The following is a 72,089-nucleotide window of genomic DNA, read 5'->3' on the forward strand; positions in this document are numbered from 1 at the left end:
GTCCAGAGGAAGTGCAGTTCCAGTATTCAGGACTGGATTGGAGAAGCAGGGCTGATTCTTACACAAAGAATGAGGGAAAACATGATTCTGAAAAAAACTAGAGATATTGTTATCATGTGAGACATGCTAGATTGTAACCTCAATCCTCTTTGGAAGTATAGGTGGTTTTATTGTCTAAGCCGATTGTTGTAGATTAAACAGAAAAATAAAAATAAATATGAACTTTTAATAAAGCATAATCAGGATAAAAATACTGTGGCTGGATAGTTGCAGTCCCTTCATAGAGTGCCAAGGCATCACCAGGAAAGTTTCCCATTAGTCTTCAGTTAGACCTAGTCAGAGGCAGGATTTTCCTATTTAGCTCTGTACCCATTTTTAATTGGGTTATTTGCATTGTTAGTGTCGAACCTCTGGAATTCTTTATATATTTTGAATATTAGCCTACTGTCAGATGTAGGGTTGGTGAGATCTTTTCCTAATCTGTAGGCTGTCATTTTGTCCTGTTGACAGTGTCCTTTGCATACATAAGCTTTTCAGTTTCCCGAGGTCCCATTTATAAATGCACACAAATCAACAGATCGTAGTGCCTGAGCCATGGGGTTCTGTTTAGGAAGTGGTCTCCTGTTCTAATGAGTTCAAGGTTATTCTCCACTTTGCTCTCTATTTGATTTAGTGTATCTGGTTTTATGCTGAGTTCTTTGATTCAATTGGACTTGAATTTTTTGCAGGGTAATCAGTATGGATCTATTTGCATTTTTCTACATACAGACATCCGGTTAGACCAGCACTAATTGTTGAAGATGCTCTCCCTGTTCTGTTGTATAATTTTGAACTTTTTGACAAAACTCAAGTGTCCATAGATGTGGGAGTTTATTTATGGGTCTTTTATTGATGAACCTGTCTGCTTCTATACCAATCCCATGTGGTTTTTATCACTATTGCTCTGTAGTACAGCTTGAATTCTGGGATGGTGATTCCCTCAGAGGTTCTTTTCTTGTAGAGGATTGTTTTAGCTGTCCTGGTTTGTTTGCTTTGTTTTGTTTCCTGTTTTCCATATGAAGTTGAATTGTGTTGGAATTTTTATGAGAATTGCATTGAATCTGTAGATTGCTTTTGGTTAAATGGCCATGTTCACTATGTTGATCCTATCAATTGATTTTTGAATAGCTTTTCAAGACTGTGATCCAATCTAAGATCTTGATTCTCACTTATGATACCTCCAGATTTGAGTGAGTCCCCCTCTGCTCTCTGTCCCTAACATAGTCTGAATTTTCTTATCCTTCCAGAAAGAAAACTTACTCAACTTCAAACCAACAGGTAATTTTAATCAAATCAGCCATTGGAATATAAAGTCAGTTTAATAGCACTTAAAATTTCTTTTCTAAAATTGTTTTTTACAAATTTACTATATTTCAAAAAAAATCCCTTCAAATCTTTTGCTTCCTTGTTTTTGACCACACCAAAGCATTATAATTTTTTTAAAAAGATTCCATTTTATTCTTCCCTGAACAAATTAAATATTTCATTCTTTTCATTTTTTAAGACACATTATACTCTCCTTGCATGCTTTTTTTTACTTCAAAAATTTTTTTCATTGACATTTATTAATTTTATTAGAGCACGACTTGCTTAACAATATTTTTAAAATTAATTTTTTACGATTTATATTTCCCCCTCCCATCCACTGTCTGACTTCCACATCCTATACCTCCTCCCCACTCCCTGTCTCCACATGTATGTCCCCACTCTCCATTCCACCCGACCTCTATATGGAGGTAGGAGGGTGTGAGGGGGTCGGGGGCACCCTCCAGAATACAGCAGAGATCTGGAAGGACTTAAAGGGAAGGATCTTAGATGAAATGCCAGACATTTCATCTTGAAGGGCGAGGGAACATATAGAGCCCACCTCCAGCAGGAAGACAGGGTATCAAGTGAGGGATGGAGTTGCTATTCCACAGTCAAAACTCTGACCCATAATTGTTCCTGTATGAAAGAACTGCAGGGATGGAAATGGAAAAGAGCCTGAGGAAAAGATGGTCCAGCCACAGGCCCAAAGTGGGATCCAGCTCAAGGGGAGGCCCCAAGGCCTGACAATATTACTAAGGGTAAGGAGCACTCACAAAAAGGGATCCATCATGACTGCCCTCTTTTCAGACCCAATGAACAGGAACAGCTGAAAGTCAGATGCAGATATTTGCACTCAACCAATGGACAGAAGCAGCTGATCCCTGTTGTTGAATTAGGGAAAGGCTGAAAGAAGCTGAGGAGAAGGGTGATCCTGTAGGAGGACCAGCAGTCTCAATTAATCTGGAACCCCGAGATCTCTCAAACTCTGGACCACCAAACAGGTAGCATACACCAGCTGATATGAGGCCCCCAACATACATACAGTAGAGGTCTGCTGGGTCTGTGTTCATTCAGAGGTGATGTACTTCTAACCCTCAAGAGACTGGAGGCTCCAGGGAGTTCAAAAATGTTTTTAATTATATTAAAATTACAATTCTTCTCCCTTTTGCTTTTCTCCCCTTGGCCCCAGATACCGTCCCTGGAATTCCTTTCATACCCTCTCCCCACCCTTCTTTTTGGCTTTTGCAGCAGGCTGTGTCCACTCATGCTGGCCTTGAATTTGCTATGCAGGTTCTAGCTTCTCCTCCTGAGTGGGATTGCTGTGCCTCCCAGTGCACACTACCACATTAGGTTACTGAGACAGAGAGGATCAAACCCATGCTCTTACAAGCCACACAGTACAATATTAAGTGAGATATACCCACAGGCCCTTTGTATAGGTTTTTACGGGGCATTTCTGCTATTTTTTGCTTAGTTCCCTTTGCATATAGTTACAGTTGTTAACCACCACCGACTACTCTTTTACAGAGAAGCATAGGGAAAAGATAATTAGGAAACATCACAAACGAAAGTTTTGTAATAGCTTAGAAAATTCATTATTGATACTTCTGTAATTGATGGAGACATGTGAATCTTTTTATCATGGCTTTTCAGTGAGGTATAAATGTATTTCAACTATTTAGTTTGGTCGACCATATAAAAAGGTAAGTTGCTTAAAGTACACAAAGTGTAGAATGTGTTCTTCTCTAGAGATTTAACAAATATCTGTTCATTTAAGACAGCATAATTTGAAGGTTGCAAAACACCCAGAATAATTTAGAAAGTGTTTTAGTTATGTAAATCATAACACTAAACTTAGCCATAATCCTGGGTAATTCTCTATTAACTGCTTTTACAATGTATATGTGTAGGACAAGCATTACAAAATAAAAGTTCATGGGTTTTTGTTTTGATGTCAAGTTTGGTGTGCATGTTCAGTGGTAAGTGATAAACTTAAGCAATCACTTTTACTGATCTTATACTCATACATTTGTCTGGAGGTAGGATTATTACTTTTTAAACAATCCATTTGATACATTTTTGTCTTACAACTAGTAAATCAGGACAACTAAATAGGAACAAATGCTATTCCCCTATTTTAATTGTTTCAGACAACTAAGTAGGCATAGAGGTTATTCCAAACCAATTGTGTTAAGGCAGTCTCATTTATTAGTTATCTAAAACATTTAAATCAGTTTCTCTGTTTTTGGTGAATTACAGAATATTAAATTTGTGTAGACACTTCAATTATTTCTAAATCAATAGGGATAGAATTCATTTAGGGTATTTACATTAATTATGTAATGCTAGCCTGAAGTATAAAATATTGCTTATAAATAACACACACACACACATATATATATTTTCATATATATACACATATATATATGAAAATCTCACAAATATTAGTTTTAGCTTGGAGTAAAAAATGGTAATATAAAAACTTATTAGTTATATAAAAGTTATATCTCAGATGTATTCTACTTTATACTTTTTTTTATACTTTTAATAATTTTTCTGACAAAAACATGTGACAAACTGAGTCTACTGACTTATGAAAGAATGAAATATAGATTAGAAATTTGTTTAATATATGTATTATATAAATGATTTTGAGACATAGTTCATGTAGCCATGGCTAGCTTTTAAGACACTATGTTGTGAAATGCCCTTGAAATCTTCATCTTCCTGACATCTCCTGAGTGCTGAGATTACAGGTGTAAACCATCATGCTTTGCTGTATTATTTAATTAAGATTTTTGAGAGTAACTTTAAGATTTTGGCTGTAAGGCATTATCAGATGAAAGTTTTTGAACTACACTTAAAATAATGTTTGAGGAAGCATCCAACAGCAGACTGTTTCCAAAGCCAATGTGCATAAGTAGTTAGTTTCAAGTAATCATGCTCACATGGGCACATTTATTTTGGTTGTAGGGAGGCATGAGTCTCTTGTGGTTTTCAGTGAGTTTAGAAGTCTAATATTTCAGCAGTGATGGGAAGCTCATGGGCCAAGGAAGGGAGGAAAATGTGCCAGAGATAGACACAAAGGGATGGATGATGTCAGAATCTCAGAGCAGCATGTGGAAGGACAAGAGGGAAGTGAAGGGAAAATTGATAACTAAAGGGGGACAGAGGAGCAGACACAGTAGGAAGGAGTATCAGAGGGGTGACAAAGTAGGAAGTGCAGAGACCTCTAAGGTCACTCACTAAGTTTCCAATGATTCCCCAGACATGTGTGAAAAGACTGATATTGCCAACTTGGTAAAAGCAGGGATACATTTGATGTTTGCATTAATATCTCAATATTAAATATTAAATCAAGAAATGTGCAAAGCTGATTCTTTGAATTGGTAAATATATAGAAAGGTGAGGTGAGACGTTAACATACAGCATGAGCCCTTAACTGATTCATTCTGCGTGATTTTCTGACATCACAGATTAGATTTTCTTGAGCTTGAACAAATTATCAGCTTTGTTTCTGACACAGTTTCTCTAGAATCACATTTCTTATCTGTTGGCTCTTCACGCAGTATATGATAGGATTCATTACAGGAGGCACAAGCAAGAAAATGTCAGCCATGAGAATCTTAGATATGGGGGAACTACGGCTCGCAAGGCGATAGATGACAGCAAGGGAGATGACAGGGACATAGAAAATGAGCACAGCACAGATGTGAGAGACACAAGTACTGAGGACCTTGAGCCTTTCCCTTTGGGATGCAATGCCCAGCACTGCTCTCAGGATGAGTACATATGACATGAAAATGAAGGTTATGTCAAGGATGCCTGTGAGAGCCACAAATAAACCATAGATGACATTGAACTTGTTGTCTGAGCAGGCCAGTTTCATGACATCTTGGTGAAGGCAATAGGAATGTGACAAGAGATTCTTCTTGCAGTATCTTAGACGCACTAGAGTTACAGGGAAAGGCAGGATCAACAGCACATTCTTGAGAGAAAAAGCAAGCCCGATTTGAAGGACCCTGGCACTGGTAAGGATGGAAGTGTATCTCAGAGGGTTACAGATGGCAATATAGCGATCAAAGGACATAATGAGAAGCACAGATGACTCCATAGCTGAGAATTCGTGAATAAAAAACTCCTGGGCAAAACACTCGTTAGGAGAAATGTCTGGAGAATTGAACAGGAAAACCTTAAGCATGGTAGGAAGAGAGGAAATGGACAGTCCCAGGTCAGAGAGAGCCAACATGGAGAGGAGATAGTACATGGGTTCATGCAGAGAAGGCTCCGATTTTATGAAAAAGAGGATAGTGCCGTTGCCCAGGATCGCAACAGTGTACAGGAGACATATGGGGATGAAGATCCAAATGTGGGCAGATTCCATCCCTGGGAACCCAACCAAATAGAACGTAGAAACTTCAGTAACTGAGATGTTGAAAATGGGCATACCAGTATGCATGGAATCAAGATGGATGGCTCCAAAGAGGTGTGTTGTGGTGCTGAGAGTAGAATGGCTTAAACGCCTGACTTTGTCCTGTTGAAATCTTTAAGATGCTCTCAAACTAAGAGAGATAGAAATTGTTCTTAGAAATGCACCTAACATGGGGTAAAACATATCAGAAGTAACCATATCAATAAACAAATGTGTAGTACATGTCAATATGTATATCAAAGCATAGTATAACCAATTAATATCTAAATCTTAATGATTACTGCTCATAGGGAGGAGCACTCTGGTTGGAGCTCATTACTTCTCTCTATTCTGATCTCTTTAACATTACTTTGTGAGACAGATTCATGAGTGAACCTGTGCTTGCTGTTTTCTCTAAACCACATTCAGTTTTTAAAAGCTATCATCCAATAGGCAGGTCTCAGTTGATTCACTGTCTTTTTCTTCCTTTCCTGTTGTTGTTATTGTTTGCTAGTACCCTGGATTAGCAAATAACTGAACAGTCATTTGTTATACTACTTTTGATATTGTCAATCATTATCACATTAAATACTCTCTTTTGAAATATCTATTTAGTTGAATTTTCTTAGATATTTAGATTTAACCCTGTTAGATAGCTTCATATGTATATGTATATGTATATGTGTATATATGTATATTCCCTTTAAATACTACTTATTAGTACAGATTAATTGTATAAAATAGTTTCATTGAAACATTACAATGCACATTTTTAATGTAACTTCCTATTCATTCATGTTGAATTTTTGTTCCATTTTAAAATTCATTTTTACATTTTTCGCATTATAATATAGTTAGCAACATATTCCTCTTCCTTTTCCTCCCTCTTCAGCTTCCTGTATGCCCTCCTCCCTGTTTTCTTTCACTGTTTTATATATGTATATGTATATACTACTTCTCTGTCATATTTAATTTTTTAAAAATTTGTGTTTGGTTTCTAATGTATCAAAATTATTAATCACTTTCACAAATTTTTTCTTCTAAATGTGAATTATTTTAAATCACTATGAATTCCTGCTTACATTTACTAATAACTTCATTATTTTCCATTCAATTATTAGTATACTTTCACACTACCTAAAACATTTTTTAACTTGAATTTGTTTATGGGACAATGTGCTATTTTAATGTACCTGCACAATTTGAAATTATTGTTTCTTCAAATAAATTACATAGGAGCAATATTCAGTTGTGACTAATGATATTTGTCTACCTTACCAGATCCGTTAAGTATCTTAGTTGCTAATAAAGAGTTGTTTGTCCTGGCTGGTATACTCCAACTCCCAAGATGTACTTCTGATGCTGACCAGAAAAAAACGAGAAATGTTTTATGGAAGGCTGAAAAAGACAGTGCAAAATGATCAGGCAAGAGATGTTATCTGCTTCTTTGTTCCACATGCCTAAACAGAGTCGTTTGTTTTGTTATTGGTTGTTATTTTGATTTGTTTATTTTCTCCAGGATAGAACCCTCAAAGAGTGTTTAATGTTTATTTTGTTGAGATAAATGAAATATTAAGTGGGATGTAGGGCTTTTGCTGCTTAGAGTCCTCTCCTGCTGGGCTCATGTACAGATCAGGTCAGGCTTCACTCCTTCAGCTACTTTGCCCCTCAGTCTGCCAGTCTTTCCTGCAGAAAAAGAGATTTCGTGTCTTTTAAATTTCCTTTCAGTTGTTCTTTAGAAAACTCTACTCTCAAAGTTAATAATAAGCTTAGTTAGATATTGATATTCTTTGGGGGCATGTTATGACTGACAAGATCTTTTAATTTTTAACCTTGAAACCTTTTAATGCTGTTAAAGGTTTGGATTTAAATCATTCTACACCAAGCCCAACTAGTAGTAGCTTTCAGTTTATTTCAGCTCTCTTAATACAATAAAACTACATGTTTAAGAATCAATTTAGAAAAATAGAGTAAGAATATTTTCATTAATTTTTTGACTTCTGCTCATTATAAATGACAAACAACCCAGTGTTTAGCACAGTGAAAAAAATATGGATCTCATTAGAATATTCTTTACATTTCCAGAAAGAATATTCTGTTTTGCTATAAAAAGAATGACTTTCAGAGAAGCTAAGGAAAGCTAGAATGTTGCATAGAAGGTTTTCTAGGTCTATCTGTAATTTAGAAGAGCTTTCAAAATTCAATTCTCTGGTTTGTAGAAATGTAAGAAAAATGATTACAGTAAGAGACCTTGAAGGTTTTCAAAGAGTAGAGTTAGCATGAAGTTCAGCATTAAGTGGAAGTTAAAGATGAGATCATTTATTGTGTTTTTTATACTAATAGTGGGATGATGTGGTCAGTTATGTATTATAAGGGTTTTTTTTTTTTTTTCATGTTCTCCATTAACTTACTTGGAAATGGCAAAAATCATAGCTGAGTAAAGGTAAGGTGCTTCTCATAGTGTTACTAACTAATGGTTGTCTATAGAGGGAACCCAAGGGTTTTTAGGCACTTACCAAGGTGTGTCTTACCTGGTCTGTCTGTACCTCAAGACTAAACAGAGATGAATCAAAATAATGCTGCCCCAGATTGACTGTTCACTACATTCTGAAAGGCGATTCTATGTCTTCCCCCTCTGAAGCCATTTTAGTAGATTAAAGGCCCTAGGGATGATGATGCACTAAGCTAGACTCAGAGGGACTGAAATGCCCATTGGTCTCTCATGCAGGTGAAAGCAAACTGAAGAACGGTTCAGCTCAGTTCCCAGTGTGCAGAAGATTTGGATGTTTATGGTTAAATGTCTATAAATTCACTCCTGCTCATCTAACAAAATAAATTAATTTTTTCTTGTACTTTTATATCCTTTTGGAGAGCTGGCCACATCATCTTTTTCCAGATAGTTTTGTTTATTGAGTTTTTTGACTATAGTTGAGATAATTTACTTTTGCTCCTTTGTGATTAATGTAACTGTCTCTATAAAATAATAAATGCTGGCTTTTTTTCCCCCTTTGGAGGGCAATCTACTTACATCACTTTCCAATTTTATTTTATATGTTTGTGGGAGTGCTTTTTAAATTTTATTTTAGCTATGTGCATGTATTTGGCTGTGTCCTGATGTGCATGAATGCATGCATGTATCCATACATGGGTCTACTGAGGCCAGAAAATGGAGTCAAATTATCAGGAGCTGAAACTACTGTTGGTTGTGATCTTGCTTATGCTGTTAAGCAAACTCTGGTCCTCTGCTAAATAACTGTCCTTAAATCATTGAGCTTTTTTTTTTTTTTAAAAAGCTACATTGTGGTATTTTTTCTTTATTATTATTATTATTATTATTATTATTATTATTATTATATTTAATCTGTTTTTACAGTCCAGTCATTATCTCCCCTCCTTGTCCCCTACAACAGTTCCTCATCCCTTTTTATCTCTCCCCTTTCTCCAAGAGGATGTCTCCACCACACCCCACCCCATCCCTATATCCCCACCAGACCTCCTCACTCCCTGGGGTCTCAAGTCTCTCAAGGGTTAGGTGCATCTTCTTTCACTGAATCCAGACCAGTCAGTCCTCTGTTGTATATGTGTCCCAGCTTTGTACCAGCTAGTGCATGTTGCTTGGTTGGTGGCTCAGTGTCTGAGATCTCTCAGGGGTCCGGGTTCCTATGAGGTCACCCTACTCCTCAACTTCTTCCAGCCTCCTGGAGTCCCCGACTTCAGTCCATTGGTCAGTTGGGTGTAAGTATATGCATCTGTCTTAGTCAGCTGCTTGTTGGGCCTCTCTGAGGGCAACCATGCTAGGCTCCTGTCTATAAGCACACCATAGCATCAGTAATAGGAGGCCTTGGGGCCTTTCCTTGAGAGATGGATCCCAAATTTGGGGTGGTAACTGGTTCTCCTTTTCCTCAATCTCTTCTCCATTTTTTGTCCCTGCAGTTCTTTTAGACAGGAACAATTCTGAGTCAGTTTTGACTGTGGGGTGGTATCCCCACCCCTCCGCTTGATGCCCTGTGTTTCTACTGGAGGTGGACTCTGCAAGTTTTCCCCAATGTTGGGTATTTCATCTATGGCCCTCCCTTTGAGTTCTGAGAGTCTCTCACCTCCCAGGTCTCTGGTACATTCTGGAGGGTTCCCCCAACCTCCCATCTCCCAAGGTTGCCTGTTAACATTCATTCTGCTGGCCCTCAAGGCTTCTCTTCTTCCCTGCCCCCCCCCCCACTCCCGACCCAATACCTGATCATGTCCCCCTTTTCCCCTCTCCCTCTTCTCTCCCATCCATTCCCCTCCCTTCTTCTGTTCCCCCCACAACCTCCCCACTCCGCCGTGATTGCTTTCTTCTCCCTCCCAAGTGGGATTGAAGCATCCTCACTAGGGTACTTCGGCTTGTTAATCTTCTTGAGTTCTGTGGACTGTAGTTTGGGATTCTGTATTTTTTATGTTACTATCCACTTATTACTGACTTCAAACCATTCCTGCCCTTTTGGGTCTGAGTTACCTCACTCAGGATGATATTTTCTCATTTCATTTACCTGCAAATCGTAGGATGTCCTCATTTTTTTTTCAATTTTTTATTAGATAATTTCTTCATTTACATTTCAAATGCTATCCCGAAAGTCCCTTATACCCTCCCCCACCCTGCTCCCCTACCCATCCACTCCCACTTCTTGGCCCTGGCATTCCCCTGTACTGGGGCATATAAAGTTTGCAATACCAAGGGGCCCCTCTTCCCAGTGATGGCCCACTAAGCCATCTTCTGCTACATATGCAGCTAGAGACACCAGCTCTGGGGAGTACTGGTTAGTTCATATTGTTGTTCCACCTATAGGGTTGCAAACCCCTTCAGCTCTTGGGTACTTTCTCTAGCTCCTTCATTGGGGGCCCTGTGTTCCATCCTATAGATGACTGTAAGCATCCACTTCTGTATTTGCCAGGCACTGGCAAAGCCTCACAAGAGACAGCTATATCAGGGTTCTTTCAGCAAAATCTTGCTGGCATATGCAATAGTGTCTGCATTTGGTGGCTGATTATGGGATGGATTCCTGGGTGGGGTAGTCTCTGGATGGCCCATCGTTTCATCTCAGCTCCAAACTTTGTCTCTGTAACTCCTTCCATGGGTGTTTTGTTCCCTATTAAAGGAGGAATGTTGGTCTTCCTTCTTGATTTTCTTGTGTTTTGCAAATTGTATCTTGGTTATTCTAAGTTTCTGGGCTAATATCCACTTACCAGTGAGTGCATATCAAATGAATTCTTTTGTGATTGGGTTATCTCACTCAGGATGATATCCTTCATTGCTGGTGAGATTGCAAGCTTGTACAACCTCTCTGGAAATCAGTCTGGCGGTTCCTCAGAAAATTGGACATAGTACTACCAGAAGATACAGCAATACCTCTCCTGGGCATATACCCAGAAGATGTTCCAACTGGTAATAAGGACACATGCTCCACTATGTCCATAGCAGCCTTATTTATAATAGCCAGAAGCTGGAAAGAACCCAGATGCCCCTCAACAGAGGAATGGATACAGAAAATGTTGTACATTTACACAATGGAGTACTACTCAGCTATTAAAAACAATGAATTTATGAAATTCTTGTGCAAATGGTTGTACTTATTCTTAATAGCTGTCTTGCCTTCCTTTTAAAAATACTTTATAAATTGTATTTTCTGTTTGTGGAACTATCTCACATATTGAATAAATTAATGTATTTTATTGTTTTGACTTGAAAAGTGTTATTCCTGTTAACTTGATAATGATACTCTCATCCCTAATTTGACTATTTTTGTATTAAACAGCAGAGTAACCATTAGAGAACAGCTGATTGGGTGTGTTCTTTGAAGTGAACAAGCTATGTAAGTAAGAAGGAAATAGAACTATCTGACAAACTGAATTCATTCAGTTATAATGAAGTCACATTCCATGCTGCAGAGATCTTTGGTGCCAATATTACCATCCCTCATCATAGTCTGGAGCTGAAGAAAAACCCTAGGGATCATTAATGGCCATTGATAGGTCATTGAATTTGCTTTTCCTGCAGAAAAGGGGCATGCACTTGGGTTTAGGGTTCAATGTAGACAAGAGAAGTCCTCATCAAAGCTTTTGGTAAGACTTGTTACCTAGAACCTCACCTGGAGAATTGACTCAAGACTGTGTGACAGGGAGATAAATGTAGGTGATATGCCAAGTTCTATCCCAAAGCACCTCAGTACAGGGTTTCTTCCAGAAAAAAAAGCCATTATATACTATCTTTATTTTTACACTTATTTATTAAGGTATTAGAAAAAATAATTTATATGGTTATTTATCTTATTAAAAATTAATGTAAAATACTTAAGGATGAATCTCATTTAGGGCATGCAATTTCTATGCATAAACATTTAAAATTACTTAGAAAAATGGGATAATTTAGTACATCAAAGTCCCTGATCTTGTATTGAAATATCCAATCTATATCTGACATTTCTCCATATTCACATATATTCTTAATAAAATTATACACTTTAAATCTTGGTATGAATCATAAGGTATTTCTGGGACTTATGGAGCCATAAAGATTTGGGATGAGAATGTAAGCAAACCAACAATGCGCTGAGAGGCCATGATCTGATCTAAGCACCATGACAGTGAACATGAGCCTTTGTCCCCTTAACACATGCTCAGCAAGGGGCCTAGCACTGGCCTTTTTTAGGTTGGTTACTTAAAAAAAAAATTAACATTCTTAATTGAAATAGAATTAGTTCCTTTTTCTCACTTCAGCCTTTTCCAGGTATCCCCTTTTGAAACATTCTTATGCCCTTAGCACTCTCAAGTTGATAGATTTTTCTTTGATTATATTTGGTACACACATAGACAGTGATACCCTCACTTCCTGCCACACACAATGTATGTGTATGTACAGTATATATAGACATAGCCTGCTGCATTTATTTTGTTGTGTGCATTTTTGTTCTTTATCATAACTGGAGAACCAGGAATTCTTCTGCAGGATTATATCTTCTAGATATGATGGAAAGCTTCATTGTGAAATCTCAACAATATGTCTGCCCAAAGAAGAAGACCTGAACGGTGACCAACACCAATTGACATGCCCATGTTAATGGGAAATAGCACAAGACCTCATTCCTAGATGAAGCGTGACAAGTAATGACACTGACTAGAGAGAAAGAGACTTTCTCTCAGGTGAGCCCCCTAATTATTTAGCTGACACTAAATGGTCATACCTAAAAATATATAAAAAATACACATACAAGCTATACTAAATGAACTCAAAAGGCTGCATTTATATATTTGTTTGTGTCTGTATGTTATGTGTATGAATAAAAGAACATTTTATGACAGCATATATATATGTATATATATACACACATGTATGCTTAACTAAGCACATATATAGATATACACGCATATATATATATATATCAATAATAATTAAAGAAAAAGAGGTCAAACTTTGAGGAAGAATTGGGGGAGCATGGGAAGGGCTAGAGAGAGAAGTTGGAGGAGGAAAATTCTATAATTATATTTTAATTAAGATAAATATTTAAAAATTCTATTTAAAAATTAAAAAATAAACTGTTAATGAACTTACCTTATTGAGTTTATTTGAAAAAAAAACTACTGCATATAAAGAAAGGCATGGGAACTATAGATGTCAGTAGGGATACATTCTGAGGACTGCAGTTCTGTTCTCTAACTGAGGGTCAAATACTGTGTGCATCATTTCCCTTCTGAATATATAGCAGATTTTAAAAACAATCCCCTGTGTTCTACCCCTGGAGAGATGAGGAATATTTATAGACACAGAGTAATAAATAACTGAAGCCCTAAGACTTCCAGAATCAAAGAGCATCTGCAATCAGTGCAGACTTAACTCATTTCAGGTGAGGGTGAGTACCAAGAACTGAAACAGAAATACAAGGGAAAATGCAGAGACAAAGGCAAAGAATAAATAGAAAAACAGAATCACACACTGAAAAGACATAGGTTTAGATTAAAAAAAAAAGAAGAAATAGAAATAGCATTAGGAAAGAGAGACAAATGGGACATTCAAAAAGTAAATGAAAAAAGACAAAGAGGAAGAAACAGAAATAGAAACAAAAAGAGAATATGACTATCTACAGTAGTAAAGTTTGATCAGAAAGAAACAGCACAACTATTAGTCATCTGTGAAATGGGCTATTGGTGGCTTACGAAAATTTCCTGATGATTCAATTGTCTTATGCATAAATCTCAGGTAAGTGTTTTCAATTACACATAAATGGTGGGAGGGTTTTAGCATATTATGTGTTAAAATATACTTCCAGAAACAAAATTTATTATAAAGCGTTTGTATGTAATTGAGGCAAGTGGTGTTAATTTTGAAATGAGAAACACATCCATCATGTCCCACTTTTTAAAAAAAATTCAATTTTTTTTTGGCAATTTCAACAAACTTGCCATTTGACAAGTGTTTTTGAGGACCACAGTTATGATGATGGGAAGACTGCATCTTGTCCTCAGTAGTTTTCTCTTAATTATAATGAGGTTACTGTATGACACGAGTGTTTTCCCTTTGCCTCTGTCATTAGCAATGGTCATTACTACCAGTGTTTTTCAATCATTTCTCAGTCTCAGTGTAATTTAATTATACTCAACCCCCCAAATCTACCAAATCAGTGACTTGAAAAATAGATTAAAACGAGCCAAGTAAGGAGAAGAGTAGAGAGATCAAGGCTAGTGAAAAGCATGGCAAATAGTATACTGAGAGAGGGATGAGTGATAAATCAAAGTTATACAGAGTAGAATACCAGCTAATACCGATAGCCAACAATATGAAATGGGTCAAAGGATGAAACTTGCATAAGAATAGAAATTTAATAGCCTAAGAACTATAATAAATAATGTACTGATTTAAACAAATTTAGTTGGTGAATAGATATTAGATGCTCTTACCACACATATATACATCCAAAAAAATGTTATCTGAATGTGATAGGATAATTTTCTTGTATATAATGTAATTTATATCTATATACATAAAATATGAATGTGCTGCATGCTTTAAATACATGAACCAGAAAAATTTTAAAGTATAAAGAAGGTATTAATGTTTGTTATATTCTTTGGTTCAGTATGTGAACAACCCTGTAACTAAAAATTTCCAAACATTAAAATCAGCATAAAGGAGATTCAGAACAGGAGCAAGACAATTACAAAATCATAACCCATGTTATTTACAGAAATATCTGAAAATTGAAGAAAATATGATTTGTAATTAGGTTGAAAATTTTTGCATACAATAATGTCCTGGCATGGAATAAGAGAAAATTTCCCATTGTGTCTAAAACACTAGCTCTGTGTGTGTACATGTTTGCCTGTGTATATGAGCATTTTTGTACATTTATTGTGTGTGCTACATATGTTGATGCTAATGTCTAGATTGTTTTCATAAACTCAATTGGTAAATGAAATACAGAAAACGTTCTGAGTGAGGAAAATGATGTCAGAGACTTCAATAGAAATAATTTTCTTTGTGGCTAAGGAAAGTAAATGCTCTGCTTAGCAGGAGAGCAGATTGCATTAGTAAAGCTCACAGGCCCAGTGGAAGCACGCTTTTCCTACTCAGGACTCAGTCTACCACAGAGGATGAGGAAAAATTTGAAAATTTTTCATCATGTGAGAGATGGGTTACTGTAACTTAAATTTTCTTTGGAAGTACAGGTAGCCTAAGTCTTTTGTTATCACATGTTAGATTAGAGGGAAAGTTAAAAAAAATATAAACCTTTAATGAGATATAATCAGATAATGTTTAAACAAAACACAACCAGGATAATACAGCATCACTGTTGAACAGTTGGAGTCACATTATAGAATGCTAAGGTTTCAATTGAAGCAGTTTTTCCTTTAGTTCAGGGCTGATTTACCTAAGTGAGAGGCAGCGTCTATAGGGAGAAATAAGGCAGACCCTGAGGTGTTGTTGCATCACTGAGCTTCCTCTGTGTTCCCAGTAAGTGCAAATACAACACTTAATATTTATATTGACTGCTCTTTTAAAAGTTATAAACAGTCTTCTGAAAGGGAAAACAGTGAATCAGGAAATATCATACGTGCTGGAAAGTGTAGCTCATCCGTTGTTTGCTTAGCACATGCAATGTTCTAGGCTTGATCTTTTAGACTCTCTGTTTCTCTGCCTCTTTCTCTTCCTCTCTGTCTCTTGGCCTCTCTTTCCAAGAAATGAATACCAGCAAACTGACATTCTCTCCTTTAATATTTTAAGACATGCTAAACAATAGTGTTAAATATATTGCTTTTATATTTTTTTTTGTCAGAGAACATACAGAAAGCCACCATCAGAAGGATTTCTGTGTTAAGCTATGATGTGGAATAAAGATCTTTGAAGACATGTGCTGAAGTCACGAGGTAAGTTCCGTTTCATGGTTGCAAGCTAACAGCAATCACCAGTTGACTCCAGAGCATTTCTGAGGAAGTTTGTGAAAATCCTATGCTTTCACTCTGATTTTTCTTTACTTCTATCATTGTATTTTAGAGTAAAACTTTCTGTATTTTTCTACATTGTGTATTTTTCTGGTGTTTCTGATAAAGATCTGCCAAGTTATTTGTTATAGATGACTATATTTATTGGGCACATACTCTTGATATTCCATAATTTGAGAAAATATTTCTTATATAATAACCACTGTCAAATTCTTCTTTCTTCCAAGGTGAACATAGAGGGAATGCATATTTTTGCCCTGGTTGTGTTGTTTGTTCTGGTACAAATTTGACTAAGCAATAAAGAAGAACCTGTCAAGCCACTTGAGGCTCACCATGCTTGCCTGGAATAGCAGTGATGTTACAGAGCCCATATTTATCCTAAAGGGCTTTCCAGGACTAGAGTATGTTCATTCTTGGCTCTCAGTACCTTTCTGTCTGGCTTATTTAGTAGCCTTCATTGGTAATGTAACCATTCTTTCTGTTATTTGGATAGAGACCTCACTCCATCAGCCCATGTACTACTTTCTTTCCATCTTGGCACTGACTGACCTAGGTATGTCCATGTCTACACTTCCCACAATGCTAACAGTGCTGTGGTTGGATGTCCGAGAAATACAGGCGAGTGCTTGCTATGCTCAGTTGTTCTTCATCCACACATTCACATTTCTTGAGTCCTCAGTGCTTCTGGCTATGGCCTTTGACCGCTTCATAGCAATCTGCCGTCCACTGCACTATTCTACCATCCTCACCAACAGTGTGATTGGCAAGATTGGCATGGCCTGCTTGCTACGGAGCATGGGAGTTGTTCTGCCTACACCTTTGCTACTGAGACGCTATCACTATTGCCGCGTCAATGCCCTCTCCCATGCCTTCTGCTTACACCAAGATGTTCTGAGGCTGTCCTGCTCTGATGCCAGGATCAACAGCGTCTATGGACTATGTGTAGTTATCGCTACACTAGGTGTGGACTCAGTCTTTATACTTATTTCTTACGTTCTTATTCTGAATGCAGTGCTGAGTATTGCATCCCGTGAAGAGCGACTAAAAGCTCTGAATACCTGTGTTTCCCATGTCTGTGTGGTACTCATTTTCTTTGTTCCAGTAATTGGGGTGTCAATGGTTCATCGCTTCGGGAAACATCTCTCTCCCATAGTCCACATCCTCATGGCTGACATCTACCTGCTTCTACCCCCAGTGCTGAACCCAGTTGTCTACAGTGTGAGAACAAAACAGATTCGTCTAGGAATTCTCCGCAAGTTTAGGTTAAGTAGAAGGTTTTAAGTTACTCATATTCTCTGATTTTTGCCCTGGGAAATATTAGAAAAGATATTTGTTTTATTACATGAAAAATATAGACTATAGGTCTTGGGTCATACTTGATTAAATTAGGATAAACTAATTATTTTATCTTCTAAATATGCAGTCTCAGTTAATTTTAGTCATTGTATCACTTAGGTTCTGATGGCCAAATTGTGATAATTACTATGGCCTTTTTCTGTACTTAAGATTATTATGAGATTTAATAATAAAAAAAAATCCATGTAATGGGAATTCAATTTTTGAAAAACTATATAATTTTTACTTTTTAAAACTATCATAGTAACATTCCTTATGAAAAAATAGATTTAACAATATTAAAAAATTAAGAACTCACCAGCTGCTGGCTTAGAAAAGAATATAGCTAAATGTAATACAGATTTTATGCAAGTGTTGGTATTGGAAGACTATGTGAAAAATGTGATGGCAAATGTGTGATCTGTGATTCCTATGTGTGTCCCTGCATCCTGGTTCACATAGGTGATGAGTGTAACCATGGACCTTGCCTGGGCCGGTGTGTGATCTATGGAGGTCCTGGAGTATCTGATGCCTACTATTGTAAAAAGTGCACCATTCAGGAGAAGGATAGAGCTTCTGCCCTTCCAAAAGATTGCCCAAAGATTGTCAATTAGGGGAGCTCTAAGACAGACCAATTTTATGAACGCAGAAAATATGGCTTTAAGAAGAGGTGATGCGTGGGTGGCTCCTTCCTCCCCCATCAAGCAGCTGCAGCTGCCAGAATAGATGCCTACTACCATCAGCAGAAAGGGAATGGAGCTGAATGTCACCAGAGCAGCCTACTAGTGCTAGTGTCCTGGTTCCCTGCCACTCCTTCTTTCTCTCCTTTTGATGCAGGGGAGAAGCAAGTACCCATAGAGCGCTCTAGCAGACTGGAGGAGACATTGCTCATCTAGTTCCTAGTTTCCTTTTTGTTTTTAGTTTGAAAAGCAAGACTCTGTTCTCCACATCTATCCTTCCCACTCAAACGCATCAAAACAAGTCTGTGTGCAACTTTGATGATGAAACTCTTATGGCAGAAGTGTGGTCTTGCAGCAGCTATGATGGGGTTGTCCTGTGACCCTCAGTGTGGCCAGGTGTCATCAGAACAGTAATGTGACCTGATAATTCCCAGGTGGTGCTGGGTTCATGCTATTTTCCTTATGAATTGGAAGTTTCTGTTATGCTAATAAAGGTGGTGTGTATTTCTGGGAAAAAACCTGAGAAATCAATTTCATTTGACAATAGTCTTCTTTCTTCCTTCCTTCCTTTCTTTTTTCCTTCCTTTCTTTTTTCCTTTCTTCCTTCCTTCCTTTCTTCCTTTCTCTCTTCCTTTCTCTTCCTTCCTTTCTTTCTTTGTTTCTTTCTATGTTTCTTTCTTTGTTTCTTTGTTTGTTTGTTTGTTTCTTTCTTTCTTCCTTCCTTCCTTTCTTTCTTTCTTTCTTTCTTTCTTTCTTTCTTTCTTTCTTTCTTTCTCTCTCTCTCTCTATTTCTTTCTCTCTTTCTTTCCTCCTTCCTTCTTTCCTTCCTTTCTTTCTTTCTTTCTTTCTTTCTTTCTTTCTTTCTTTCTTCCTTTCTTTCTTTCTCTCTCTATTTCTTTCTCTCTTTCTTTCCTCCTTCCTTCTTTTCTTTCTTTCTTTCTTTCTTTCTTTCTTTCTTTCTTTCTTTCTTTCTTTCTTTTTCTTCCTTCCTTTCTTTCAAGTGTGTACAGGTCTTTATGTTGCATTTTCAATTACTTTATTGTAGATAATTCATTTCTTTGTCGTCTTTACTAGGATGTTAGCCTTTATGAGTAATACTTTATTATTTCATATGTATTTACTTTATTCTCAGTTGAATTGTGTACTTTTTGAGCATGGGACCATAACTGCCCCATTAACAAAGCATTATGTGCCCAGTCTCCTCCAAATTATAAAACACAAATGTAAATTTTAGTTCTTATTTTGTAACCCAAGTCAAATATATGAGGACAAATGAAATATGTATTGTGGTAGCCATTTCTTTAAATACTGTGGATATGTAAACAACAGTTCAGTATGAACATCAGTATGCCTGACCTGAATAATGAAGGAGAGCTAGGGTTTTAAAGTGCTTGCTGTGTGAGCATGAGGAACCGAGCTAGATTCTGGGAATGGCCAGGCATGTCCATAACCCCATCTCAGCAGGACAAAGACAGGGAGAACCAGTGGAGTTGTGGGTCAAAAAGACTGTCTGAAATCAATAAATATGTAAATAAAGGCAATGATATTTTGAATTCTTCATTTTAAATAAAGGTTAATATATGTATTTATTTTATTTTTATTTTTTATTTGTTTTATTTATTTTTAAGAAACATCTATTGTGGACATGGTGGCATATACCTTTAACCCCAGAACTTGGTAGGCAGAGGCAGGAGTTCCCAATAAGCCTGGCCTACAGAGTGAGTTCCTGGACAGCCAGGGCTATATAGAGAAGTCCTGTTTTGAGTTACAAAGTGTGGAGCAGAGACTAAAGGAATGATCATCCAGAGACTGCCCCACCTGGAGATCCATCCCATATACAATCATCAAAAACAGACACTATTGTGGATGCCAACAAGTGCTTGCTGACAGGAGCCTGATATAGCTGTCTCCTGAGAAGCTCTGCCAGTGCCTGACAAATACAGAAGTGGATGCTCACAGCCATCTATGGAACTGAGCACAGGGTCTCCAATGAAGGAGCTAGAAAAAGTACTCAAGGAGCTGAAGGGATTTGCAGCCCCATATGAGGAACAACAATATGAACTAACCATTACCCTCAGAGCTCCCTGAGACTAAGCCACAAACCAAAGAAAACACATGGTGGGACTTATGGCTCCAGCTGCATATGTAGCAGAGGATGTTCTAGTCAGTCATCAGTGGGAAGAGAGGCCCTTGGTCCTGTGAAAGCTCTAAGCCCCAGTGTAGGGGAATGTCAGGCTCAGGAAGCAGGAGTGGGTGGGTTGGTGAGCAGGGGAAGGGGGAGGGGATAGGGGATTTTCAGATGGGAAACCAGGAAAGGGGGTAAGATTTGAAATGTAAATAAATAAAATATCTAATAAAAAAAAACACAAACCAAACAAAAATGAACAAAAAAAAAGTAAAGAAAGGAAGGAAGAAAAAAGGAAAAAGAAAAGGAATATATATCTATTTAATATGTTACTTGGGGTCCAATTTAGAGATAGCAACTACACCAAAATTTTCACAGCATCAGGAAATATTCGTTCATCTCAACTCTTAACCTCTCAGCAATTAAGTGTATGGGGGATAAATATAAATCTAAATGGCACATTAGCATTAATGTGGTTATCCAAAGAAGGATAAAAAATAGATTGGAGTTCATTCCACCCACTCTATACCCAAAAGGTTTACACAAACTGCTTTGAGACCAAACCAAACCAAAACAAAACAAACATTCCTGTGAGGAATAGATTATCCACTATTTGCAACCCAGAACTGCCTTCAGGACCATGTTGAAGGAACCATCAAATAGGAAAACAGTTGAGAATGGCAAACGGATCCCTCTTAAATTATGGATGGGAAGAGAAGACAGTGTTGACTAATAAACTGAAAACATCCCCTCTAGTGTGCAGAGTGATCATAGTTGAGATGCCAAGTACAGTAGTGACTGCCAGATTTAGAAAGAGCTGAGCAATTTGCCTAAGGTTAAAATTGGAGGGATGAATGTCAAGGAATGTCTGCTCTGCTTGTCTTTGGTCTCTGTATAGTAGAAGTAAAATCAAACAGAAATGCAAAAGACTCACCTACACTGTCTCTTCAGCATTCTGCATTGGCCAATGTCATGGTACCAACATCATGGTACTCACAAAGGAAAAATTCTTCACTGAATTCAGCTATATTCTTGTAGTGTAGGTAGTGGAGGATATGCTTGAAGTGAGAGAGATATAGGTAACTTGTTTTTCTATGTGATTTTGAAATTTTATGACCTACTTTTCATGTTTGGATATACAACTTTTGTAGAATTTACTTTTCTGCAGGGTAAGATAAGATCAAAGCATAGTTCCCAAAGAATCAACTGTTTAAGCACTAATCTTGAATTTCAATGATGTATTGTGCAATGTAAGCATATTTGTGAAAATAATTTTTGTCTCTCTGTACTGATACAATAAATTTTTGTATTTGCTTCAATTTAATAGTACTATAGATGGTGTGAAACCAACAATTCAGCACTTCTTTCTTTCTTTCTTTCTTTCTTTCTTTCTTTCTTTCTTTCTTTCTTTCTTCCTTTGGTATTTATGTTGTTTGTGTGTTTGTCTTTTAAAAAGTTTGAGCTTATAGTGGATTTGTAGTAATTAACTATTCTTAAAATATTACATTATCTAATCTGTAGCATATATATCTCTTAGTTTTATAAATAGTCTTAAATTTATGTCAATAAAATTTAAAGTTATAAGTGTTAGTGTCTGGTCAATCCTTTATTAGTTTCTCTTCCTCTGTAGTTTTGAGGCCAGAATAAACAATGTAGTTGGGATATCATTTTCTTCTTACTGACACTAAGAAATGGATTTAGAAATAAAACTTTGTAAGTTCCTAACCTTGATGAATTAACTTACTGTTTTTTCTGACTTTTCATTAAGATTTCATTAAGATTTTTTCATTTGCAAATACTTCATTATTATTGCCTGTGAATAATAATAAAGTTATTTTATTTTGAATCTCTGTCTTTTCCTCATCTATTTATATTGAATTACACTGCACAGATTTTAGAGCTGAACATAAATATAATTATCTTTTTATCTATGGAAGATATTGTCTTACTATTATATTTTCCAACTAAGATTGATGTTCATTGTAGACTTTTGTACTTAATCACATGAAAAATTATCGTTAATTTTGAGTTTAATATATTTTCTATTGTCATTAACTTTAAATCTAGAAAAATATCTTTCTCAATTTATATAATAAAGTGATTCTTTTCTTAAAAGATGATAGTCAGTTTGAGTTTAATATTAAAGTGTTTTGGTGACTGAATCAAATACAAAAGAATGTGTGTGTGTGTGTGTGTGCATGTTCCACAGTTATATTTATAATAATTTGGTTTAAATTTTATAATAAATAAATGGTGTTCATGAATGTTCATTTTTGTGTATTATGTACTTCTTTGGATATCAGCTTATGCTTGCTTCACAGAAATCACTGAGAAATAATCTTTAATGTTATATGCCTTAGTCAAGTATTTGACATAGTAAATTAAACATGGTATTCAGGACTAAGATTTTTTTTACAATATTTTTGAATAGAGTTTCAAGAAAAACATAAAGAAGACCAGTGTTTTTCTTCATCAAATGATTCTTAAGGCACTCCTGAATTGCTTCCCAGGCTGAGAGGCTGGGTTGACCTGTCTACCATCTGCCCTGGGGAATGATAAATGGCTTTGCCATAAATTATTATCCCCAAAGGTTTTATTGAGAAAAAGAAAATGTGCTAGAGGTAATGTACCCATCAAAAGGGATGAGAAGTCCAGATTCTTTAATAAGAAGCAAGGTGACAATGCCGCACCTGACTGGATATTGTCAAACATATCCAAGGTATAAAATACCCTCTGTAGGCTCTGGAGTCACCAAAGATACTGAATATTGCTTCAAGGTAACAGTGTTTCCATAAAGAACTCTATGCCACAGGACACACTGTGTGTCTTATTATTATTATTATTTTATTCCAATCTTCAGTGGCTTTAGATACCAGATTGATACACTGGAAACTTAGTCAGTCTGAGTCAGAGTGAATGCCTGTCTGCACGTAAAGACTCAGGTGTACCTGTGCCTTGAGGTAAGAATAATATTGCTGCATTATATATTTAAAGAATCTAGTACATTGAAAGGAAGTTGAGCACCTCTGCTGATCTTGGATTAAGTGAAATTACTGCTCTGGGACAGAGGAAAGGGATAAAATATCCGTTTTCCCAACCCTGCCAGACTATTGTCCTCAAAATCTATTAAAAATAACCTTGAGGTGAGAGAATGTAGTGTCTATGGTGGGAATTCAGTACTGACGTTGTTGTCCAAAGACAGGACTGTAAAATACTAAATAAGATTAGTGTCAAAACTGGTGATATAGAGGTACTGGCTGATGACACTTTGAATTCCTGTTTTCCTCACTCCAGCAAATATTGTCAGCACTTACAAATCCTACTTGATCTTGCATAGAGCTATTGATCATAGTGTCTTTGAGTCAGTGACTGTGGTTGCCATGTTTAATATTAATAATCATCATTTTGACCAGTATTTTTCTTCCCTTGAGATCATATTATTTTAGTATCAGATGCTGTGTGTGGTATTTCATTTATTTTCCTCAAACATCTTAAATATTAATAAAGTTCTGTAGTTAATACTACTTTATTTTTATGTTCAAGGAAGTTTAGTGCTCTGTCTAAAATAGTTAAAGCAGTAAGACTACAATTGCCATCTGACTTTCCCTGCCTCTAGATGGACAGTCATTGAAAGCAGGTGCCCATGTTTATAACCAATAATGTAAGACTGAATCCTCTAAATTGGGAATATTTCAAAGTAGTAAGAGAGTTAGTTACCCAAGACATGAACCTTGACGTGCCTCCCTGAGAAGGAGACTAAAGAAAACTCAGACCACTGAGAGTGTGTATAAGGAAGAAAGAAAATAATTTTGGGTACCCAAAAGATCCTTATTACTCAGTGATGAAGCAGACCAGAAACTTATGACAACAAAGTAAGGGAAGTAGGGGTAATGTATAAAAAGCAGTAATTCCTAAGATGTAATATTATTATAGCATTAAGATCACAATGTAAAAGATAATACACACATAAACTCTTTCCTTTTCTTTATTTTTTCTATCTTAAAAGGAAGGATATTATCATCACTATGGAAAACTTGTGTTGTCTCTGTAGAGAATTACATACTCAGTTATTTTATAATTAAACTACTCAGGGAAAATTCCAGTATGATTATGTTGATAGAAGAGTAAAACTTGGTAAATGGATAATAAGAATTTTGATGTAGAATTTTAACATATTCTATATTAAATAAAAGGTTGGTTATGTTCGGTGCCTAGCATACCCAATCTGTGGATAACTCTGCCTGGTGCTTAGGGAGCTCACAACTCTTCTTGAACTGGACACTGCACTCCTGCATTTATGTACTTTCTGTTTATCTGTGAAGTGTTTTCCCATCCTTTCTCTGTGAGGCATTACAAATTCCTCATTTGGAATTTATATTCCAATTCCTCTTGGTATGTACATCTCATTCTTGTCATAACTTATAAGACTGGATTTATCTTCCTCACTTGTTTCCCCAAGTTTCTATATGGGTCTTTTATTCTGTTTATTTTAACAAATGGCAAAATTCAATAAAATAAGTAAAAACAAAACAAAATAAAATAAAAGCTGTTCTAGATTTGTAAACTTCATGGTGATCTGTATTGTCAGTCTCCCTTTTCCTCTGCCTGAACTTTACAACTGCATATTCCTCATGGTACTCACTACTAGAAATTACTTTCACCCACTATTTTATTAGCAATAAGCTTCTAAAAGCTTCCTCCATCTTTTTTTATTTACAAACATTTATATTATTTTTACACTGATTCCACTTTGAAACAAAAATAAATCTTTTCAAGTTGATTATTTCATATCAAGTTCTTGAATAATCAATAAAAGTAAACTCACAAGTTGTATTTTTTAAAAACTTCTCATCCATTTTTAAATTTAAATTTAGCTATGGAGCCTATATGAAGATCCACTTTGGTCCTGAAGCATTTACTTACACTTATAACACAATATTCTCCCTCTTTCCTCAGTTTGGATTTCTGCCATTTTGTTAGTATCTTCTCTGTTTAGATAACACCATGTGTTTTAAAAAATTATGCTTGAAGAGTTTACATTTAGTATAGTCCCTATTCACAAGCTTAATCTTCACAAACTTTAAGATATCTATTATAGACCTTTCTATGTTAACACTGCCATATTTCCTTTATAATGTTCTTAATAAATATACAATAAAATAAAAGAATAAATTAATGGGTTGATTAGCAAATACAAGGGCTAATTAAATATAATGAGCAGAGGAGTAATTAAAATACCTAGTGCAGAGTAGGAATCCAAGCTTTGTTCATTATTACAGAGCTGGAATTGACCTTAATTTCCTATGTTTATATCTTCCATTGCAGATTGAAAGGTTCTCTATCAGCATAATGTCTGTCATCAATGATTCCAGCCTGTACCCTCGATTCCTTCTGACTGGTTTCCCAGGCCTTGAAACTAGATATGGCCTTATTTCTATCCCTATATTTTTGGTTTATGCCACTTCTATTGCAGGGAACATTACCATCTTATTCATTATCAGAACAGAGTCTTCCCTCCATCAGCCAATGTACTACTTTTTGTCTATGCTGGCACTCACTGACCTGGGCCTCTCCACCACGACCTTACCTACTATGTTCAGTGTGTTTTGGTTCCAAGCCCGGGAGATCCCCTTTAATGCTTGTCTAGTTCAGATGTACTTCATTCATGTTTTCTCAATTATTGAGTCAGCAGTGTTGTTGGCCATGGCATTTGACCGCTTTGTAGCAATTCGGGAACCTCTGCGCTATGCAGCTATTCTAACCAATACTGTCATTGTTGGAATTGGCTTAACAATTGCTGGAAGAGCTTTAGCCCTGGTCTTTCCAGCCTCCTTCCTCTTGAAGAGGCTTCAATATCGGGTTATCAATATACTCTCCTACCCATTCTGCCTGCACCAAGACCTAATAAAGACAACGGTATCCAGCCGCTGGGTCAGCAGCATTTATGGCCTCATGGTTGTCATCTTCTCCATGGGACTGGATTCTTTGCTTCTCCTCCTCTCCTATATCCTCATCCTGGGCACTGTTTTGAGTATAGCCTCCAAAGCAGAAAGGATAAAAGCACTCAACACTTGCATTTCCCACATCTGTGCTGTACTTACTTTCTATACACCAATGATTGGGCTATCCATGATCCGTCGCTATGGGCAGAATGCTTCCCCAATTGTCCACGTGCTCATGGCCAATGTATACCTACTGGTTCCTCCTCTCATGAACCCTATTGTCTACAGTGTGAAAACTAAGCAGATTCGTGACAGAATCCTGAGGAAATTAAAGAAACATAAAGTTTAGAAAAAAGCAACTAGAAAACATTCTTTGTTCTCCCTTAAATATATATAGTATTCCTTCATTAAATGTTTAAATGTAAGTGTTGTTAATAATGTTTTGCCTTTAAGATATTGGATCCAAACATCAATGTCAGAATATCTTTGTCTTTTTAGCATAGAGAATTAAAACTTGGCTTTATTTGCTTTTTTTAAACAAAAGCACTCAATTTCTGAAGATATTCAGATAACAAGACAACTCTTACATAAATCCCCAAACTGAGATCAATAATAATGTCCTATATTACTTTCCACAGTATAAAGATATTTTGCTTAAACCTTTTGATTCTGTTAAATCTAGAAAACAAATATTTTCAAGAGTTAAGTGGATGTTACTAAAAGAAAATGGTGAGTTAATGAAACGTAACACTTTTCCCAAGCTGTAGGCTGTAGTTTTGTCCTATCAACAGTATCCTTTGGCTTACAGAAGTTTTTCAGTTTCATGTGATCCCATTTATCCATTGGTTATTTTAGAACATGAGCCATTGGAGTTCTGTTTAGGAAATTTCCCTCTGTACCAATGTGTTTGAAGCTATTTTCCACTTTTTCTCCTATTAGATTCAGTGTACTAAGTTTTATGTTGAGGTCTTTGATCTACTTGGACTTGAAGTTTGTGCATAGTGATAAATATGAATTTGCATTCTTCTACATGCAGTCTGCCAGTTAGACCAATCACCATTTGTTGAAGATTCTTTCTTTTTTACGCTGCATGGTTTTGGCTTCTTTATCAAACAACAAGTGTCCATAGGTGTGCAGATTTATTTCTGAGTCTTTGATTCTGTTCCATTGATTGTCTCTATGGGGTTTTTATCACTATTGCTCTGTAATAGAGCTTGAGGTCAAAGATGATGATTCCCCAGGAAGTTCTTTTATTGTTGAGAATTGTTCTGGCTATTCTGGGTTGTTTTTCCATATGAAGTTGAGAATTGCTCTTTCTATGTCTGTGAAGAATTGTGTTGAAATTTTGATGGGGATTGCATTTACTCTGTATAGTGCTTCTAGCAAGATGGCCATTTTTACTATGTTTAATCCTACCAATCCAATGAGAGATCTTTTCATCTTATGAGGTCTTCTTCAATTTCTTTTTTCAGGAACTTGAAGTTCTTGTCAGCCAGATCTTTCATTTGCTTGGTAAGAATTACACCAAGACATTTTTTACTATTTGTGACTATTGTGAAGGGTGTTGTTTCCCTAATTTCTTTCTTAGACAATTTATCCTTTGAGTAGGGGAAGGCTACTGATTTATTTGAGTTAATTTTGTATCCAACCACTTTGCTGAAGGTATTTATTAGCTGTAGGAGTTCTCTGGTAGGATTTTGGGGGTCGCTTATGTATACTATCATATCATCTGCAAATAGTGATATGTTGAGTTTTTCCTTTCCAATTCTTATCTCCTTGATCTTTTTCAGTTGTCTTATTGCTCTAGCTAGAACTTCAGAACTATATAATATGTAGGGAGAGAGTAGACAGCCTTATCTTTCCCATGATTTTAATGAGGTTGCTTCAAGTTTCTCTCCATATAATTTGATGTTGACTGTTGACTTGCTATATATTGCTTCTACTATGTTTGTACATGTGCCATGAATTCCTAACCTCTCCAAGACTTTTAACATGAAGGAGCATGGTATTTTGTCAAAGGTTTTTCAGCATCTAATAAGATGATCATGTGATTTTTTCTATGAGTTTGTTTATTAGTGGGTTATATTGATGGATTTACTTATATTGAACCACCTATTCCTGGATCCCTGGGATGAAACCTATTTCATTGTGGTGAATAATGTTTTTGATGTTGTCTTAGTCAGGGTTTCTATTCCTGCACAAACATCATGACCAAGAAGCAAGTTGGGGAGGAAAGGGTTTATTTGGCTTACACTTCCATACTTCTGTTCATCACCAAGGAAGTCAGGACTGGAACTCAAACAGGTCAGAAAGCAGGAGCTGATGCAGAGGCCATGGAGGGATGTTTCTTACTGGCTTGCTTCACCTGGCTTGCTCAGCCTGCTCTCTTATAGAACCCAAGACTACCAGCCCCGTGATGGCAGCACCCACAAGGAGACCTACCCCCTTGATCACTAATTGAGAAAGTACCTTACAGCTGGATCTTGTGGAGGCATTTCCCCAACTGAAGGTCCTTTCTCTGTGATGATAACTCAAGCTTGTATCAAGTTGACACAAAATTAGCCAGTACAGCTGTGTTCTTGGATTCAGTTTTTGAATTTTTTTTAGTATTTTGCATCTATGCTCCTAAGTGAATTGGTTTGAAGTCTTTCTTTGTTGGGTTTTAACAAATTTTCTGAAGCATTTTCTGAAGCATAAGGGAACATATTTTTGAGATAAGTTAGTGAACAAAATAGGAATACTGTTGTTTTTAAATCTAGTTTGTTAAATATGTTTTTCCTCTTTGGACTATAATTACTACTGGATCCAAATTATTTTTTATTTAAATTTCTACCTGGCTTCTCAAACTATTTCTGAACTATCTGCTGTAGGCATTGTGAATTCTGTCTCAAAATGTGGTCTGTAAGACATAGCATGGAGGCTTTTCCCCACATGTAGCAGAAGATGGCCTCGTTGGCCATCACTGGGAAGAGAGGCCCCTTGGTATTGCAAACTTTATATCCCCCAGTACAGGGGAAAGCCAGGCCCAAGAAATGGTAGTGGGTCAGTAGGGGAGGAGGTGGGGGGGAGAGGGTATAGGTAACTTTCAGGATAGCATTTGAAACGTAAATTAAAAAAAAAAAAAGACATAGCATGGAGGAATGGATTTGCTTAGTAGCAATGTACTCCTGCATGCATTGTATTAATCTCTGGATTTTTAATAGTAGACTGAGTTGGAATGTTCATGCTATTTTAAATTTTGTTATTTGAGAATTTCATATATGCATATGGGTCAAGTAAATTTCTTCATCTTTACTTATGGGACTTGTGGGTATACTGATTTTAAATGCTAAGAATCTCTACAGTATGTTACTAAGAAAGACTTGATTTTCACCTGATATGAACAATTGAAGTACCTGTATATCTATCTATCTATCTATCTATCTATCTATCTATCTATCTATCTATCTTCTATCTATTTATTTGAAAATAGATTCTTCTCTCATACTTATATCCTAAGCACAGTTTATACTCTCTCTACTCCTCCTAGATCCTACCACCTCCCCTCTCCCCTATGTCTTGCCCCCTTCTATTTCCTCTTCAGAAAAGAGCAGGTCTTCAAGAGTTGACAGCCAAACAGGACAAATCAAGATACAGTAAGACAAGGGAAAAGCTCTAAAAATCAAGACTGGATAAAGCAACCCAATAGGAGAAAAAAGAAGTCTCAGACGCAAGCAAAATAGTCAGAGATATATCTACTCCCATTGATAGAAGTGCGCCAAGCTAACAGCCAAAACATACTCTCAGAAGAATTAGTGCAAACCCATGCATGTCCCGTGCTTTAAATCACATAGTACACAAAATATCTTCAAAGAGTTATGGTTCAATGGTTCTATTTCTTTATCTCCCTTTATAAAGTTAATCTGTTGTCATCTGATTTACTTACATTTGCGAAGTTCAATTGAAATTTTACTATATGATATTCTTGTCATTTATTTCACATATTGACTTAACTTCTATTTCTATAGACATAATTCACATACAGTGGATACATCTGTAAAACGTGCTCTCATCTAAGACTCAGGGAACCTTGTTGAATAAGGGTCATGAAGATTGTAAGGGCCAGAAGATCATGGAGTATGCTATGATACTCTGTGTCCTAGTACTCATAAATTCTCTCTAAAATGAGAAGTGTCAGCTATGGGTTCCATCTTGTAGAGACAAATCAAATATTGGCAAGGACTCCTTCCATACTTCCATCCCTTATTCCTTCCTCCCCTCCCCCTTCCCTACCTTCTTTCCTTTCTTCTCTCCCTTCTTTCCTTCTTGCCTTCCTCCCTTCTTGCATTCCACCCATTCTCTTTTTATTTCTTCCCTCCTTCCTTCTGTAATTCCTTAGGTCCATCTTATGCATAACTTTGATTAGTCATGTTATTTGCATTCATTTTGTCTCCTTTTGTATATTTTGAGACATCCTAACACTTGATAAATCATGAAAACAATTTAATCCAAATATTTAGTTCTATGGGCTTGGTATTCTGTCCAAGTCTATAATTTGAAATTGAGTTATCTCTAAAATATGTAAGACTCAGTGCAGAAATTGCAAGTGGAAACACCCACTTTCAAGGAAGGTCATTTAGTACTTAAAAGCTTTGACTTGTCAGTGATTTATACTACATTTAGTCTCACTGTATGATCATAAGTGAGGCTTTGTAATTCAATATAAACAGCCTTTCTATCAATGTAGTATATTCTAGTCATTGTCTGTTAATTTTTTCACCTTTGTTTTTTTCAATCTACGCTCCATGGAAAACATCCTATACCCAAACCAAAAATGTTCATTTGGACACATGATATAAGGCCAGTTCCTCTACAATTTGTAATGTAGAAACTTAAGCTATGACTGTCACCTTTTGAAGTGATTTGTTAAAATATTCTCAAACAACAAACAGTGCTCTTCTATAACATTTTCTATTTTATAATTTTAAATAAATATACTTATTTTATTTCTCAGAATATTTCATAAAAGGATTATAGATGTAACAAATGATTTTGTTCTCCAATTAACGTCCTTTAATATCTATACTCATTTCAGATAAAATGTTCTAAAAATTATATACAACATAGAAGTTACAATCAAATTGAAAGACATATTGAAGTCCCACAGTGTGTCCCTGTAAATCCATTACTCATGCAGCCACAGTAGTGTTCATCTTCTCTATCCACACATAGACCTCCATGGAGATGTGGCTGACTGGCATATTCATCAAAGTTGAGTTCACAGTTGTCTCCATGGAATCCAGGTGCATAGTCAGAGAAGTAAGTCCTAAGAGTATCCTGACACATGGCACTATGTAGACATGACTGAGATCCATATTCATCAATTTCCAACTCACTTTTCACACCAGAAGTCACAATGTCTGCCTTGGTTTCCAGGTACAGAGAAACAGGAGAAGCCATTGATTCCATCCTGTCACAGATTTCCATTGGGACAAGGGCTGGAAGCATACTCATTATGATCTGTCTAACAGAACCTTCTAGCATATCCCGCAGGGCAGTTACAGGTAGGATGCTCAGTGTCTTTATGGCACGTGTCTACATGTTGGCAGGCTTTCCTTCCACAGGAATTAGTGACAGTTTCACTGGTTGGCCCACTGTATCCAGGAGGACATTGACACAGAAAACCCCTTGCTCCTAGGGTATTCACACAAGTGGCAATTCTTCAGCAGGGACCAGAGAACCAAGAGTCTTTTAGATCCTCACAATCGTCCAAATTATTGGCTATGTTTAAATAACAATTGTGGAAAATCCTTGTACAAAGAATTGTTTTGGCAAGAAAAACTGTTGACAGCTAAATTTGTCACTGCTGGCCTAGGCATACAGATGTCCTATGTGAGATGGGCATAAATGAATGCAGTAACAATTCCTGCCAATTTGGGTGGGGGGGAGGTGGAGCAACGTGCTGAATTGTCTTCAGAGGGTCAACAGCCTGGATTCACAGACAGGAGTTTAACATAATTGTCCTCTGAGAGGCTCCACACATCAGCTGACCAAAATAGATGCAGAGAACCACAGTCAAATATTAGACCAAGCTCTGGAGGTTTTGGGGAGGAGTTGGGGGAAGGATTGAGGAACCAGGAGAGGATAGGGATTCCACAAGAAGACCAACACAATAAAATAACCTAGACCTTTTGGGACTCCCAGAGAGTATACAAGGGCTGAACCTAGGGTTCCCAGACATATGTAGAGATGTACAGTTTGGTCTTATGAAGGTTCCCCCAACAAATGGAGCGGAGCTTACCCTGACTCTGTTGCCTGCCTGTGGATCATGCTTCCCTACCTGGGCTGCCTCCACTGACCTCAGTGGAAAAGGATGTGCCTAGTGACTTGAGGTGCCAGGGACGGTTGGTACCAGAAGAATGGTGTTCCCCATTTTTAGAGGTGAAGGGAAAGGGTGGTAGAGGAGGAGCTGTGTGACCGGGGGGGAGGGGGGAGGCTGAGGAGAGGAGGGGCTGTAATTGGGATGTAAAACAAACAAACAAACAAATAAATAAATAAAATAATGGAAAAAGCAAAATTGAATTCTACCCAACACAGAATCTTCTTTATTTCTCTAGAGGCAATTTGTGATGTCATTTCTACAAGATACTGGATTGTTCATTTACATATATTAGAATATTTTATGAACTGTTTTATAACATTAATTTTATTGATTTATTATTATAATTTTAATGATTTTTTTAACATCCCAACTGCAGTTTCCTTTCCTTCTTTCTTTCCAGACTTTCCAGTCCACCTTCTTTCTACATTTGCCTCAACCCTACTCTTCCTCCATTTCTATTCAGAAAAGGACAGACCTCCCATGGATATAAAACAAACTTGACATACCAAATTGCAGCAATACAAGTTATCTTCCCTCATATTAAGGCTAGGCAAGGCAACCCAGTATGAGGAAAATATCTCCAAAGGATTCAGAGACAGTCCCTGTTCACACTGTTAGAAGTTGCACAAGAACAAACTACAAAAACTGTAATTATATGCAGAGGGCCTAGATTAGTTCTATGCAGGCTCTCTGGATATCAGTTCAGTCTCTGTGAGCTCTTATGGGCCAGGTTTACTTAGTTCTGTGGGTTATCTTGTGGTTTCCTTAACTACTTGGCTCCTACAATTTTTTCTTTCCTTCTTCCACAGGATTCCCAAAGCTTCTCCTAATGTTTGGCTATGGGTCTGTGCATCTGTTTTCACTGGTTGCTGGATAAAGCCTCTCTGATGATTATGCTAGGCACCAATCTACTAATATAGCAGACTATCCTTAGGCATCATTTCATTGACATTTGTTTTGACATCATACATATTTGGTTCAATCCTAGGCCTATGGGCTGTCTAGCTTCTAGATTGTGGCCTTCCAGGCAGGGTCAAGGGTAGGCTTCCTCTTGTGGTTTCAGGTTGGACCAGTCATTTGTTGGCCACTCCCACAATTTCTATGACATCTTTATCCCAACACTTCTTGAAAGCAGGAAAATTTTAGGTTATGTGGCTGTGTTGGTGTTAAAGTTCCTCCACTGGAATTCTTGCCTGACTAAAGGAGATGGCCAATTCAGGCTCCAGATGCCCTCATTACTAGGAGTCTTAGTTAGGGTCATGCTTGTAGATTTCTGGAAATTTCCATTGCAGTAGGTTTCTAGATAAACCCCAAGATGCCCACCCCTCCCATTCCAGTTGTTTCTCCGAGTATTCTCTCTCTCCATCATTCCTCAACAGGATACCTCCTGTTCCTACCCCACCTCCATCCACAATGTATATTTTATTTCTCCTTCCCATCAAGATTTATTTGTTCCTCCTTAAACCTTCTGTGATACTCATCTTCTCTGGGTCTGTGAATTGTAACATTGTTATCCTTTGCTTTATGGCTATATCCACTCATAAGTGAGTTCATATCATTATTGTTTTTCTGGGTGTGGGTTACCTCACTCGAGATGAGTTGTTCCTCCTTCCATCTATTTAGCTGCAAATTTCATGATATCATTGCTTTTAACAGCTGAATAGATATACTCATTTGTAAATGTAAATGGACCACATTTTCTTTAACCATTCTTCAGTTGAGGGACATCTAGATTGTTTCTACTTTTGGTTATTACAAATAAAGCTGCTGTGAATGTAAATGAGCAGATGTCATTTGGGTTGGAGTTTTCCTCCTGGCATCCTCTGTAGGACTGTGTTAGTGTAAAGACAGTGTTAAATTATTTTCATGGAAATCTTAGTTTCTCCATCTATAGTGACTAGAAATTTTGTTTTGTAAAGTAATCTGAGTTGGCATCTTCGGTTCCTTAAGGTTTATAAGACATCTACTCAAGGCCTTCACTGGTGAGAAGTCAGGTGTAATTCTGATACGTCTGCCTTTATATATTACTTGGCCTTTTGCCCTTGCAGTTTTTAATATTCTTTCTTTGTTCTATTAGGTCATTGTTTTGATAATTATGTGTCATCAAATAATTTATTTTCTGGTCCAGTCTATTTGGTGTTTGTTGTATTTCTTGTATCTTGGTAGTTACCACCTTTTTAGGTTAGAGAAGTTTTCTTCTATGATTTTGTTAAAGAAGCTTTCTGGACCTATGAGCTTGGAATTTTCTTCTGCTATTCCTATTATTTTCAGGTTTGGTCTTTTTATAGTGCTCCAAGTTTACTGGATGTTTTGCATTAGGAACATTGAGAGTTTGCTTTTTCTTTGACTGATGTATTGATTTCTTTCTTCCTATTTTCTATGCCTGAGATTTTCTCTTCCATCCTTGGCTGTGTTAGTGATGCTTGTGTCTGTAGTTCCTATTCTCTTTCCTAGATTTTTCATCTCAGGATTACTTTGTCGCTGCTTTCTTTATTGCTTCTATTTCCATGTTCGGTTCTTGGATAGTGTTATTGTATCCTTTACCTATGTGATTGCATTTTCCTGTATTTCTTCATGTTTATTAATGTCTTCTTTAAAGGCCTTTATATGTTTGAATATATTTCCCTGTATTTCTTTAAGAATTTATTCAGTTCCTCTTTAAAGACCCCTATCATCTTTACAAGATTGGATTTAAGATCTTGTGCCTCAGTTTTGTTAAGATATGCAAGGTTTGCCCTTGCAGGAAATCTGGGCTCTGGTACTGCTACATTGCCCTGGCTCTTGTTGATTGTGATTTTATTTTATTCTTTAGCTATCTGGTTTTCCCTGGATTTGGCTGAATAATCCTGATGCCAGCAGGACTCTTCAGAAAGGCAGAGGAAGCCTGACCCAGACAATTGAGGTCCTCTGATTCCTGAATTCCTGAATTTTTGAATTATAAGCATGTGTCACCAGGGTCAGTTTTATGCCATGGTTAGGACTACATCTAGACTTTTAATATCCTAAACAAGCATTGTATCAACTGAACTACATGCCAAAGACTGTAAAGTAAAATATTTTGTTTGGATTTGATGACTGAATTCCAGATATGTACTTTATAACATTGTGAATTGATTAACAAGAAAGTATTATAAACTTAAAAATTAGCAAGATTCTGCTTATATGTTTTCACAATGAAAATAATAAAAATAAAAATAATTATAAGTTTCTTAGCTTCACTTAACCTTTTCACAATTTATTCTTTTATCAACATTACATTGTATAATATATACATATACACATATTTATATATACATTTAGTCAACTATATTTTAATAATGAGAATAATTAAATCCCATTATTGTAGAAAAATAAGTGAAGCTAGAAGAAATCATATTAAACACAAAAATACAGACACAAACATACAAGATTCACAAGTTTTGTTTCACATATAACACAACAAACAAGTGAAATACCCCTCTAATGAAAATTCTACGCTTCAAAACCAAAATATAAATGGAAGCAAGGAAAATAGGTATGTCAAATTTAAAAGCAATGCTAAGAAATCCAAGTTGTCTTCCAAATCAATATTTAGAGGAAGAATAGAATAAAATAATTTTTCCAAACCTCTGAAAGAAAAATATTTATTTGGAATTTTATATCAGCAAAGTAATGCTCAAATGAACATAAAATTGAATGATTTTAATTAAACACAAAATTGCCACATATGATATCTTATCAAAGAAAACATTATCTTGGGGTATAGGGAACAAGAACCATTAAAATAGTACATACTTGGAAACAAGTGAACATTGAGCATCTATAATGGTAAGCAAAGGAATATAGAGTTGAATATAGAGTTGTATAAACAACAACTATAAAAAGGAACATACATAAATCAACAAGTAAATAGGTATACTAAAAGTTTTCAAAGATTCTTTATTAACAGAAATAGATAAGACTTATTTTATAACTTCTAGCTGTATAAATACCACCAGGACAATGGCTATAGTTATGGTAAAAATATATGCTATGTTGCTAAAAAAGTATATAATTGCAAATCATAAATTTTTCTGAAGAACCAAAAGCTTGAGTTGAATATAAGAACATATGTGTGTATTTTGATATATACAAATATGGCTATATATGATACTGGGCTGAATGGAAGGGATAAGCATATTTTGTTAAGTTTGAATAAATATAGTAGTATACTAAAATTGATACTCTTGCAATAGAAATTTATGGTCTTTGGAAGAATATAGTGATGTAAATTATCATAATATACAAGGCGCTAAAGGAAAGAATGGCACTTTATAAGATGAATGTGCAAGCAAATTTAAAGCTTTGTAAATTTCAAAGTGAGAGAAGGTTTTGTAGTGACCATTTCATCTTCAAAATCCCAGTTATGAAATCAACACTCAGAAAGTTAGCACAGTCTCACCGCGAAAAGAAACTACAACAATGGTTACCTCAAATTTTTTTGCAAAACAACCACCAGGTCTCTGATAAAAGAGAGAAAAGGTATGCATTTCTCAAATCCCATTGTAAGGAAATTGAAGCATAAGAATAAATCACCAGGTGTATCTTTTGTGAAGTAGCATGAAAATCCACACATTTAAAACACTTAGAGCAGAATGGTGACTTAGCTTCCTATTGGAAAGTGACTGACTACAGGACATATTCCTGAGTGAGCTGTGACACTCTGTGGAGCCTCATACAATTATGTGCTATTCCTTTTCCTTTCCCCATACTTGCAATAATATTTTCTTCACACGGTCATAGATTTGTTTGGTTCTCACCCCATATATGACAGGATTGAGCATTGGTGGCACTACAACATAAAGATTGGCCAGAAGTATATGTATATAACGAGGTACATTCCTACCAAAGCGATGTGTCATGAAGGAAAAGAGGGCTGGTGTGTAGAAGGCAAGGATGACACAGACATGAGAACCACAAGTGCTGAGGGACTTGAGCCGGGCTTCCCGAGAAGGAAGATGAAACACAACACGTAATATTTGTATGTAAGAAAGAACAATTGCTACTATGTCAAATAGTAGATTACATATGGCACACAAGCCATAAATTACATTGGCCTTGACACTCGCACAAGACAGCCGTGCGAGACCCATGTGCTCACAGTAGGTATGGGGAATGATGTGATGCCCACAGAAGGGCAGTCTCAAAATTAGAAATATAAATGGAATAACAAAGATAATTGCCCTCACTAGCACAGCAATACCAATCATAGAAACGACCTTGTTGGTGAGAATGGTGCTGTACCGAAGTGGGATACAGATGGCCACATAGCGGTCATAAGCCATTGCCAAGAGGACTGTTGACTCCATAAGTGTGAATTTGTGGATGAAAAACATCTGTATCAGGCAGTCTTCAAAGAGTATTTCTCTTAGATTAATCCAGAAGATCCCAAGCATTTTAGGGATGGTTGCTGTTGAGAGGCCCAAGTCAATGGTAGCCAACATAGCCAGAAAATAGAACATGGGCTGGTGGAGGCTGCTCTCAGTTTTGATCACAAACAAGATGGTTAAGTTTCCTAAGAGAGCAATCATGTATACAGCATAGAAAGGAAATCCAATCCAGATGTGAAGAGACTCTAGTCCTGGGATCCCCAGCAACAAGAAAGTGGAAGGGTGAAAGTGAGTGCCATTGGGAAGGATCATCCTATAGGAAAATGCAGGAATCAGTCTTCAGAATTGCATGCTCATTTAACTGGTAGCTCTCTGGGTAGATTTTTGAAACTGGATACCTGTTACTATTTAAAGGGATGAGCTATAGCCTACACACACTTCTGGAAGCGAATTTCAAGTGCACTGCGTACCACAAGGAAAAGTCTTGGAGGAAGCTACACATAATACAGTGAATAAAAGTAAAATATTGTGTTAAATCTATTGTGCAGTTATCGTTTTAGAAATCGACAGCCTTCAACTAGCCCCTGAATATAGTACTGGGAATTAATCCAGTTGGCCAAATGAGAGTACTGTGATGATGGGTCAAGATTGTTAGCTTAACTGTGTTACAAATCACCCAAGAGATTACTAAACTCACTTCTGGATGACTTTATGTTAATCTCCAGACACAATTAAATCAGAACATAAATGAATTAGTAAAAGTTTTAATCTATTGGTATGTTACAAATTTGAATGTTTACCTGTTATACATGTTGAGCAATATCCTCTAGCATGCACAATCCTCCACAAACACTGCAGAAACACACAGTCCCTGTGAGTGTCTCAGTATCTAGCTGAATGCTATATATTAGCATCTTCAGGTTCATCATTGAAGCAGTGATAGATTTTGGAGTCCAAGGATTTGATCAATACATGAATATGTGTATGCAGAGAATTGTCTTAGAGAAATCTATTAGTAAAAAAAATATGTCTTAGTAATTTAAAAATAAGAATATATGATACTACTATATTCATCTGATAGATGTTACCTACATAACTACAAATAATATATCAGTCATTCCTTTTTAATTTTTATACAATATATTTTGATTATGTTTTCACCCCCCTATAACCTCCTAGATCAATACCACCACATAACCCAACCTAATTTTGTTCCTTCTCTGCTTCTGCTTCTGCTTCTGTCTGTCTGTCTGTCTGTCTGTCTATTTATCTACCATCGATCCACTTACTTACCTAGGTTATATATGCATTTTTTACTTGTGTAGTTTACATACTAACTAGTCAACCCATCTCTCCAGCCCAAACCACCATAATATACTAGGAGACTAGTATAGTATGATGATATTAAATGTTTTGGAGTATGAAGTCTGCATCAGAATCATTTTCATAAAACAGTTTTCTGATTAATTCAATCTATATTTGAAGAAAATTAAGATCAAGTATTGTTACTTTCCACAAATAATTTAAAGTCTCTATGTGTCTCTTATATGGACAATAGAGAGTAATTAAGGCAAATAAACTTTTAACTTATTATTATTTTTAGAATAGGTAATTCTTTCAAAATCAGTTTAAACAATATGCCAACAGTATGCTATCATTCATTAGACACCAAGCAGAATAACCTTTCTAAAGTGCATTGACTAGCATCTTCTAGTAGTGTTACATAGTTTTCATTATCTATGCTCCTATTCCTTTCCAAAGCTTCATTTTCAATTTCTAACTTTAATATGCCCCATGTCTCTATGCCTCTCTTCTGTTTTCTCTTTCCCTTTAATTGTCTAAAAGCTGAAAAATGAGAGACTCACCAGGCTGTGCTCCGGGATGGAATCTTGCCTTGGTTGTATGTTATTCTGGTCTGCATTTATCAGAGTTGTACAGTTTTCCAGGAAGAACCTTTCATTATTGCCATTTTCTCTAGAGCCAGCATTATATAAAAAGAAACGAGGAAAAAAAGAAAAACAAAAACAAAACAGGTCCCTATGGATTTCAGTTCTTATTCTTGCTTGATCAATGAAAAAAATTGTAGCTTTTGGGCAAACCAAACTAGAACAAATTAGTTTTTTTGTGCAAGTACCTTGCATATGTCTGTGAATCTCTTCTCTCCTACACTAGTACCTTTCTTGGCACTCCTATAATTTTGTACTATTGTCTCCTTCCTGTACCCGAGGGATTTTCCTTTCTAGGAAATCACATGCACGAAGGAGAAAGAGACTTAGAACTCCTTTTTCTTATTGACTTAGAGGAAAATGTAATGAAAAAAATGGTAAAGCAAGAATATGAGAGATATAACATGGAAAAACAGTATATCTACACAATCTAACACTTACCTGGGAGCTTTGCAATGCCTTACAAATTGAATATTGGTGTTTTTGTGTGTGTATGTATAAAACTTTGTGTTTCTTTCTTGATAGCTTCAGCAGAAAGACACTGGGAGACAAGAAATTCTGTCACTAGGGCACCATTGAAGAGGGGTCCGCACATTTCCTTGTAAGCACACTCAGAAAAGAACATTTTATGAAATAAACTTTGCTGTTGCTCATAATACTGTTTCAAGGCAATGTCTCTCTCTGGTGCTAGTACCAAGAAAGGGAGAAGCTAGAAGATAACTAGAGTTTGAGAAATGGTTTGAGGAACTTGATCAATCAAAGTACACACACACACATACACACACACACACACACACACACACACCTTAGAAAGTCCTAGTTTGCTGTATCAAGTACATTGTTTCTCAGCTCAAGAAAGTATTTCTTATACAACTTAATGACTTTTGTCCAGCTGAAATCTGTCTACTTTTGTCCATAATATAATTAGCCATAAAAAGCAACACTTCTATAAAACATTTTTTTTTAATTTCAAGAGACTTCATTTCATTTATCTAAATTGATGACTTCTGTAGTGCCAATCACTACCTTTGTATGGTACAGGAAGTGCCATTCTTCAGCTAGTCTTTTGAAGCCAGTCTTAGCTTAGAACTTGGAAAGTTTATTTTACACACTCTATTTTCTTAACTAAAACTTAGCATTTGGTTGAACAGCTGTGATGAGTATGCAGACATATTGGGACAGTGTTTTTCCTTTATGACTTTTAAAAATTTTGTTTTTGAGGTTTTGTGTGTGTGTGTGTGTGTGTGTGCGTGTGTGTGTGCATGTGTGTGTGTGTTTGTGTGTGTGTGGAGATGTATGTGTGTTTATCAGAGTGCAATGTATACAGAGGCTCTAGAAAAATATATTAGAACCCTCAAAACTCGAGTTACAGGTGATTGTGAGCTGCCTGACTTGGATGCTTGGAATTAAAGGCTAGCATCTTAACATCTCTCTATCATCATTGTTCACTTTTAAAAGAGGAGGTAGATAGGATAAAACTCCATAGGATATATTGTATGAGAAAATAATCTATTCCCAATAAAATGTAAAAAATAAAAAAAGAATACGTAAAAGTAACTTTTTCTTTTGTAATTGTTATGTCAGAGGCTTATGTCTGAATAAGCTCACCCTTTCTTCTTTTTTTCTTTGTTTTTGTTTTTGTTTTGGGGGGCTTTTTTGTTGTTGTTGTTGTTTTTGTTTTTGTTTTTGGGGTTTTTTTTTTTGGTTGTTGTTTTGTTTTGTTTTGTTTTTTGAGACAGGGTTTCTCTGTATAGCCCTGGCTGTCCTGGAACTCACTTTGTAGACCAGGCTGGCCTCGAACAAAGAAATCCGCCTGCCTCTGCCTCCCAAATGCTGGGATCAAAGGTGTGCGCCACCATCTCCCGGCAAGCTCACCCTTTCTAGTTCTTTCTGAACTCTGGCTAGCTGGTTCAACTCAGCTGTTCCGGCTCAAACTCCCCTCCAAGCTGACTGATTGAATCTGGCTTCTTTTGGCTCCTCATTGAATTTTTCTGCTTGGCCTCAAACTAACTCTACCAATTTGTTATAATCCTCTGGCTCCATCTTATTCTCTGGCTTCAACTGCCTGTGCTGACCAACATTGAATTGCATGAATTCACAAAAGAACTCAACTCTACTTCATTGCACTCAGTGCATGGACTTTCAACTGACTCATTCTCTCTATTTGCTCTGCTCTTACAAAAACTCTTTTACTTGTGTTGTTCTCCGGAGAGTTGGGCATATCCTATCTCTGACTCATTCTGTCAAATCTTTCTCTGGTTCATCACTTTGTCCTTCAATTGGATATCACTTTCAAACATGACTGCTTCCTTCTACAAACTAATTTTACCTTAAAGTTATGTACTAACGGCATGTCTGTATCCTAGCCAGAGGAATTAAAGATTATGTGGCATGTCTGCATTCCAGTCAGATTACACAGATCTAAGCCTTTGGATGTGATCCTTTGCCTGAGCAGCCATGCTGCTGGGTTAAAATTCCTCTACAGACACATATTTATTTTTAGTTAAATATTAGATATATTGTACTTTCAAACCTCTATGGCCAAGCATCCTGGATAACTATGATAGAAGTTTCTCTGATATAGTCTCTGGTTTTGTTTTATTACAGAAGAATGTTGTTTACACAGTGAATGTGATGTATCGGTCTGTGCTGTACTTTGGCATAACAATCACAGAAAGATGGCTTCATACAACACTACTCTATTTCACTTCCAACTTCCATCCTCCTAGAAATCCCTGGATTTGAAAATATGCACTGTTGGATTGGTTTTCCTTTCTTTGCTGTGTTCCTGACAGCTGTACTTGGGAATATAACCATTGTTTGTGTAATTCAGACAGAGTACAGTCTTCCTCAGGCCATGTTCTACTTCCTGGCCATTCTGTCATCTACTGACCTGGGCCTGTTCACATCTAAAATCACCACAATTCTTGGAATAGTCTTGTTCAAGATAAAAGGACATCATCCAAATGTTCTGTATCTACCTGTTTTCTGGCATGGAGTCAGCTGTGCTTGTAGCCATGGCCTATGATCACTACATGGCTAACTGTTACCCTCTTCATTATACATTGGTACTGACAAACAAGGTAGTATTTATCATTTCTTGGGTGATCCTTTTGAGACCATTGGTTTTTTGTCATGCCCTTTGTCTTGCTCACCTTATGGTTACCATTTTATAAGCACCAACTCACCCTTCACCTTCATCAATGTCAACAGCATCTATGGCTTATGTGCTATCTCTATTCTTATATGTGACATTGTAGCCATTATCATTTCCTATGTCCAGATCTTCAGTGCTGCATTTCAACTATCTTCTCAGGATGCTCAGCTAAGGCACTTGGCACCTGTGGATCTCATACATTTGTCATTTGACATTCTACACTCTTGTTTTCTTTTCATTTATGACACATAGGTTTGGCCATAATATACCACACTGCATCCATATTCTTGTGGCCAGTTTCTATGTAGTCATTCTACCTACTCTCAACCCTTTAATTTATAGCATCAGAACTAAATGGATTATGGAACAGGTACTGAAAATGTTTTGTAAGAAATAAAACAGACTCTGGTATTAATAAAAAAAATAGATGCACAAAAAAGCCAGTGTGGTTAAATGTTCAAAATAAGAAGGGAACATTTATACATTATGCAGCCCTTAATAGGGAGGGGTTTGTCAATTTTGACAAACTGTCCTCCTCAGCATCTTTTTCTAACCTAGGTATTTAGAGTTGGACCCATGTCATACATATTATAAAAGATTTTCTAATTCAGGAAATAGTTATGATTCTTCATTTTGAACCAAATCTAGTCACTGTGTGCTTCTTAAATTCTAAGCACACCAACCATATGAGAAATAAACAAAACAAAACAAACAACCAGAATTCACCAAAAGCTTTTTATTCAGCTTTGTTAAACCCTGATGGCAGATCAGCACTGACAGTGCTTACTTGAAAATTATGACGTCAGAATATCTGCCATCTTTTGACTTTGACTGTCAGTATAGTTTATTCTTAAATTTGCTTAGCTAATGCCAGTGAATCTGACTGTATCACTGGGAACTTCATTTATGTGTGAGAATAAGAGACCTCTCACCGTGAACAAAATTATAAAACCTTTGAGTTCTTGGTACAATGTGCTGCAGTTCTATTTTTCCAAAATTTTCAAACAAGTATAATTAACTTGCTGTAAAAGTTGAAAGTCAAACTTAATGTTAACAACTCAGAAATAATATGTCCTTTTCAAAGACTGTTTTGTTTGTAAGGTTTATTATGTTCCATCCCTGTAGAGTGTCACTATTATATAATGTTAAAGTCCAATGATGGCAAGTCCAGCACAATCTTTGACTTGGTTTAACAATTTCTTTGAAACGAGTCTAGTTAATATCATCCAGGTTATCTAGATCTGTGTAACATAAATGGCATTATGTTAATAAAAATTCCAGGCCAAAAAAAATCTTTGTGAAATTCTGATAAAGCCTAACTTTCTAGTAAGAATTGTATCTCAAAACCTGTACAAATTTGTAAACCGCAAAGGCCCACTTGCCATTTTGAGATGAGGTTGGCTTCCAAACATCTTTCTTGAACTTTTCATGACATACTTATTCTGTAGAATGAACTTCAGGGAGGAAATCATATCTAGTTATTTTGTCAATCACACTGCAATTAAACTAGATATTCTCTGAGAAATCACTCCACAGTCATGCTGTGTAATTAGACATAAATGTGACTCTTTAAGGACTTTAATGACTGATAGAACTATTTTTGTCCTCCTTTATCTATGTTTTATTCAGTTTATGGAATAGCCTTGAAGTTTCACTGCTATATTTGTCCCTTGGTTAGATAAGAAACCTTTACTCTCATATCGTTTCCATATGACTGACATGTTTTGGTATGTTTGATAGCTTTGTAAGTGTAGCCATCTGGCCCTGGCATTTACTGTTAGGCTTCTATGTGCAGGTTTGGTTTCTTTAATAAGCACTTGAGCACTCAGTCCATCCATTATGTCCAGATATGAATGTCATCTTTAGTAGATTTGTAGTCCTATTTATTTACCTCTGTGTAGATTGTAGGATATGTCAGAGGATCTTTGTCAGTGTCTACTCCACTCTTTAGTCTATTTCAGCATTGGTCTCCCCTCAATTCCTATTCCACAGTAGAGCCCAGGACTTATGTTTCCAAGACTCCCTCAGCATATCATTGCCTCTCCACACCTATGTGTCTGGTACTGAAACATAAAGACACTGTTACTTATTGTGCTAGCTTCAGATACGTCTTAAGCAGGTGCACAGACTTGATCCCTTGTTAAGAATACAGCAATTTGAATAAAACACCCACATCCTCCCTGATAATGATATTTCCTAAGAAGTTATGAATTCCTTCATACTCTATACAACAAAATTTCCAGAGTATACTGGGACAAATACCTAATTTTAGAGACATTTAAGATTATCAATATCTCATGAAAAAAACCCAAACCTCCACAGTAATTTTTATCAGTAAGAAAGTTTATGCTTTAAACTCACATTTTTTGTTTTATTCTTTAAAAATTTTATAGATGAAAATGTATATTAAATAATGGGTTGTTATAAAGCATGAATGTAATAGTAGTAATCTTCGACAGCCATGATGTAAGAAAGTGTATTTCTGAGAACTTTGGTGAAATTTGGCTTTAGATAATAATAAGATTTTAAGAAAATTATGATATCAAAGCCATATAGACTTTGAATGCTTGTTTATTTACTCGCTGGCCAATAGAATACACAAATGCATAATTATTAACCATTTGCTATTTGTGAACACTATGTTAGATGAAGTCATATGAGTTAAGTAATGAAATACACAAAATGCATATTATAAAAATTTAAATCCAGTAAACAATTGTTGATTCTTCTCATAATTTTATTTTTTTGAGGGATGAAGCTCTTGCCTTATATTTTCATGTAGTCAATGGGAACTTTACTTGTTTTTTCATTCACATAGTGAAAAGGGCAAACAACTTAAAAATCATGGATGTCAGAATGCAATTTCCACTGTAGTGTTGCCTTCTCTGTAGTTACATTTGAATACAAACATGCTGTGAGTAGTCTTTCAATATGGCTGTTATAATTTCTGCATAGTTCTGGTGAGAGTCACTCATGAGAAACAATAAATGCTAGTGAAAACCAAAAGATACAATAACAGTCAAAGCGTAAGAGTGTTACCTGCAGATTCATGAAAATGTGTCTAGGAACAGACTTCGGTCAAGCCTGAAGTATGCAATAATGACTTCAGAAGCCTAAGAGAATATGATGACTGGAAAAAAATGACATATCTATAAAAACAATTGTACAAAAATGGGGACAAATAATAAAACATTTATAAGGGATTTTAACACACACACATTATCATTAAGAAAATATTAAAATATGTATTTGTGTAATGTAGTGAACAAGACACTTATTAATATGATTATAAACAGCCAATCACAGATATCACATGTTATTACCATTTTAAAATCCATTCTCACCCTCACTCAGATTGTTATCACATCCTATAAACCGTGATGTTTTCCATGTAATTTATAAAACAAAACCAAAAGAAAAACAAACAAACAAACAAACAAACAAACAAACAAACGAAACAAAACCAAGTTTTCACCTTTGCATCCCTTGCTCCCTGCTTAGCTTCAAGATTGGCTGCCACTCTTGGCTTGCCCATTCCTCTGAGCTCAGCTCTGCCAATGCCCAGCTGGCGCCTTTTCTGGGAGCTGTGATCTTGCTCCCAGCCCTTCCCAGCCTAGCTTCATCAAGCTGTCCTGGCTTCTCTTTCTCTGTCCACCTTTGCTCCGTGGTTGAAGAATACTCAGATAACTATTATTTGAGAATTTGCCTACTAGCACAATTGCGGGGCACAGAATCTCCTGCCCTATATCAGCTAGCTTCCACCAACCTCCTTAGCCCCCGTCCGTGGCAGAGTTTGCAGGCCCTAGTTTCACAGAGGCCTTACTAAACTGCTGCTTTCTCCTTGTTCCTCCAGTGCATGGTCGCAAAATCCTCCTCTCTTTCCTCTCATTTCTTTTTCTGCCTGGGACCTGCAAGACCCCACCTGTCCCTTCTGTCCAGCAATTGGTTCCAGGCCTTCTTTATTGACACAATCAAGAACTAAGTAGGGAGTCAGCACCTCCCCCTACAGTGATATATGATTTCAGTTGTGGAAGTAAATATTTTGATAGTTATTTCTACTTGAGATTGCAGCAATCCCAAAACTGTTTACTATGATTAATGATGTTACTAAGAAAAATGTGCTTGGTACATAATAAGTGATGACATGTAGTATATGTAAATATTTTTCCTGGGTATCACTCTCCTGGAGACAAGTGTACCCAGAATACTACAAATGATAAAAAATATATAAATCACAAGCCAAACATTATAAAGATATAAAATATGCAGTGTCAAGTAATTCTAATGGTCAAATTCTAGTAGCAGAAAGTCAGAACTTATTTTTATTTATATAAAAAACAAACTTCATGAACATGTTTGTACATGGAAAACAAACTATGCTGGCAAAGCTATACTCACTGGAAACAGTGAAGTCATGAAGCCAGCACAGCTAATAGACACAGTTCCAGCCAAGCTGAGTCAAATGCTTCAATCACTGTCATTCTATCTCTCGCTTTTGGGTTTTGGTCTGTGTGTGCTGGATTCTTGGGGACATTTTACATTATTCATTTTATGACCTTTCCAGAGAAAAGTATGCCTGAGTCTTTCTTAGGAAGTTTCTAAACATAATGTTATTGGGTCACTTGTTTGGAAGTCTATGCTCTGTAGGTTGTTAAAAACAGATAAGTACTAATAAACTGGGAATCCCTGGATGAAGCCATTACTCCAGATATCTTCTTGTGGTATCTGCCTATGAGCAAACTCAAACAGTAGAATTGGTACAGGGTATACAGAGACAATTGACAAACTCTGATTGGCCAGAAGAACAGGTTACAGAATCAAGACTTCCCTTTAGAATACACTTAAAGCTCTCTGACAATGTAGTTTAAAGATATAGGTCATACATGGTACACCTCTCCTGAGGATAGAACACAGTAAATAAAATAAACTGATATTCTTTTCCTACTTTTTAGCATACATGATGAAACATAGTAAAAGACATTAGGTATTAGTATTTGCTATTCATAAAAAGACCTATTCATATATTTTCTGTTTGTCTGTAGTGCTTTCAAAATGCAAACAAAAATGCCAAAAGAAGCTGTCATATAATAAACGTTTGCTTTGGAGGAGAAATTCTTTAGATTTTTTAAATTTGAGTTTGGGGCTGATAATAAAAATAAAATCTGTTCTGTATGTATTTTCAAATTATGACTGAACTTGTGACTCTAGGCATGTAATGAAAAATCAAGCCCATAATCTGTATTTCTTGGATAATCATTAGTCTGTCTTTGTTCAGTGAAGCCTGTATAAAGAAAGCAGTACAAATTGCTAGTCAGTCAGAGCTGCAGGATTCCTGGACCACTTAAATCTGATTCCTTCCTTCACCTCCCTGACTCCTTATTTACTCTGCATGCCTTCATGGCAGCAAAGTGCCAGCTGGGAAAGGGTCCTGGTACTAAAGGCTCTCAATAGGGCAAAATTATAAGTGAACTGACTTTTAGAGTAGTTGGTAAAGATCCCTTCAGAAATGGATGATGGACAGTAAAGTAGGTACAAGCAGGAAACAATCACACATTTTAGAAAAGGGCCACAAGCGTTGTCTAAATACCTAAGTGAAGGTAAGTAAAATGAATCATTTGCAAAGCTTCTTGCTTGTTTTAAAAACCCTGTTTTTAAAATATATCTATATTGATGTTTCCAATAGTGTTAATGCACAGACCCTTATGTTAACTTGAATATTTAAATAAACTTCAAAATAATCTCAGTGATTAGATTCAAATGATCATGTAAAACCAGAAAATGAAGCTCTCTGGGCTGGGTTGATGGTTCAGTGGTTACTACTGTTCTTCCAGCAAGTAACCTAAGGTGTGATTCCTAGTACCAACATGGTGGCTCACATCTATCCATATATTCAATTCCAGAAGATATGATGTCCTCTTTTGAACTGTGTGGGCATTGTGCATGCAAAGAATGCACAGATTTACATGCGAGAAATTTACCCATAAACAAAAATCCTAGACAATAATAAAGAAAGTGAGGCCACATTTTGAAGTAAAAAAAAAAAAAAAAAAAAAAGGATCACCAAATTGGAATGCTTATATTTCATATTGAAAATGTTCTTGAAATTCTCAGAAATGAAGTTATGGATTGTTAAGAAGAAATGACATTTGGATCAGTTACTTTTTCAGAAAACAACACAATCGCTTGATTCTAAAAAGGATCTTAATAAAGATACATGACAAGTAAAATCAGAAGTATAATAATTTGTATTGATGTTATGCAAAAACAACATAATTAACTTCAGACTCTTTGGAAAAGAAACAATTTAAGGAACCTGTCTCTTATCTTCTTGGTTCTCACACCATAAATAATGGGGTCTAACATGGGTGGTACAAGAAGATACATATTGGCAACAAGTATGTGTACATGTGGAGCCACTTTGTGCCCAAACCTATGGGTAAGGAAGGAGAAGAAGGCTGGGGTATAGAACACTAATATGACACAGACATGTGAGCCACAGGTGCCCAGAGTCTTGAGTCTGGCATCCTTGGAAGGAAGGTGGAAGACTGTGTTGAGTATGAGGACATAAGAGCAAATGATCAATATGAAGTCCACCCCACCCGTGAGGAAGGCAACAATGAGGCTGTAAGCTCTGCGGATACTTGTCTCAGCACAGGCAATCTTGATGAGGGCCATGAACTCACAGTAAGTGTGGGAAATTATATTTGTCTTGCAGTAGGGAAGCCAGCGTAGCAAGAAAGGGTGAAGACTTAGAAAGGCTGCTCCACGAAGTACAATAGCCAGTCCCATTGCCCCAGTTACAGTGTGTGTCAAAATAGCTGAGTGTCTTAATGGGTGACAAATGGCTACATAACGGTCAAGGGCCATTCCTACAAGGAAACCAGACTCCATGGTTGAGCAAGAGTGAATCAGGAATACTTGAGTGAGGCAAGCTTCAAAGCGAATCTCTCCATCATGAAACCAGAAGAGACTGAGAAGTTTGGGAACAGCTGTAGTGCACACTACAAGGTCAGCCACTGCCAACATACAGAGAAAGAGGTACATTGGCTCATGGAGGCTGGAGTCTGTCTTGATGATAAACAGAAGTGAACTGTTTCCCACTAATGCCAAAATGTAGCCCATGCAAAAAGGGATGGAGATCCACATGTGTGCTGCCTCCAACCCAGGAATGCCAATGAGAATGAAGGTTGAGGGATGGACATTAGTTTTATTGTATGTTAACATGATGAGATGTCAAAAGTTTGTGGATGTTACCTTGAAAGGAACAATATTAATTCATAAAATATTTAAGAGGAGGAAGTCAATACACAGGTGACTATATTCCACAGATCTACTGAAATTCTTGTAAATATATACCTACAAATTATTTCATCTTATATGGAATTATCTAAAGTTGTAGTCATTCTGTTTTTAAAACAGCATCACCTAAACTCAGATTTAGGTTTTGCTAACAGTGAAGTCTGCGAAAATCATGTTATTCCTTTATTGAGATACATTTAATTTTTGTATCTTCCATGCAATGAAGAACCTTAATGCCTATTATCTATATGTTGACATTTTTATTGCTATATTATTTTGCATTACTATTTTGCTTTTTAAAAACTGAATTGGAAATTATTGAGTATGTGAGAATGATGGTTATAGAAAAATAAGCATTAGTCAAAGAAGAGAGATATGTGAGAGCTAAAAGGAGATGTTCCATGCAGAATTTATGGTTTTAGATCTTATTAATTATTTTAGTAAATGCTGGTTGATATATTACTTAGACTTTTGACACAGGAAAGCCAATACTTAGAAAAATGCTTCAATGCTATGAAATGATTGGAAGGAGATTTATTTACATCTGCCTGATTATCATTAATGTGAATCAAGACTAGGATGAGGACAGAGGTAGAAGATGATCAAGGAAGAACATTATTCTTGGCCCTTCACTGGCTGCCAAACTGATGTTCACTCTTTAGCTTCTATGGCAATAATTGCATAAATTTGATTGTAATTGGTGGTCTCTGCTCCCATAATTTCCTTTTATGTATCAAGTTAGTCAGGTGATTTGCTCTGCTCTATGCTGATTCTACAGTGTTCTGTTTCATTAAAGCTATTCTGATTTTCTCATTGCTCTGAAATTTTCTCTTGTATCCTTTGACACCATGGTCAGCTTCTATTGACATTTGCTTATTACACGACTTTTATTTTTAGAGCATGAGGATACTATTTAAGTTGCTGTATATAGTTACTTCTTTTCTTTTAATAAAGGTAATAGCAAGTGTCCTAACCTTTTTAGGATTTATTATAATGGATATCTATACATTATAATGTCCTTTAGATTATGAAAATTATCCCTTAAGCCATTACTCAACAGTGTCTGAACTGGAGTGTTCATAGGAGACTGAACATCATTAGTGAATTAAAATGATAGCATTTTAGACTTTTACACTGTTTTTGAAGTTTCACAACCAAATACTTTATTTAACTTCATGATTTTACTTACAGAGACAGCAGGGATGTATATTCTTTTGAGTTTGGAACAGCTGGACACATGTATCTAAGAAGCCTCAGGAAGTCCAAGGGTATGGCATTTGTGAATCACAACAAACACTGAGCAGAAGAATCTAAGAAAACCAAATTGTTTAAAAATTATGTAATGAGGGGCTGGTGAGATGGCTCAGTGGGTAAGAGCACCCGACTGCTCTTCCGAAGGTCCAGAGTTCAATTCCCAGCAACCACATGGTGGCTCACAACCATCTGTAACGAGATCTGGCGCCCTCTTCTGGAGTGTCTGAAGACAGCTACAGTGTACTTACATATAATAAATAAATAAATCTTAAAAAAAAATTATGTAATGATACATCAGTTAACACTTTCATATCTTTCAGTAGATAGTAATGAGTCAGATTTTCTTCTGTAAACAATTCATATATTATGAAGTATATATTTTATTTATGTATTTAGCTGAGTATATATTAGGTCAGTTACATACATTTTAACAGCTTATAGAAAACAAGTCCTGTTTGTAGCCCATGTATGGATTTCAGAATCTTGTGCCAAATCCAAGTGCTAAATTACCCTAATTATGTAGCACTATACTGATGGCACTATTAACAGACATGATGGGCATCACTTTATACACAGTATGAAGATGAGCCCATGCCACTGCTTTTGATGAATAATTACTGGCCTCCCTAGTTTTGAATGCAACAAAGAAGCAACTCGAACACTTAGTCCTTCTTTCTAACAAAGCCTTTTCCCATGTACCCACTCAACCAGTTGCGACCATTTACTACAACTAACATGTACAGTGTAATGATACTGGTCTTACGTGATTGAGTTCATGTGTGCACATCCAGAACAATGTACTTTATTTATTTCCCTCATTTCGATTAAAATTAGGTCTTGTATATTTTATTTTACATTTTAGTGCTTTTAATATTTTTTATTGAAAAATTTCTGATCTTTTCCTGATCAAGGTTTTCTCTCCTTCAACTTCTCCTAGATCCTTTTTACCTCCCCAAATTTCCTATCTGCTCTTTCTCTAGAAATAAAACAGATAAACAAACAAACAAACAAAAAACCCAAACAAGCCATAATAAAAAGAAAAATACAAGAAATACACACACAGATATACCAGGTATTTTTAAATTTTATTTTTGCTATTTATTCTTAACTTTATACAGTGTAAAAACATTTTTCTTAGTAAAAAGTAATGGGAAGCTCTGAAGGAAAAAAAATCCACACTGTAGTGATTGCAAGTGTGCAATAACTTCACTTAAAGTGAGTTCAACCCTAGCTTCAATCATGAAGTTAAAAATGAAAATAATATAAATCACAGGATGCCAAGATGAATGCTAAAAATAATTTTAAAAATATGAATATTTATGATGAATATGAGGTTAGAATGAAATATCAATGCTTAAGAAAACTGATACATCTTTTAAAAGAAAACAATAGGTTAATAATTACTATTAAAATAGCATTTTGTTAGAGTAACCAAATGAATTGGAACTCTCTGAGTTATATATGTATACGTAAAGTTATGTGCAGTGAGTCCTTATCATAACACTATTTATAATAAATTATATTGAATTATTCAAAACATTCAACTATAAAGTGTTTAGGTATAACTGACTTTTTATATTATCTAGCTAGCATAATTTAATGGTACATGCTTCTATAAACTAGTATAAAAACATATAAAATGAACATTAGTTTTCCAGTTGTATTGGGGTATAAACACAAAACTTTAACATATATATAAAATAAACAAATTTATACTGAGCACTTTATAAGTAAAGAAACATAATTTAAATAGGACTCTGTAGTGGGTGATGGATCAAAAGGAATGTAGACTAGATATAATTTACCTTGATTACTATGCTTGATTTTTGAACAACAAGAACATATTGCTTTCTTGTTTCCAGGTGGTGTTATAATAAGTAAATAAACAATGAAAACTTATGTTTGTATTCATCAGAAAGAAACCACAAACCAAACTAATACATATAAAATATTTCAAAATATTAAGAAACAGTGATCATTTGCAATAAACTTCTTTCTACTCCTTTGTATACATAATTGGCTAGTTTTCTATTTATGAAATCAATGACTACATGAAGTTGTTCTTGGTGGGATTGCTACACATGAAATAGTTTATTAACTACTAAGCAAAGTTGAAGACTCTATTTACATATCACCTTTGCATTATTTTTATAGCTTTCTTGAACTATCATTGACACTTGTCCCTGGTGCCCTGTGATATGACACTTACCTGCCTCCTCCCTTTTATTATATTGTGTTTTATGTTTGTTCAATATTTTCTTATTTAAATGATATGTTTCCAATGACTTCTAAAGAATCAATAGGGAAAAAAGAAATCTGCAGGTGAGAGAGTACATCATTTCAATATAATTTTAAAATAAGTGTTACTTATGATTACAAATAGTAAACTTTCTGAAGGAATCCCCAAACAATATTCCTTAACAATTTCTTGGTTACAGCACTAAATTTTAAGATATAGTGAAGGATTTTTCTCCAACAAAGTTAAATTCTATAACTATTGTTTTTTGACTACCTGAGAAAAAAACTTGGGAACATAGAAAAATTTTAATATGCTTTTGGAAAATAATAAGGTCAATGATGTATAATGTTGGTAAATCTTTCATCCTTGGCCCATCTTTTAAACAAAATGATGTAAAACAATATAGTGCTATCATTATTCTATTTCATTCTCAGTTTTAATATTTGCTGGGTGATAATCCTACTTATGACATAGATAACTCTAGGAGATGACATTTGTAAATTATAATACAAATACAAATGTCAATTCAAAAACTTGGGAAAATTATATTATTAAAATGTCACATAATAAGAAATCATAGTTACCATTTTCAAAGCTGTTGTAACCATAAAGTAGAAAACTTAGGATTTGAAAAGAAACAATTACAAACTTTAACTATACATTATACCTAAAACAATGTAGAGAGGGATTAGCAAATAAAAACGACATAATGGATGCCAGACTGCTTTGAAGGAAGGAACATTGTTCAAGCATCATAGATGCATGAGGTTTGCTCAGCATATATGCTGATACAACTCCTCCCCATTTTTCATTAGTCTTCAGTCCACTGGGGTGCACAGAGAGACCAGACACTACTCATTCCTAGAAAAAGTTTAGCCTCCTCTCAGCATCTATCAAAGATATAAAAAATAACTACTATTGTTTGTATGGCCGATGTAGTGTAGACAGGAACTATAAACTAAAAAGAATTCATCATTCCCAAGAAGTTTTACAGAAGTCTGTTTAAGCAATTGGCTCCTCTAATTAAGAGTCCTCCTCCAGCCAGAAGTTTACCTAAGTCACGGCATAATGAGAGTCACTGTGAAGTTCTTACCTCACTAGTTGTTTTGTGTAGACCAAGGTGAGTCCTTGAGCAAGCCCTGTTCGCTCATGACTTATAACTTTCCATTTAGACTTATTATGGACAGCTTCCCGGTCCTTCTGACTCTCATTGGCAGGGAAGGAGAATAACTTCTCCATGGGATCAGAAAGAGAAACCACAGGGAGTTTGAAAATTGGGATCAAAAGGCTACCTATAGATACTTAAAGCAACAGTGTCTTAATAATTAGCAGAATCCAAAAGCGTAGAGGTTAGGGAGATTTCAACTCTCTGCAGCCTGATTCCCAGCAGGATTACTTAAGTCTCAGAAGAATTCTTTAAAGTATTCATACATGTATGTATTGAACCCCCCTTTGGTTACCCAAAGTTTGTAACAGAAACACTACTACAGTTTAAATCACCTTCAAATACTGAGAGTAGGGAAATCTAAAAACCTTGCTCTCACAAGGTCATCCAGAAATGCCAGAGATAAGAGACATTTTAAACCAAATGAATCTAAAAGATTTTTACAGAACATTTCACCCAAACACAAAAGAATATATGTTGTTCTATCCATGGAACTTTCTCCAAAATTGAACAAATGCTCATACATAAATCAAGTATCAACAGATACAAGAAAATTGAAATAACTCCTTATCAGACAACCACATTAATGACAGAAATAATAGAACATGGAAACTGAAGAAATCTCTACTGAATGATAAATGGGCCAGGAGAAAAATAAATCAAATACTTTCTAGAACTGAATGCAAATGAATACACAGCATACTCAAATTTATGGGACACAATGAAAGCACTGGCAAGAAGAAAGTTTGTAGCAGTAAGTGCCTGTGTTTAAAAAGAAAAACAAACAAAAAAACTGGAGACATCTCAAACTAGCAACTTAATAATACCCCTGAAACTTCTAAAACAAAAGGAAGAAATTACATACAAAAGGATTTGATGGAAAGAAAAAAAATCCAACTCAGATAAATTAAAATAAAAAAAGAAACTTAGAGAACAATACAAAGAATCAATGAAACAAAGATTTGGTTATTTGACAAAAATAAATAAAATCAATAATCTATTATCAAAATTAACTAAAATGTAGAGAAAGAATATCCAAATTAACAAAATATGAAATGAAATGGGGGATATAATAGACACCAGGAAATACACTTTAGGAAGACCTAGGACACACTTTAAAAACCTATACTCCACCAAATTGGAAAATCTAAAATAAATGAATAATTTTCTTGATAGTATGATGTACCTAATTAAATTAAGGTCAGATAAGGAATTTAAATATAAATTATAATAATTTATAATTCTCGTAGGAGAATAGAACCAGTCATGTCCCAACCAAAAAAGGTACGGGGTAAGAAAGACAGTTTTACTACAGTTATACCAGACTTTTTAAAGAAGACTCAACCCCAATACTTCTCATTTGTTGGTAGGACTGATATGGCAAAAATAGTTATCCTACCAAAAACAATCTACAGATTCAATGAAGCCCCCATCAAAATCTCAACACAATTCTTCACAGATCTTGAAAGGCTAATTTTCAGCATCATATAGAACACCAAAACCCCATGATAGCTAAAACAATTCTGAAGAATAAAAGAACTGCTGGAAGTCTTCCCATTCCTGATTTCAAGTTATACTACATAGCTTAGTAAGAAAAACAGCATATTATTTGCATAAAACCCACCATGTCGATCAATGCATTCAAATTAAAGACTCATACATAAATCCACACACTTATGAACATCTGGTCTTTCATAAAAAAGAACAAATACACACTGGAAAAATACTAGAACTAGAATTTGTGGTGATCAAACTGGATGGCTTCATGTAAAAGAGTGCAAATAGGACCATATTTACTGCCTATCACAAATCTTAACAATTTCAAAAATTCATCAAAGATCTCAACATAAATTCAGATCAAAGAGAAATCTACTGAACCTGATAGGAGAAAAAATGAAAATTAGCTTTGAATTCATTTGCCAGGAGAAGACTTTCTGAACAGAATACCTTTAATGCAGACACTAAGATCAACACTTAATAAATGGGATCTAAGGAGAATCAGAAGCTGCTGTAAGACAAACTAGACTGTCATTTGGACAGAACATCAGCCTACAGAATAGGAAAATATTTTTAGCAACTCTACATCCAATAGAGGACTAATATCTAAATATCCAAAACATAAGAACTTAAGAACTTGATATCAAAACCACAAATTACCTAATTAAAGAATGGGTCACAGATCTAAACACAGTATTCTCAATAGAGTAAACTCAGATGGCTGAGAAACACTTAAATGTTCAATGTCTTTAGCCATCAGAGATATTTAATGAAAAACACTTTGAGATTCCATCTTACACTTGCCAGAATTGCTAAGATTAATAAAAGAAATAATAACTCATGTTGTTAAGGATGTGCAATAAGTGGAATGAATTTTCATGCATTGGTATTAGAGGTCCAAACTTATACAGCCACTATGGAGAACAATGGCAGATACTCAGGAAGATGGGGATTGATTTACCTCAAGATCCAGGTAAACTATACTTGGGGACATAAATCTAAAGGATGTTTATACCATCACAAGGACAGTTGCTCAACCATGTTCATTGGTGCTCTATTCATAATAGCTATAAGCTGAAAAAAAAAAAAACCCCTACATTTTCCTCCACAAAAGAATGGATAAAGAAAATGTGGTACATTTGCACAATGGAGTATTACTATCTGTAATAAAATACTATCTGTAATAAAAGAATGACACCATAAAGTTTGCAGGCAAATAGATTGAACTAAAAAATTATCCTGACTGAGGTAACACAGACCCAGAAAAATATGGCATGTATTCACTTATATGTGTATAGTAACCAATTAAATTAAGAGAGAACAAAACTATATTCTGAAGACCTAGGGAAGATAGGTATAGAAGAAGAGACATATAGATGTCCCTGTAGGGGTATAGAATAGATTTGGTGGGTATATTGGGGGCTGTGGGACAGGAATGAGAAGATAAGACTGAGAAGAAGGAGATGGGGTTGAGGGAGGGAATGCATAAGAAACAGCTATAATGGAGGGGCATTTGAGGTGTTCTATGGAAAGCTAGTGCAATGGGAATTTCCTAAAATGTATAGAAGCAATTCTAATGAAGTATCCATACAATGAAAACCAAGAGTCTCAGTTTGCCATCTCTTGCCACCAAAAAATGCTTCCAATACTTGGACTGGGTTACAACCAATTGAGTTGTTGGCCAAAGGGATCATTTGGAAATCCCCATCAGGCTAATGTCAAGCAAATAGGTTGCTTTCCACAAACTGACAGCAAAGCCTCATTGCTGAGCAGAATATTTACATAATTCATTGAACATGGAGAAGTCAAGCTGGTGCCTACATCAAACCTTTACTCCTATGTTCTAGAGTTTTTGGTATGTGAAGGTACTTTCCAGCCTAAAACCAAACCAAACCAAACCAAACCAAACCAAACCAAACCAAACCAAACCAAACCAAACCAAACCAAACCAAACCAAACCAAACAGAACAAATGAAAAGAAAAAGAAAACAAAACAAACAATAACAATAAAAACACCAAACCAGCCAAAAACCTATACATACAATAATATCCTGCCTGCAAAATATTCTAGGGCAATGGTGGCCCAAAGCTTATGGAAATAACCAACTAATGTTTGATTTGACTTAAGGCCCACTCCAGGAGATAGAACCCAAATTGACATTGCTTGGGTAACCAAGATTGAGAGACTAGGGAGCCCAGAGACCTATGGAAATAACAAATACTACTGGTCTGAGAAAAGTAAAATTACTTCTACTGATACTCTGCTGTACTTATAGATCAGTGCCTTATTTAGCGATCACCAAAAAAACTTCCTTCTGTAGCAGGTGGGAATAGCCATCTACTAACCACACACAGAGAGAAACCTTGGAACACACAATTCTAAATGAGAAGTCTCCATCAAATCCTTTCTCTTAGAGGTCAGGGAACCCTGTGGACAAGGAGGCAGAAAGTGTAAGAGCCAGTGGGGATTAACAACAAACAACAAGGCCTTCTAAATCAACTGAGCAATGATCATATGACTTCACAGAGTCTGAAGCAGCATGCACAAGCCCTGCATAGATCTGTACCAGGTCATATATGAATATATTTGTTTTAAGTTTAGTGTTTTCAAAGAACTCCCAAGTATATGAACTAGTGGGTATCTGATTCATGCGTCTTGTTTTGTAGGGTTTTTTTTTTTTTTTTCATTCTATGGATTCAAAAGGGAGGGGAGATAGGCAGTGCTGAGTTTTGTATGTTATATGGTCACCTGAAAGGGATGGCATGACATGACTTTTGCCTCTGGAGCAGAGCCAGTGGAGTGTGGGCCTATGTGAGTGCTGAAGTTTGCTAAGTGGTATAAGGCTTGTTTGTATATTTTACTTTATGATCCTCCTTTGGAGGAATATTCTTCCTGCCAAGGTTAATGACTACAAGATAATTAGAGGCAGCAGGAGTCCAGGAAGAGAGGGTGTGTCTCATGCACTTAGCAAAATGGTAAACCCTGTAATCTTCAGGACAGCCTGAGGGAAAGACATTGGAAAACATGAGTTCAATATATAATTTCTCAACTATGCAAAATATAAGGATGTAGTATGAATTGTATGAGGGGCTTCATGGACATAAAAGAACAGAGGCAGTTGCACTATGAGCCAGTCTCTCAGAAATTTTTAAGGACTAACATGAAAAGATTTAGGGAATGGTAATCAAAGGACAAGATCCCACCCAGCTAAGTTTATTGTTTGTGCTTACAAAAGCAGTTACATACCTGAGTTTAAAGTCAGCCTGGGAAAGAGCTAGTTTATGCCCAGGAATGGTGGGAATGGTGATCTCAGAGCTGGGTCCCACCTAGCTAGCTTATTGTCTGTACTTACAAAGGCAGGGAGAGCTCGGAATGCATTGCTATTTTTTTTTTTTAATTCTATTTTCCTTTTCTAAGAATAAAGTGGCTAAGGTCATAAAATGCTGATAATCAAAAGGCAACCTTGGGTTGGCAACTGAATTGATATGTAAATAAAAGACTAGGATTTGGTCTAAGAGAGTTAAGCTATCTTGATGAGCTGTCTAGATATCTCTGGAGAGCTGTCTCTAGCAGAACACAAGGCTGTCAACTTGTACCCAAGATTTGACTGAGCACTTTCTTTTGCCTCTCCCAAACATCCCTTCCTCAGAAACTCTCTCTAAGTCTAGCCTGGATATTGACAGGGAGGAGATGGAAATTATAATAAGGACATATTGTATGAAAAAAAAACTTTTAATAATAGGGGGTGGAGTAACTTGAAGAAAACAAAACAAAATAAAAGAGCATTTGAAAGGAGTCCTAGGGTGGCTAGATAACTTGTCTCCTTAATATTTCTCCTTGAAAAAAACCATTGTGGTTAGGCAGTTTTAAAGTCTGGAATAGTCATTGCTTCAATTTGGTGTTTCTACCAGTTATCTCAAGTGATTTCACAAAATCTCTTCCTACTATATCAGTTATTTTCTAGCATACAAAAGAAATTGTATTATACACAATGAACTCAGTGGTATTTTTGTGGACATTTGTTTTGCTTTTTAAAAATTTGTCATATTAAATGTCTCATTTTTTTAAAAATTTGTTTTGGTTTTTCAGTTTTTTGTTGTGTTTAATTGCATTTCTTTTTGAAATAATATTTAACCCGTTCAAAGTGTTATAATTGGCTGTTCATTTCTTAGATTTCCTTGCATTGACTTTATTCTGATAGAACATTTTAGCATTAGTTGTTTTTTCTCAAATTTCTACTTATTCCTTTCTCATACCATACATCCTGACCTTAGTTTCTGCTTCCTCAACTAGTCCACAGCACTGGATGTGAGAACTAGCTAGATCTTGCATGTCATGGAGGGTGCATGTGATATGGAGGGCTAGGGATATTCAGTGTGTATGAGATGTCAAATAACAAAAGCCAATACAGGGACAGTGTTTATATGGAGCAGAATGCCATGGAATTTCTACTGCAGTCAATGAGATATCCTGGAATTTTTATATTCTTCTGGAGTAAAATAGTAATGCTTTATAATATTATTTGGTAAATTCTTAACTTCATAGCCATGTCTCTATAAATATGTGTACTGGCACACACACACACACACACACACACACACACACACACACACATTATGAGTTTTATATGTATTAGTTATCATTTTAGCTTCATAGCTGGGGTTGTTTTTATCCTTAGCATTTATGGTAGGGAATCCTAGTTTTTGTTTTTACTATATAAGCAGTCTCTGGGGATTCAGCCCCAGAGCTAAGTCTAAATCTGAGGGTAAACTGTGATGTATTTTTAGAAAAGTCCTTACAGTATTTGAAACACAATATAAATGTGTCTTTTGTGTGCTGCTCAGACAGGAGTTTAAGTACTCTGCTGTCCAAGGTTCTACAGAAGAGCCAGTGGAGCTCCTGCTAATTTCTGGTGAGTTGTTAAGACAGTACTTGGAGACACATATGGGAAGTAAGGGCTAAGATTCATTTTCATACATCTGTCTCTATAATGCTCAATACCTTTGACAAGTCAGAATTTATTTTCTGAGTTCAAACTTCCCTATAAGTCTGAATTCATAATTTATTTTCACTATAAATTTCATATGATATTTGTGCCTCCTCTACAGTGTATTCCCCCTTTCCTATACTGAATCCTACAACAGAGCAGATTCCCAGAATCAAAACATTCTGTATTTTTTTTCCAAAGGAAGAAGAGAGGTCTAGTAATTATACATCTGCCTTGAATTTGCTGTAGTACCTATGATCAGAGGTAAATGAAAAATTGAAATATGAAGGTGGTCAGAATTATTCAAATGGCTAAGCAAATGAGTGAGCATATAATCTGCTGCAACAGGCTGTGTTTTATGGTAAAAGTGAGTTCAACTCTATACATGTTGTTAACAATTCACACACTAGCCCCTTCATTCCCCACTGCCTCATCATCATTTTGTGTTCTCCCCCCTCCTCCTCCCCCCCCGTGTGTGTGTGTGTGTGTGTGTCTATGTGTGATTGTGTGTGTGTTTCTCTCATTTTTCTTAACAGGAGGAAGAACGTCACCTCTCCTGACCAGTGCAGGATGACAACCCATAATAATAGGAGCGTTTCTCACCCAGACACATTTTTCCTCATTGGGATCCCAGGTCTGGAGGAAATCCATGCCTGGATTTCTCTGCCTTTCTGCTGTATTTATCTTGTGGCCCTAATGGGAAATACCACGATCCTGGTAGTTATCAAGACAGAGCGTTCTCTCCGAGAGCCCATGTTCTACTTTCTGGCCATCCTTTCTTCAGTCGACTTGGCTCTTTCTACAACCTCTGTGCCCCGTATGCTTGGCATATTCTGGTTTGATGCCCATGAAATAAACTTTGGTGGCTGTGTGGCTCAGATGTTTTTGATCCATGCCTTTACTGGCATGGAGGCTGAGGTTCTCATGGCCATGGCTTTTGACCGTTATGTAGCCATCTGTGCTCCACTCCACTACACAACCATCTTGACATCTCGTGTCCTGATGGGCATCAGCATATGTGTGGTAATTCGTCCAGCCTTGTTTATATGCCCAATGGTCTATCTCATTTACCGCTTACCCTTTTGTCAAGCTCATGTAATAGCCCATTCCTATTGTGAACACATGGGCATTGCAAAATTGTCCTGTGGAGACATCCATATCAATGCTGTGTATGGCCTTTTTGTGGTCTCTCTCTTTCTTTTGAACTTGGTACTTATTGGCATCTCATATGGGTACATTCTTCGTGCTGTGTTCCGCCTCCCATCTCAGGATGCACGGTTAAAAGCCCTCAGCACATGTGGTTCCCATGTTGCTGTTCTCTGTGTTTTCTACATCCCATCAGTCTTCTCTTTCCTCACTCATCGATTTGGACACAACATTCCACACTACATTCACATTCTTGTTGCCAACCTCTATTTGGTCATTCCTCCCTCCCTCAATCCCATCATTTATAGTGTGAGAACAAAGCAGATAAGAGAACGTGTTCTCCACATATTCACTAAAAGGTAAGAGTTTGTCATATTCTTTGATTTACCTAGGAAGACTCATGTTCTTAGTGGATAGTTCTTATCCTTCAATGTGGATGCCAATTTGCAAGACTACTTGGTTTGTCTCAGACTGTGGATTAATAAAACAGTTTTTGGCACTTCATCATATTTCAAAGTTGAAGGACTGTTAGACTAGACTGGAAAGGCTACTCTGGGAAAAGGTCATATAGAAATTTCTTACATGCCCTCACAAAGGATTCTGGTTTTCTTTCCTATTTACTTCCACTTGTGCATGTTTGCATTCCTTTGTTTGATTTGCATTAGTATTGTGTCTTTTATATATCTTGAAACATTCTAATTTTGGAAGGTAAACCAAGAGCCAAATGCACTCAAATTATTTGGCTATGTAAACATGTTCCTGTATACTTCTCCAAAGCCACAATCCTGAGTTTAGAACAATCATTGCCAAATTGGTATCTTAACCTTGAATAGTCTGCCAAATATATGAGGCTCAGTGGAGTGATAACCAAAGTAAATACTAATTTTCAAGGATATTTTCCACAGAGCCACCAGCAATGGATCGTTGACTATCCTGCATTAACTCCATAGTCAAATGGAACTCAGCTCCAAGGAGTATTCACACCTATGTGACATGTTTGCAGTTGCCTGGTACTGTACCTAGTTTTGCCTTTTCAATATTTATTTTGATTTTAAAATACTCTTTTATTTTAACATCCAAGATGCCTTTCTACAAATTGGTGGCATAACTCTCACTTTCTTTAAAAAGGAAAAGGACCATGTGAGAGAAGAATAACCATGTTTCACATGAGACTAAAAGAGTGACTTTCTAAAAACAAAATTGAAGCCTAGCAATAACATTTGTGTGGTTAAAAAAAGCAGTTTATATTTTCAGACATTTATATTTTGAAACTAAAAAATGGAAGTGAAGTGAAACATAAGGAATGGCTGTTGCTGTGAGCAAAAATGACCTTATAGATTCCTTATTTCCAAGAGGGCTTATTCAGACAGAAAGTGCCTATCCACCCAACTAGCATCTTCATCTTCTTTTTAAGCCCACCAAAGTCTTAGGTAGACCAATGACTTGAACGAGATAAAAGGATACAGGTAGAAAAGGGTGAAGTCAAGATACCCTGGTTTGCAGCTGATATGATTCTATTCACAAAAGCTTTTCAAGACTTCATCAGATATCTGCAACAGCTGATAAACACAGTCAGTAAAGTAAGATACAGAATTAATACACAAGACAGCACCCATCTATATTCTACCAACAACCATACCAAGAGAGAAATTATCCTATTTACATCAGCCTAAAAAATAAATCTTGGAATAAACTTAAGCAAGAGAGTGAAAGACTAGAATAATAGGTTAAATTTTTCTGTGTATTTACAATATTAATTCCATTTAAATATTCATTTGTCTTATTTTAATTACAAAATATGATACATATTTTTGCAGCATGTTTTGTATAAGTATAAGTAATTCTGCTTTTCTTTCTTAAGTAGAATTACTAGGTGATGGGGGTATTATCAGAGAGAATGTTCTACACTTTGTCAATCTTTGTTTTAGAATCAGTATTTTTAAAATACTTTATATTTTCCAATAATTTCATTTTATCACAAATCTTGACATTTAATTTCTGTCTTTATTTAAACTACCTTCTTGATAAAGTCTTGGAAATTATAAAATTTATAACTATTATTTTGTTCACTATTATTAAAAGTTTCAGACTTTATTTTCTATTTTGTGTTAAAAACCAATTTGTAATTATTCTCTGTGAAATAAAACAAGCCTGTGTTTTATTTTATTTTTGTTTTTATCTTTAAATTTTTTTCTTGTGCATCTGTTTACCTTATGTTATAATCTGGAATTATAGTTTCAGAATGAAGAAAAAAACGATAACTGAAGACTTTTATTTCTTGAGACATGTTTTTAACAATTTATTTTTACAAAAAAATGTCATAATTATTTCCTTTCTTGGGAACACACAAGTTTCCATGGGCTAGTCGACATATTCTAAATCATTCCACTGTAGCTGAACAGTTTCCCTCGGGCTTCCTTTTTTTTTTTTTAAAAGCTGGTCTTTATGTTCATATTAGACTCATTTGCCTTTGTATGTGAATCATAATTTTGATCATTCTATTCTTCTGTTTTCTTACCCGTTTTTAATTTCCTATTAAATAATGCTGTTGAAAAATTCATTTATACAGCTACAAATTCAGCTCTTTAAAACCACTTTCCCTGTTCTTTAGGTGACATGTTTATTTTTGATGTTGTAACATTTACCAATATATTGATTATATGCACATGTATATTTTGACTAATTGTATACTTTATTTATAATTACTGGTTTTGTGTGTTGGGGGGATCAACACAGACATGTAGAGGTCAGAGGACAAATTTATGTTGGGGTTTCCATTTGTTGACCCTTATGTAACTATTAGTGGTTGGCCTCAGACCCTGTCTTAGACACATACACACACACACACACATGCATGCACACATGTGTATGTATATGTATGTATATGTATGTATTCATGTTCAGTATTCAGTAAAATTTATTATATGAAATTCTATTTACTTACCATTATAAGAGCTTTTTATGGTTTGTTTGTATGTTTGTTACAACCTATCCTTCAGTATATTCCTGTCAATATTGAAAAATAAAATTTGAATTCTTTTGTTCATGAATTTTAGCTTTCACCTTTAAGAATTACATGTTTTGTCCTTATCATTTTATTTTTTCTCTCTTTTCAATATAAATGTTTTCAGACACTAAAAACTTTTTGTAATTACTCATGATTATAATTTTCTGTCTTTCTCAAAAAAATACATACATACACACACACACACACACACACACAAACACACAAACACACACACATCTTTTAAGGACTCTAACTGTACATCTATCTTTAAAATACTGAAAGGTATCTAATATTTCTTACACTTTCTTATCATATTGTTAACATTTAAAAGCTGTGAGTGATTTTGAAAGTATGTTTTTTCTTTGCTCTTTTGATTCCCTGTTGAACTTTCAAATCATCCTGACTAAGCACTTTGAGAGTAGAATTTTAAAAATGAGTATTCTGACATGGAAGTAAGAAAGTAGGAAGCTCACTGGGAGTGGTAGAATAATTAAACACATTACATTTTGTTGCAAAGAGAACTAATGTTAGAGACAGTATGATGGCTGTCAGTTAATTTCAAGGTAAGAAAAATCTCCTGATTATCTAGGGGACTCAATACAATCACATGGAAAAGAGAAAGGTAAGATTGAGAGGAGATGCAATGACAAATGATGGTTACAGTCATATCATAATAGGATGAGTCATACTCCTGAAGCCCTTGAAACCCTTGAGCCAAGACTATGGGCAGTATAGAAGAATGGAAAACAACAAAATGTGCTCTCCCTGAACACATGAAGGCACCTTGAAACATGCAGCCATTTTTAAACAACAGAACAAGAAATGCTAAATCTGTATGCATTTATGTCATTAAAATTTTGGTTAATTGTACTCTACTAATAAAAAACAGACACACCTACCTGTTCTCTCAAAATCAACATGACAGCAAGTTGTGTGAAAGAAGAAGAAGGGAAATATTTGTGGTGTTGTGAGGTAAAGCCTTTACACTCAGAGCACTGAGCTGCAATGTCTTTTCATGTTGCTCTTGGCTTATGCATCATGAGAGTCATTAATCCTGAAGGATGAGTGTGCCACACTCCTGTCTTTCATGGGCAAGCCCTCCAAGATGAAGCATGAGTACTCAGGTCTGTAGCATCTTCTTATATCCACTAATCTTATGTACTTTCCTCTGTATGATCAATGGCATTAGGTGAAAAAGAAAATATACTTATTTGAGAGATAAATTCACTCCACAGAGAACTTTCAAAACAGAGACTAATAAAATATTGACATGGTTTTATATTAATAGTTGGTGGAAAACAACAATAACAATAACAGTATGGATCTTCTAGTTTTTTATCTTATTTCAAGTATTGATAGGAAAATCAATGAATCATCATGAAATGTTTCAATGCAATAAAAAATTCTATGAGATTGTTTTTGTTAGGGTAATACTAAATAATTCCTGAGTCATAATCTTGGCATCATGGTAAACCACATACTTTTGTAATTTTGGAATTAAGGAAATTGGTGGTGTGTTGTTGTATGATAAATTCAATTTGACACTGTTGCTGCCATGGACATTATGGGTGTGTAGACAACCCATTACTTTTGAGGATTTCAGACCAAAGATCTCAGAATAAATTTAAGCTCTCTAATAGAAAAAAATTTTAAAATGTATAAGGTTAAAAAGTTCCCCTGATGGAAAACAAGACAGTTTTAAACTTGTGTGTCTAGTCCTACATCAGATCACAGGTTATTGTTGTCTGTTAATAATCTACTGAGGAATACTTAATGAGGAAAGATAAATACTGTTCTGGCCTTTTTTTTTCTTTTAATTTGCACTATCACCAGGCACTTCTAAGCAAATGAAATATAGAAAAATACAAAGAGATTTTCTAACTTTGCTGGTTCTTAGAATTTCTATCTCCCTCTTGAGTATATGAATACAAAGATAAATGAGTGCTCTAATAAGGAAAGAAAGGATGATTTCTGATTGTAGGGATGGGATGGAGATATGGCTGTAAGGATATATTGTCATAATGTGTATATATTTGAGAAATAGGTGGTCATTTTATTTTATAGTCTTACACAGCATTCTTGTGTAAGTCTTCTATTTGACAACTTTAACACTCATCCTGTGTATTGCTAGTTTTCCCTGATGTGGAAGCTCTCTAATTACTCATTTTTCAATGTCCATTCTCTTTACATTATCTGATATTTGTGGTATCTGTATATACCAATGCATTCAAAATTTTAATATTAGATAAAAGGCCCCAAATGAACACTATGTTTCATACAGCAATATAACAAGATTGGAAATTACTTTAAATCATTCAAATTGTTTGCTCCCCACTAACTGATGGCAAGCTCTTGTTGCCGAAGACAACGTTTACACAAATCACTGAATACAGAGATGTTGATCTGGACCTAGAGACTTTACCTTATGGCACTGGAAGGAAGGTACTCTGCATTCTACAAAAGGAGATGAGTAAGCACCAACCCAGCCACAAACCCTTTGATCTACAATGATGATCTGCTTGCAAGTTGTGCTAGTGTAGTAGTGGCATAAAAGTTGTGGGAGTAATCAACCATCATCTGAATGGATTTGAGGCCCACTCCTTGTGATTGAATCCATCCTTTTATGCTGTTGTATGGCTAAGAATGTGATAATGTATTGACCAGGGACCCGGGATAGCAAAATACTACTGTTCTGCTAAAAGAATGAAGTAATAAAATGATACCTACAGGCATCCTACTATATTCATAAATGATTCCCTTGCTCAGACATCATTAGAAACACTTCGTTTTGTGGTAGATGGATAGATATAGAGCAGCCAGAGAATGCTAGGAGACTTGAGAGACCTCAAAACACTGAGTTCTAAATAAGATGTCTCCAAAAATTCCTTCTCTCGTGGCTCATGAAACTTTGAGGAAGAGGAGGTAGAAAGACTGTAAGAGCAGGATGAGATGGAAACAAGAAACAGGCCTTCCAAACACAGCAGGGTCAATACACATATAAACTCATACATACTGTGGTAGCATGCACAGGGACTGCATGGGTCTGAAACAGATAGAGTCCCAGTATTGACAGAAGTGGACAAAAAAACCCATACCAAACCCAGAAACTATCTCTAATTAATAACCACTTGCAAATGAAAAATTAGTTCTCTCCAAAGATTCTCAGAATGCAAACTACTTTCTTTTAAAGTGTCAGATATATATATCTTTATTTTTTACATTTCTTTTTATTTATTCTTCTGTCATACAATAATACATTCCAACAGCAGTTTGGATAAGGGAAAATTGCAATCAGAATATGTTGCATGAAAAAAAAAATCTCAATAAAAGAAAAACTGGTAATGCCTCTTATAAAGTCAGGAATGAAAAAGGATTTGAACCCTCTACATTAAAAATACAGAGGCAAAAATATATCTGGATTTATGAATAATATCTCAAGCAGTTGTCTCACTGGCATAACTATCAAGAAGAAGTAGATCAGAAATTGAGAAGTTACCTATGGAGCCAGACTTGATTGCTCATGTCTGTAAGACTTGGACTGTAGAGGCTGATAAAGGTAGATTGTAATATCAGGGTTTATCTTGATTTCCTGTCCATGTTGGGATACAAAAGAGTAGCTGTTTTTTGCTTTGTTTTGTTTTGTTTTTTTACTTTTTCTTATCGTTCTTTCTTTTTTTGTTAGAAAACAAGAGAGGCTAAAACTAAATAGAAAAACAAAACAGAAGAAGGATAAAGAATAAAATAAATATCTGTGGCCCGAAAACACTTTAGGAGCTTAACCAGGAGGTCATCTATTTACTCACATCCAGGACTGATTGAGGAGCATAGACTTTGTAGTTTTATGGTTTACATGAAAGCTATATTGTGTTTGCATAACTCAGAAGCATCACCCATGAAGAATCATCATGGCATTAACTTAGTGGAAAGTATGTCCCATCCATAGAGTAAATCATCGTACTCTAAGCAAGTATTCTTCAGCAAGTTAAGCCTAAAGGTTTCCAGGAGACTCTTTTTACATTTAACAGATTACAATTTTTGGTCTTATTCATATTTCATGAATCAAGATCACTCACTCTGCTACTGGTGAAAATTGAATACCAAGGACAAACACAAGCTTCAACAGCTGCTAGACAGCAAAGCTACTTACCCACAGATTAATAACAACTTGGGTAGCAATAAATGGCTTCACAGAAATAATATAGTTCTGAGGTGCATGGTAATGGCTTCAAAAGCTAAGGGATGTGATAACTGGTATAACATAATTGTTTCATATATCTAAATAATGTATAACATTACTTAATGTGTTAACGAATAGCAATACTTTTAAGAGAGGAGATGACAGAGTAGTTAGCATTTACATATTCTCAGTAAATAAGTTGAAGTACATTCTCGAGACAAAAGGCAATTTGCTCAAGAAGACAGCGATAAACACAAGAAAATTTTAACGTGTTCCAAATAGTGGATCACAGATCTGGTGAAACCTTATCTGATTACCACTTTTTCTCACCCCACAACCTGGCTTCTATTCTCTCTCCATCAGATGGCGTCCTTTTTTGTTTGTTTTTTTAATAAAGAATATTTTGATAAAGTGTTTGCCTTGGAATCATATCTGTTTCAAAATAATGGCTGTAACTACATCTATAATCAGTTTGCTTTCTTTGTATTTCTATTATGAAAAACTTTACGACCTCTGGCCACAAATATCTATTGGTTATAAAGCCAACAAAGTTTTCTGCCCAAACAAACAAATATGAGTAAAATTCTAGGGGAAAAATGCTTCTGAATTCATTTTTTTATGCCTATCTTCTGCAGGCCTAGGACACACCCTTTAATGTGGTTAATATTTAGTGAGAACCCATTGGAAAAAATTAAGTTTTTCTTTGAGAGCAGATGCCAATTGGAGGTAGCTGCTTAGTTAGTTATAGGAGCTCATGTCCACTTCCCCTTTTAGTGCTGGGAGCCTATCTGGCATGAACTTGTGCAGGTCATGTCTCAATGAGTTCATATGTGTATCAGTCCTGTTGTCCCTGAAAGACACCATTTCCATGATGGCAGTCATCATTTCTGACTCTTATAAACTTCTGCCTTCTCATCCTCATAGTTCCTAAGCCCTGAAGGGAGGGTTTGATCAAAATATCCCATTTAGCACTGAATTTTCCAGAATCTCTCACTCTGCACACACTGTCCAGTTGTGGCTTTGTATGTTAGTTTCCATCTACTAAAAGAAGTCTCTAATGATTATGACTGAGTGAGGAACTGATTTATATGTAGCAGAATATTTTTCCCACTTTTTAATTAGATATTTTCTTCATTTACATTTCAAATGCTATCCCAAAAGTCCCCTATACACTCCCCCGGCCCTGCTACCCTACCCACCCACTCCCACTTCTTGGCTCTGGCGTTCCCCTGTACTGGGGCATATAAAGTTTGCAAGACCGAGGGGCCTCTCTTTCCAATGATGGCCTACTAGGCCACCTTCTGCTACATATGCAGCTAGAGACACGAGCTCTGGGAGTACTGGTTAGTTCATATTGTTGTTGTTCCACCTATAGGGTTGCAGACCTCTTCAGCTCCTTGGGTACTTTCTCTAGCTCCTATATTGAGGGCCCTGTGTTCCATCCTATAGATGACTGTGAGCATCCACTTCTGTATTTGCCAGGCACTGGCAAAGCCTCACAGGAGACAGCTATATCAGGGTCCCTTCAGCAAAATCTTGCTGGTGCATGCAATGGTGTCTGTGTTTGGTGGCTGATTATGGATGGACCCCCAGGTGGGGCAGTCTCTGGATGGTCCATCCTTTTGTCTCAGCTCCAAACTTTGTCTCTGCAACTCCTTCCATGGATATTTTATTCCTTATTCTGGGGAAGAATGAAGTATCCACACGTTGGTCTTCCTTCTTGATTTTCTTGTATTTTGGATGTTGTATCTGGGGTATTCTAGGTTTCTGGGCTAATATCCACTTACTAGTAAGTGCATATCAAGTGACTTCTTTTGTGATTGGGTTACCTCACTCAAGATAATATCCTCCAGATACATACATTTGCCCAAGAATTTCATAAATTCATTGTTTTTTTTTATTAGGTATTTTCCTCAATTACATTTCCAATGCTATCCAAAAAGTCCCCAATACACTCCCCCCCCCCAGTCCCCCACCCCTTGGCCCTGGCATTCCCCTGTACTGGGGCATATAAAGTTGGCAAGCCCAATGGGCCTCTCTTTCCAGTGATGGCCGACTAGGCCATCTTTTGATACAAATGCAGCTTGAGTCAAGAGCTCTGGGGTACTGGTTAGTTCATAATGTTGTTCCACCTATGGGGTTGCAGTTCCCTTTAGCTCCTTGGGTACTTTCTCTAGCTCCTCCATTGGGGGCCCTGT

At 36.0% G+C, this 72,089-nt stretch overlaps 6 protein-coding genes and 1 pseudogene across 6 annotated transcripts; 4 read left to right on the top strand and 3 right to left on the bottom strand.

The window, feature by feature from the left end:
* Positions 1-4,852: 4,852 nt before the first annotated feature.
* LOC110299314 (olfactory receptor 51A4-like) lies at positions 4,853-5,806 on the bottom strand. Its single transcript, XM_021168989.1, has one exon. It carries the CDS (start codon positions 5,804-5,806, stop codon positions 4,853-4,855), a length of 954 nt encoding a protein of 317 aa, XP_021024648.1.
* A 10,752-nt stretch (positions 5,807-16,558) lies between these two features.
* On the top strand, positions 16,559-17,506 carry LOC110299280 (olfactory receptor 51L1). Its single transcript, XM_021168941.1, has one exon. The coding sequence runs from the start codon at positions 16,559-16,561 to the stop codon at positions 17,504-17,506; it is 948 nt and encodes a 315-aa protein (XP_021024600.1).
* Positions 17,507-25,711: 8,205 nt separating this feature from the next.
* On the top strand, positions 25,712-26,656 carry LOC110299493 (olfactory receptor 51G2-like). The gene has a single exon (XM_021169204.1). The coding sequence runs from the start codon at positions 25,715-25,717 to the stop codon at positions 26,654-26,656; it is 942 nt and encodes a 313-aa protein (XP_021024863.1). The 5' UTR covers positions 25,712-25,714.
* A 10,718-nt stretch (positions 26,657-37,374) lies between these two features.
* Positions 37,375-38,328, bottom strand: LOC110298817 (olfactory receptor 52E2-like). The gene has a single exon (XM_021168297.1). The coding sequence runs from the start codon at positions 38,326-38,328 to the stop codon at positions 37,375-37,377; it is 954 nt and encodes a 317-aa protein (XP_021023956.1).
* A 4,312-nt stretch (positions 38,329-42,640) lies between these two features.
* LOC110298003 lies at positions 42,641-43,516 on the top strand (annotated as a pseudogene).
* Positions 43,517-49,398: 5,882 nt separating this feature from the next.
* On the bottom strand, positions 49,399-50,343 carry LOC110299434 (olfactory receptor 52D1-like). The gene has a single exon (XM_021169119.1). It carries the CDS (start codon positions 50,341-50,343, stop codon positions 49,399-49,401), a length of 945 nt encoding a protein of 314 aa, XP_021024778.1.
* An 11,788-nt stretch (positions 50,344-62,131) lies between these two features.
* On the top strand, positions 62,132-63,070 carry LOC110298862 (olfactory receptor 52J3). The gene has a single exon (XM_021168384.1). It carries the CDS (start codon positions 62,132-62,134, stop codon positions 63,068-63,070), a length of 939 nt encoding a protein of 312 aa, XP_021024043.1.
* Positions 63,071-72,089: the final 9,019 nt, after the last annotated feature.

The sequence above is a fragment of the Mus caroli genome, chromosome 7 (assembly GCF_900094665.2).
Source record: "Mus caroli chromosome 7, CAROLI_EIJ_v1.1, whole genome shotgun sequence".
Lineage (NCBI taxonomy): Eukaryota > Metazoa > Chordata > Mammalia > Rodentia > Muridae > Mus > Mus caroli.

Bases quoted from the DNA above. Each gene is read 5' to 3' on its own strand.
- LOC110299314 (XM_021168989.1), bottom strand. From the start codon at position 5,806: ATGCATACTGGTATGCCCATTTTCAACATCTCAGTTACTGAAGTTTCT.
- LOC110299280 (XM_021168941.1), top strand. From the start codon at position 16,559: ATGCTTGCCTGGAATAGCAGTGATGTTACAGAGCCCATATTTATCCTA.
- LOC110299493 (XM_021169204.1), top strand. From the start codon at position 25,715: ATGTCTGTCATCAATGATTCCAGCCTGTACCCTCGATTCCTTCTGACT.
- LOC110298817 (XM_021168297.1), bottom strand. From the start codon at position 38,328: ATGATCCTTCCCAATGGCACTCACTTTCACCCTTCCACTTTCTTGTTG.
- LOC110299434 (XM_021169119.1), bottom strand. From the start codon at position 50,343: ATGTTAACATACAATAAAACTAATGTCCATCCCTCAACCTTCATTCTC.
- LOC110298862 (XM_021168384.1), top strand. From the start codon at position 62,132: ATGACAACCCATAATAATAGGAGCGTTTCTCACCCAGACACATTTTTC.